This window comes from Lissotriton vulgaris, chromosome 7, assembly GCF_964263255.1.
Source record: "Lissotriton vulgaris chromosome 7, aLisVul1.2, whole genome shotgun sequence".
Taxonomy (NCBI): Eukaryota; Metazoa; Chordata; class Amphibia; order Caudata; family Salamandridae; genus Lissotriton; species Lissotriton vulgaris.
This window is the reverse complement of record NC_141695.1, coordinates 1664746505-1664818593: the sequence shown is the minus strand read 5'-3', so window position 1 is coordinate 1664818593 and position 72089 is coordinate 1664746505.

Below are 72089 nucleotides of genomic sequence, written 5' to 3'. Positions count from 1 at the left end.
TTAAAGAACGAGACCTACCACCTTCCAGCAATTTAATGACCTCCTTCAACTCCTCATCCTTGCCCAGCTCTTCTCTCCAATCAACTTCTTTCACCGCCCCCAAGGTAATGTCACACACCTTTAAATCACCCTCAAAATCGTCAGCCAAGGCTTCCTCACCATTCCCTACCACATCCACCAACCTTGACAGACAATCTGCCGAGACATTAGTTTTACCTGGTATGTACTCAAACTTGAGCACAAACTCCTGCAACGAAATTACCCATCGCCTAATTCTTGCCGAGATGAAGTCTAGCCCCTTTTTTTCGAAGACCTCCTTTAGTGGTTTGTGATCAGACCTGACGGTGAAGGAGGAACCCCACACAAACTTCCTGAATTTATTCACAGCCCAATATATACCTAGTGCCTCTTTCTCTATGACAGAGTAATTCAACTCCGCCCCCTTCAAACACCTCGAAGCACAAGCTATCAGGACCTCCTTGTCCTTCCTCACCTGTAACAACAAAGCACCCAGACCCTTGCTGCTAGCATCCGTTACAATAAACGTCGGATCCCCAGGAACAAACGCCTGCAAATTTGGTGCATTCCTCAGATCCATCTTCACCTGATCAAACTCCCTGCAACACTCTTCAGTCCAATTAACCCCTTCGAGGCTAATGACGAGCTGGGCTCGTCATGGCGCTTACCTGCCGTGCGCTGATGACAAGGCCAGCTCGTCATAAAACAATGAAAAAGAATAAAACTCAGCGCAGGACGGGAAAACGCCTAGCAGCCATGGGGTTAAACACAGCATTCTTGCACATGATTTTCCTCAGATTAACAGTCTTATCTGCAAAATTTCTGACAAACTTATTGTAAAATTCCGCCATGCCCAAAAACGGTGAAACCTCTTCTTTTGAGCACGGTTCCTTCAACTTCTCAATTGTTTCTACAAGATCCTTTTTTGGAGAAATGCTCTTCCTTGAGATGTGGTGGCCCAAATAATCTAGCTCATTGACACCAAACTTGCACTTGCTTTGACGCAGAGTTAAACCAACTTCCAACATTTTCTTCAACACAAGGCAAACCCTCTCATCATGTTCCTGCTCGTTCTTACCAGAAATGAGAACATCATCCTGATAACACCTTACCCCCGGTATTCCTTTGAACAGATCTTCCATAATTCTCTGGAATACCGAGGCTGCTGAAACCAGCCCAAAAGGCATTCTTAAGAACTTGAATGCACCCATTGGTGTAATGAACAGCCCAAAAGGCATTCTTAAGAACTTGAATGCACCCATTGGTGTAATGAAACTAGTAAGCTCTTGACACTCTTCTTTCAGCGGAACTTGGTGATAGGCTGAAGCCATATCTAAGGTGGTAAAATAGCATACCCCATCTAATGTAGAAACCAACTCCTCTATGTTTGGTAAAGGGTACTTGTCAACTATTACCTCTTTATTTAAGGCCCGAAGATCAACACACACCGAATCTCATTATTGGGCTTCCTCGCGACCACAATTGGTGCGAGCCACTCAGTTGCTTCCACTGGTTGTATAACCCCAGTCGACAATAACTTCTCAATCTCTTTACCCACAGCATCTTTTACACAAATTGGAATGCGCCTTACTTTAGCAGCAACAGGTACTGCACCCAACTTCAGCTTTATGTTGTGGTTGTACCCCTTTATGCATCCTAGTTTTTCACTGAACAACTCCTTAAAGTTCTTTATAAACTCGTTCTCCACATTGTCTACAGCCTGTACTTGAATAACTGGATGAGCATTTGGATTGAGACTCACGCCCAACCTTGCTTGATGGGACCAACTCAACAAGTTGTCTCCCCTGTTTACCACTTACACTTTTGCTTCTGTATACCTTCCCTAATATTCAATGCAGTCAAAAAAGTAACCCATTATTTTTATGGGATGTTCTTGATAACCTGTTGGTCTTATATCCGGTTTACACAAAGACTTATTCTTTCCGAACGTATTCTCAAACACTTCGTTTGAAATAAAGGTGACATGTGAGCAAGAATCAAATTTCATCAACACACGTGCTTCTCCTATCAACACATAATCAGAAGGATGTTCAACCACATCATCATTAATCTGAAAGCTAACTAACTTGGTCTCAGTCTTCGTTTCTCTCCCTACTCTTGTTCTGTAATTTCTACCAATGTGTCCCTTTCTTCCACACACATTGCAATTGAATTTAAGGGCAGGACACTCTCTCGCATTTGCCATATGCCCATACCTTCCACATCTGTAACAAGTACCTTGAAAAGGAGTTGTGAATTTCATACTTGTCTGTGTTTCAGAAATACCACCATCAACCTCCCCTTTCAATTTTTCCTCTTCACACACTTCTTTTTAGGTCTCGCCTGTCGATGCGCATGCGCATCGAGCAAGCGAGACTATGGTGGCTTATCCACTCTTTATCCAACTTGCAAGGAATCGTGGCGATTCCTTGCAGTGCACGAGAAATTTAAGCTCAATGCGCATGCGCATTGAGCTTAAAAGCGCGTGCACATGCCCCCAGCCGCCTGCCTTGCCTACTCTCCCAGCTGGTGCCGCTCCACCCCCTGCGGCATCAAAGGCTTTCACGGCCGGCCGGCCATGCTTTCAGTTTCACGGCCGACCGGGTGTGTAAAGTACATTTCAAAGCCCGCTCTCCCTGCTCCGCCCCCTGCTCCGGCCGAGACGCATTTCTCCTCCCTCCTCCCCCCTCCTGGGTCAGGTTACCCTGCTTTCTCTTTCGCTTTTTTTTCACCCGGTGACATTGTTGCCTTTAGCCCTTCCCTCACCTCCTCAAGCCGTTACTCGTTGCCTCTTACTCTCTGTATTTTGTTACAATATTCATTTATTCTTCATTCAGGTTTCCGCAATACGGACAATACTTGTTTTGTTTTTGGGAACCCGGTAGAAAACGGTGAAACATTTTGGATGTAAGTTTCCTTCATTTTTTTTACTCCTTCAAGTGGCGCCATCACTAAAGAAAATCAACAAACATTGTATTTATCAGTATTGTTTTTATTGTGACTTCAGAAAAATAATGAATGGCTCAGTTTAGATTCCATATTCGAAGTATACTGCAGACGTGAAAAGTGCAGTATTTCTACTCGTATAATAAAATATGTATATTTTTCCTTAAAATAATATTACTTTAACTCAATTTTCATTTGAAGTTATGTCTGTATCAAAATATAACCACTTCAATATGGTCGTTCCGCTAATAGTATACCCCACAGTCTTTTGTTAAGTCTATTGGCGAGTTGCCTACGTCACACCTGCCGCTTCGTCCAGCCCTTACACGCATCCGCATGTCTCTATGGCGTGCTGTGGTAAGGCCATATTGGCCGGTACGGCGCGAGTAAGGCTGTAAAAACAGTTTGGATTTTTACCACTTGTTGGAAAACATCTGGCTTCGTGAGCCCCAAGCAGACGGGAGGCCGCCCACACCCAGGTAAGTGCAAGTTAAAAGACGGACAGTACCTATATGCAGGATATTGGCGGAAGCGAGTGTTAGTAGTGTTTAATGAGCGCAGTTATCCTCATCTTCCTCCGCATGTAGTAAGGCGCCCATGAAATAGAAAACGGGACCTATACCCAAGTCTGTAGTTCATTCGGACCTCTTCTTTTCAACCTCTTCCTGCACCTCAGTGATGTCAGCAGCTTGGAGTTCCCACCCGTCACTTTCGGAGTTTGCGTTCTTATCCTGTTGTGACTTCAAAGAATCTGCTGCAGACCATTCAACAACAAGTTTAATTTAGACTTGAGCGTCGCTGCCCTAGTATCCTCGCTGCTTATGACTTATCACCCTCACTCACCCTCAACCCCTCACTCACTCACCCTCAACCCCTCACCCTCACTCACTCACCCTCAACCCCTCACCCTCAACCCCTCACCCTCACCCTCACTCACCCTCAACCCCTCACCCACCCTCACTCTCTCATCCTCACTCACCCTCAACCCCTCACCCTCACTCACCCTCACTCACCCTCAACCCCTCACCCTCACTCACTCACCCTCAACCCCTCACCCTCAACCCCTCACTCACCCTCACTCTCACTCATCCTCACTCAACCACCCTCAACCTCACTCACCCTCAACCCCTCACCCTCACTCACTCACCCTCAACCCCTCACCCTCACTCACTCACCCTCAACCCCTCCCCCTCGACCCCTCCCCCTCGACCCCTCCCCCTCAACCCCTCCCCCTCAACCCCTCCCCCTCACCCTCACTCACCCCCAACCCCTCACCCTCAAACCCTCACCTCACCCTCACCCCCCTCACCCTCAACCCCTCACACCCTCCCTCTCACCCTCACTCACCATCATCACCACCCTCAACACCCACACCCTCCCCCTCCTCCCTCAATCCCTCACTCACCTCACACCCACCATCACACCCCCCCACCCACCTCACCCTCACTCACACCCCTCACCCCTCACCTCACTCCCACCCTCAACCCCTCACCCTCACCCACCTCACCCCCCCCTCACCCTCACCCCACCCCTCACTCTCTCATCCTCACTCACCCAACCCCTCACCCCACCCACCCCCCCCTCACCCCCTCACCCTCCCTCAACCCTCACCCTCACTCACCCTCAACCCCTCACCCTCAACCCTCACCCTCAACCCTCACTCACCCTCACTCTCACTCATCCTCACTCCAACCACCCTCAACCTCACTCACCCTCAACCCCTCACCCTCAACCCCTCACTCACCCTCACTCCACTCTCATCCTCCCTCAACACCCTCACCCTCACTCACCCTCAACCCCTCACCCTCAACTCACTCACCCTCACTCACCCTCAACCCTCCCCCCTCGACCCCTCCCCTCAACCCCTCACTCACCCTCACTCTCACTCATCCTCACTCACCCTCAACCCCTCACCCTCACTCACCCTCAACCCCTCACCCTCACTCACTCACCCTCAACCCCTCACCCTCAACCCCTCACTCACCCTCACTCTCACTCACCCTCACTCAGCCTCAACTACTCCCCCTCACCCTCACTCACCCAAAACCCCTCACCTTCACTCACCCTCACCCTCACTCACCCTCAACACCTCACTCACCCTCACTCACCCTCAACACCTCACCCTCAACCTCAACCCCTCATCCTCACTCACCCTCACTCACCCTCACTCACCCTCACTCACCCTCACTCTCACTCACCCTCAACCCCTCACCCTCCCTCACTCACCCTCACCCTCACTCACCCTCACCCTCACACAGTGCAATAGTTCTCAGACCATTTCAGTTAGAGCTTTTAGAAATGTTTATGGCTTTTTTTATTTGTAATACTTTAGCATTGGCTACAGGAAACAAAAATGCTAAACATTTACAAAAAAAACCCATAAACAATTCTAAAAGCACTAACTCTAATGGTGCGAGACCTATTGCATTTCCAATGCTTGTTTTCTCTTCTCATCCACTCTCTTTACAGCTTGACACACCACTTCTTGTGTTGAAGAACTACCGGGCTTTTCATCCTTTTTCTCCTTGCTAAGTTCACCCACACATTTTAACATGTGTTCAACCCTTTTTGCAATACCAACCACTTCCTCTAGTGCAGGTTCATCCTTTAACCACAACTCTTCCCTTATTTTATCACTCGCGCACCTCAAGACAAACTGATCCCTAATTCGTTCCTCCACCAAAACCCCAAACTTGCAACTTGATGCCAACTTTCTTAGCGCAGTAATGTAGTCCTCAACACTCTTTTCCTTGCCTTGTTCACGTAACCCGAAATAGTACCTCTCCATGATGGTACTCACTTTGGGAAGATAGTGTAAGTCTAACTGCCTAGCACATATCTCATACTCATTCAATCCTCTTTGATCTGCCTGTGAAAGAACTGGAAGTGTCTCCAGAATCTCCTGACCTTCTCCTCCCAAACAATGCATTAATAAAGCATGCTTCCTTTCGCCACTCAAGTTCGCACCACTCACTCTCGCATAGTTTTCAAATATCTTCTTCCATTTTTTCCACCTAATCAGTGGTTCCCCAGGTTCCATCAGAAAGAAAGGAGGGGCAGTTACATTCTGCATCTTGCTACAACCTTAATATACCTTGACTTTTCCTACTTTTATAATTCACCATTAAAGTACCGCCACCCTTCCCAGATATGGTGTGCCTATCACCGTTGATAGGCTTCCAGTCACACACTCGGTTGCAATTGCTTAGTCTCACCAACACCTCTAGTCGCTTTTCCAGCTTATGCCCCTTAGTCAGTCCAAAAGAGCTCCTTTGACTTCACTCCTTCTTCCTTTCCACTTTTCTCTTTTTATCAACAGGTCTGTTTTTCACATATAGACTTCCATGATGTTATCTCCCAAAATACCGATTTTCCTGTCAAAACGCCGAATTTCCTGCCTTCCTCGTTGTCTTCTTCTTTTTAAATTCGAAAAACGACAACAAAAAAATTCTAAATGGCCGCCACCAACTCCAGATCTGCATTCGGTCTTTTTTCATAAGACGATTGGGCTTGTTTTTTTTTTTTAGACCAACCCAAAATGGCCGCCACACAACGATCAGACTTCTTTCTTCGGCTGATCAGGCTTGTTTCTTTTTCTTATTAAAACGCTCCCATTCAAAGATGTCTGCCACTTTCCTACAACAAACAGTCTTTTTTCTATGGGAATTTACCCACAAAAATCGACGTCACTCTCAGACTCCGTTTTTTCTCCTTTTCCTTATTAAATCAAAGAAAAGAGTCTACCTTTGCCGATTTTCGCAGCGTTTTCGTCTCTCTTCCACATTTACAGCGCAATCTTCGTTTTGCTGTAATCTTCCTCTGAGGATGCCACACCTGTTACACCTGTTGTTGAGGCTGACTTGCACACGTAGGCCTTTCCTCAAACGTCGCCAGTGTAATAAAGTTGAGAGAGTCCAAGTAGTTTAGATAAGCAAGTATAGTTTATTCAGCCCCAGCCAACAGTCAGCTAACAACTGACAAACCTGGAATTACCAGTCATGGGAACCTTGGTGACATATGGTTCTAAACACTAGGTTCCAACATGGAACCAGAATATCTAGAAAGGCAAGTCATCACAATATCTATCCGGATTCTCAATGTAAATGTAAACGTTAACAAAAAAAAATATGACCTCAATGTTAACAGATATCAGATAGAAAAGCTAAACCAAGAAACGTGACAACCGTAAACGTTTTGTGAGACTTTGCAGATGGGAACCACACCCCATTCAACCTATTACGAAATAGTAATCTTCATTACTCTTAGTGCCAATATCGGCACATTCCCCAGCCCTACCACAGCAATAACTGTAATAACAGACACAACACAATTTTGGTGGAGAAATTTGCTGCAGGTTTAAAAGCACAACAATATGCCAATATGGTGGGTTAACTTACGGGTGATCCTTGGGCATGCAGCCCCTCGCCGCCTGCCCACTCGAGGAGCCATAAAACCCCAGTGGTATTAATCAAGGGGTGTTGTCATTTTGGGGGAGGGGATACCCTCCCTCCGGCGGACCGACAGTCCACCTCTTACGCCCCTCCCCACTACAGGGGGCGGAGAGTTGTAGGCAACCCCTGGTTGCTCAGGTCCACAACTGCCCGTAGGACTAACTGGGTGCAGTCGCTCCTCCAGGATTTCCCTGGGGATAATTGGCTTTAGCACTCTTACTGTGCTCTTGTAGAGGGTACCCTTCTGTTCCTTACAGCCTTTGGATCGCCCTGTAACACCGCCTGTAACACAAAGTAAAATTGATTAGTTGAAGCACCCCCTCCCCCTGCAAGTGAGCCGTGTTTGCAGTAGGGAGGGAAAAACAGCGTCAGGGCAGCCATGCAGGAGGAGCACAGTCTATCAGGAACAGGAAAAGAGGGCGCTCAGAGGGTGGAGGAGGTCTAAATACCGTTCCCCCACACCCCTCCCCTCCCCCCTGGAAGTGACGTCCCATGGGGACCCGCTTGGGTCCCAAAACACTAAACTGCTGGTGACTATGCCATCGTGTGGCACTAAGGGTGGCTGCTCTCTTAGGAGGGTCCCCTTCGGGGGCCTGGGGCAGCCTGGCATTGTCCAACTCATCCTCATCCTTTTTTCGGTCGAGCCTGGGCAGCTCATGCGCTGCTGTGCGAGGCATGCAGTTTTGAGGTATGGCATAGAAGCCTCGCCCATTTCCTGCCCATCTTTTCAATTGGCACCTGTTACTGTCCTTGCAAAATCGTTGCTTTTCATTTGTGAATAGGCTTAGTAGTCCCTCCTTGGTACTACCTTGTCTGCATTTGTAACCCCCCATAACAACTGGACTTTTTACTTGTGTTGGTACGCTTTCTGCGTTATGTAGTCGATGAGCACTATTTTCTTTAATGATCTAACCCCTATTCCAGGATGCCTCCGGGTAGCAGTGCGCTTTACAAGACACACACATTCCACCCACGACATCGCAGCATCACCATGAAGCCCACGGGCGTACGAGCGCTTTACAAATTGATTGTAACATAATATAATATAACATCACGCATGCTTTTATATTATTAGTAAAGTATATTTTTTTATAGCACAGCACGCCACGGTGGCGGCCGTGCCTTTGGTTTATTTGCAGTCACTGAATTCGGGTCATGTGTTTTTTTTTTTTTTTACTATTATTTCACTTTTTGCTTGTTTTCTAGCGCCCCGTGCTGCACTTTCACATTTATTAGAGGCCACAGCCCTTTCTTTAGACGAGCATGTCTAAAGAGAGATCCGAACCTGCTATTAAAGTAAAATAGCCTCATGGGGCGCTTTTACCAAATAAAGCATTTGTTTGTCAACTTGGCAAACAAATCCTTTAGTTGGTAAAAGCGCCCCATGCTGTGCTTTTATTTTAATAGTGGCCACAGACCTTTCTTTAGTAACGGCTCGTCTAAAATGGGCGTGGCCTCTACTAATGTGAAAGCGCGGCATGGGGTGCTTGTAAACAACAAGCATTTGCAATGTAATGGGTCTTGCATTTTCGAAACTTTAAACTATTGGTATTGTAAATGGCAATGCCTTTTATTATTGCAGGTTTTTAAATCACATAAATAAACAGCATTATTATTTACAATGCCAATAGCTCAAAATCTTGTAATTGCGAGACCTGTTGCATTGCAAATGCTTGTTTAGAACTGGAAGCAAAACAGAAAATACTAATCTTAATTCCACTCACCCTCAGCTGGGTGCTTTCAGTGGATTAGCCTCACAAAACACTTCCTGTAATCTAAAGCTCTGTCAAAGGCCTAGCCAGGGAAGGTGGTCTGTTTGTAATGACCCAAACGAGGACAAGTTGGACTCAAAGTAATGAAGATAACCAGAAAGTAATTGGGCCACTACCTTTACGCCCCTCATCCTAGTCATTACTTAGTGAGGTATACCAAAGCCATAAGGTATAGCCCTTTAGCATAAAAACCAAAGAACACAAAATAAACAAATATGCAACATCCCGTGTATTTAATTGCTACTTAATAACATTGCATTGATTATATCCTAATCGACTGTAAGACCTCTACAACAAATTCTTCTGTACGTATTCAGGAATTCTATATTGTGTAATAAATGTATTGTCTAAGTCCCATGTTCTGGCCTGATATATATCTTCCACTGAAACTCCCTGAACCTCTGGTCAGGGTGCTGCCACAGAACAGGTGGAATTACTTTGGAGAGTCACAGGTATGATTTGTATAAGCAAATTGTATTGTCTCTTTAATCCATTTGCCTACTGTTCCTGTTTCTGGTCTTTTTGCCCTCTCCAGAAGGGCCAAAAGTAACAAAAAGAGAGCCTGTCTTCCTGAAGGTACTGTATCTCTTAATATATTGAGTACGGCCTGGTAGCATTCCAGGGAAGTTAGGATTGTGTCTTGACAGAACCCAATTTAATTAGGCATATTTACCACTTTCCTCTTTCTGTAAGCAAATCACGCATTAGACTTTAATTTAACATCCAGTAGCCGTCACTAAAGTTGATGCTTCAATTTTTAGTTAATTGCCACAGGCTGACGAATGCCAGGGCATGCCTCTTAAGGCCACTATCTGGTCTGCTTTATCAACAACTCCAGCAAACTGCGTCCAGGTCATGGTATTTTAACATAGCAAAGGACCCACTGCAACTTGAATTCCTGTGGCACTTAAAGCCTTCTACAGAGTGCTGTAACGAGTGCCCTAAAGGCAACTAAAAATGATATATTTTATAACGGATTAGGAAACTTTTAACCTAAAAAAACATTTAGCTAATAAATCAAACACTTTTTTAGAAAATACTCCCCAAGCTACCTCATAGTCCCAATGTCTAAGCCTGTTACAGCACTTTCTTCACCGTCCCACTTTTGGAATTTTGATACACCTGGCAAGCATATAAACATCAAACAACAAGTTGTTGCCTAGAAGTTCAAATCACTAACTCACGTTGTATGTTAATTCCCCAACATATTAACGTAAAGAAGAAAATGGTTAAGACCATATTTTCTTGAAAGAGGCTATTGTGAAGGGAAAGAGACCTTGGGCTATGTACTAAGTGGCGAAAACACGCAAATGTCACACAACTTGGTTAAGTACAAGCTTGAAACTATTCATATTTTGGGAACTAAGGATGAGGGGCTCATCAAGATAGGTTATCAGAGTGAATTGCTGTTTTGTATATAAAGAAAGTTTCTAATGATATATTTGCATTTCTCATAATTTTTTATCCCATAATCAATAGAGTTTACAATATAAATTGTATGATTTTAATTAATTGACAATAAAAAATATTTGATTATGTCGAGATAAACTTATGTAGCTCTTTTGACATACATAAACTCAACAGTTTTTATTCTTCAGAATTGGAGAAAATTAGAGTAATCTCTTGAGAAGAATAGAATTTAGACATTTTAGAACGAAAAGAAGAATCAAGCCTCAGAATGACCGCATCACCCAGAAAGCTAAGGGTCCGATTCACAGAACTAACTTAAGACAAAATCCTAAATCCTAAACTTTTGGTATTCACAGAAGGCACTTACTCATCTTGGTATTCATTGATGAGTAAGTGCCTTCTGTGAATACCAAAATGAGTAAGTGCACGTACTCATTTTGGTATTCACTGAAGGCACTTACTCATCAATGAGCATGTGCCTTCTGTGAATACCAAAATAGTGCCTTCTGTGAATACCAAAATGAGTAAATGGTAGTAAGTTTAGGATTTTGTCTTAAGTTAGTTCTGTGAATCGGGCCCTAAGAAAAGGATGATGACATAGCAAACCACAAAGTCACCCAATTTGTGTGTTGAAGTGATTGCTACAAATAAGCAGACTTTATAAGAAACAAAGTTCAGATCAGAAGTTTCCAGTGGTTCGAAAGTAAAGAATTGCAAAGACCTTAATACCAATGGAATATTCAAAGGAGGGGCAGAAGAACAACACAGCGGATGTGGGAAGCAAAACTCTTAAACATCCTTGATAACAAAGCCACATACTCAAGAATAAAAGCATTGTCTTCATGAAAAGCCGTAATCGTAAACTATTATAACTTCAAAGTGTAAAGGCCACATTTTTGTTAAACTAATTTAATAAGAATTGCAGACTAGCAGATACAGGACAATAAGTAGAGGATACATTACGTGAATACAGAGTCAAAAAGATGCCAGTGTCTTGAATAAGACTTCAAAGCTGATGGCTTCCTTGAAGATTGAATCACACAAAATGAGGGGATACATCTTGGGTTGGAGATAACTTCTCAACTTCCAAACTGGAGGGGGGATACTTGAAGGAAGTAGGGGGCTGTAGGTTTTCAGTCCAGTCAGGAAGCAAGGAAGGATCCAAGGAAGAAGTACTCCCATTTCCTTTAACCATGTTGTCCTTGGCCAGTATGGTGCCACGAACACCACTTGAGCCTTTTGTTGTTTGATCATCAACAGCAACCTCTGAATCACTGAAAGCAGTGGGAAGGCATACAGTAAATCCTTTTGGCTTAGTTTGCGCTATACAAATTGCTCATTCATTCATTCTGTATCAATGGAACTATGTTTTGTAAGGTTTCCATTTTGAATTAATCTTTCACATCTACATGTTCAGATCTTTCAAATCTATCACCATTCAACACCTCCATAGACGTTCACACCAAAAAGACTATTGAATGCATTTCTTTACCCTTCTCCGGGGCTGGTATGATGGCTTTCGTCAACCGCAACACTTGAATCGCTTCTTCCAAGGCTAGCTGAATCACTTTTGAGCTTGGGCAGGAGTAGGTATGATCCCTGAGTCTTATAGTGGTGAGATGAATTATGTACAATATTCTCTCCTGATTAAATTCAGAAACCACTTGTCAGAGGTAGACCTTAGCCTAATGTCCAGTAAGTGATGGATCCTGACCTCTTAACTCCTGGTTACCCACTTCCTGCCACCTGACATCATCAGGAATGTTGGTCTTTATTCAGAGGGTCTTGTCTTTGATTCTTCAGGAACTTGTTTGCTGGTATTTGAAAGCATTCCATTGTCTACCTATTGCCGCTCCACTCTGTCCTGCTTTTTGAAAAGCAGGACAGAGAATAGGTGGAAAGGCTGCATGGTAGCTTTGTAGTGAGTGTACCTACAGTGGCGTGCCCTCTAGCCTGTCCTTATGAAAGGGGGTAGTACTGATTACTCCTTGGGGCATTATATTCTCAGGTGACAGGCAAGTGTGCCTTCAATTTTACTTTTTATGTATTGTATGTCTAGTCGTGTCAATGGAAAAACCCTGACTTGTAGGACATAGGGAAACAGGCACAGACAGGTATGACTGAGGGGTAATATAAATTAGGTCTTGACGAAAGCCCAAGACACCTAGCGGCCATTGGACACTGGGCTGAAACATATGGCAAAAAATAGGGTGTGAGGACATTGTAGCCTCTAAGAAAATTAATATCCATTGTGCCACAATAATATTATGCAAAAAGAGCAATTGATGTACAGGATGAGGAGCACAGTCAAGACTGATTTGCATATGGCTGGATCTAAACTGAGGTGGCATGGTGAGCAAAAGACCAATGGATTTAACCCAGATCTCTTGACTGGGGGTGAACGTTTCCATAATTTGTGTGTCTATTGCTTTCTCACTCTTTAAGTGCACAGAGTATGCCCAGACGTGGGCCCCAGGCTCACTGTGCCACCGGATTCAAGCTAGCCTGGCTGATGAGGAGGTAAAACCTCAAAACTGGTCTCAGGATGCTTGTTTCTGGTCCAGGGAGGACCTGGCTTGGTAGTTTGGGCTGGAGTGTACCCATGAGGAGCAGAGTCAAGACTGTTATGCCTATGACTGGGTCTAAACTGAGATGGCATGGTGAGCAAAAGGACTATAGATTTAACCCAGGTCTCTTGACTGGAGGTGAATGTTTTGATTTGTTCTGCATCCGATCCATCACTTGTGTGTCTATAACAATAATATGGGCAAATTATCCAGGACTAAAATATCAAGATGTTAAGTGTATATAAGTAAGTATGGATTTACCATTCTTAACTCCACAACTACTTATATAATTAAGGTACATAGATTATTTTGGTCTTCAATATTATTCCTACCAATTACAGTAGCCCAATATTTTTTAAGCAATCTTTAGGTAGAATACCAAGCAGGGAGCCCAGACCTGCAATTATCTTCTTACTGCGTTCTAATTAGAGTTTTAACCCGTCCAGGTTATAACGTAGGGGATTCACTACCAAAATTGTATCCAGAACAATTGAAGCTCTAGAAACTGAATAAATCCTTCCGTGGTGTACACCGCAAAATGTGGGAAGGAAGAAATTCCTTTTTGTTTATTTAACCATCACACATCCTATTGGTGTCATCCTTCATCATCGGGTTCACCCTGACTCCTAAAGGTCAGGGTAGGCTCAACCATATTTCAGGGAGCTCTTAGGAGATGTAGGCCAGGGAGACTTAAAGAGGAAAATCCTACTACATTCCCCAGGTATCCCTTTTATTCACGGGGATGCAACGGATAGTAAAAAAATATAAAAACTGGTCTTTTTAGAGGTTATGGTCCTATGAACCTAATAATCAGCCAACATGTTTCAGCCCGTAAAAAAATGGCCAGATTGGTCCCGGACACTCTTGTGTCTGTGCGCGTTAGAAATCAAAATAACATATCATAACACATTGAGATAAGTATTGGTGAGAAATAGGGTAGTGTATTGGAAAGAGTAGTAGATTGAGGTTTGGGATGAGTCAGAGAGTTGAGGTAGAGGATATATTGAAAGAGGTATGAGTGAGATATAGGGTAGTGCATTGCAGATGCTGAATTAGGAGAAAAGTAATACATATAAAGATACATCAGTACATGGAAGGTATGTATTGTATAAGTAAGGTAATATATCTATTTAAGTTGTATTAAATAAACTCAGACATTCAACTGTTGCTGCACTTTAAGTAACTGTATTTGTGTTTTTGTGTATATATATATATATATATATATATATATATATATATATCCATCGATGCAGGAACCCAATTTGAAGGAGGTCTCAGGACACAAATATAAGCCGTATTGCAAGTTTTATTCACAGCAGGCACGTAGGGAACTTCTCAGTATCCCACATCATAAAAATGTTCAGCCAAACGCGTTTCAGGACTCTTGCTGTCCCTTCTTCAGTGGCTTGCAGTTCAAGGAAAATGAAAGTGTGTTGCTTCGCGCACTTAAATAATATTCACGGCATCTGCCTGGTTGGGCGTGGCCAACTGCATGGCCTTCTGGATGCTGTAGTGCGCCGCGTTTTCCCCATTGGGTACGCTCCATCCCCACATATGCAAACAAAGTCTCTCCCAAGTGGGTAGAAGTGGTTTACTGTTGTCACCTACTCCGCTTTGTTGCTGTAAATTCGGCAAGGCAGGCACCACCCTGCAGAAGCGCCAACCTTTCTGTCCTTCCCACTGATTCAAGCACCAGCCAGGCGCTTGGTAGGACCCGCTCTGTAGTGGACCTCTCCTCACGACCGGAGACAGCCGTTACACATCCATCGATGCAGGAACCCAATTTGAAGGAGGTCTCAGGACACAAATTTAAGCCGTATTGCAAGTTTTATTCACAGCAGGCACGTAGGGAACTTCTCAGTATCCCACATCATAAAAATGTTCAGCCAACCGCGTTTCAGGACTCTTGCTGTCCCTTCTTCAGTGGCTTGCAGTTCAAGGAAAATGAAAGCGTGTTGCTTCGCGCACTTAAATAATATTCACGGCATCTGCCTGGTTGGGCGTGGCCAACTGCATGGCCTTCTGGATGCTGTAGTGCGCCGCGTTTTCCCCATTGGGTACGCTCCATCCCCACATATGCAAACAAAGTCTCTCCCAAGTGGGTAGAAGTGGTTTACTGTTGTACCCGTGAATATTATTTAAGAAGTTCCCTACGTGCCTGCTGTGAATAAAACTTGCAATAGGGCTTAAATTTGTGTCCTGAGACCTCCTTCAAATTGGGTTCCTGCATCGATGGATGTGTAACGGCTGTCTCCGGTCGTGAGGAGAGGTCCACTACAGAGCGGGTCCTACCAAGCGCCTGGCTGGTGCTTGAATCAGTGGGAAGGACAGAAAGGTTGGCGCTTCTGCAGGGTGGTGCCTGCCTTGCCGAATTTACAGCAACAAAGCGGAGTAGGTGACAACAGTAAACCACTTCTACCCACTTGGGAGAGACTTTGTTTGCATATGTGGGGATGGAGCGTACCCAATGGGGAAAACGCGGCGCACTACAGCATCCAGAAGGCCATGCAGTTGGCCACGCCCAACAAGGCAGATGCCGTGAATATTATTTAAGTGCGCGAAGCAACACGCTTTCATTTTCCTTGAACTGCAAGCCACTGAAGAAGGGACGCAAGAGTCCTGAAACGCGTTTGGCTGAACATTTTTATGATGTGGGATACTGAGAAGTTCCCTACGTGCCTGCTGTGAATAAAACTTGCAATACGGCTTAAATTTGTGTCCTGAGACCTCCTTCAAATTAGGTTCCTACATCGATGGATGTGTAACGGCTGTCTCCGGTCGTGAGGAGAGGTCCACTACATAGAGGGTCCTACCAAGCGCCTGGCTGGTGCTTGAATCAGTGGGAAGGACAGAAAGGTTGGCGCTTCTGCAGGGTGGTGCCTGCCTTGCCGAATTTACAGCAACAAAGCGGAGTAGGTGACAACAGTAAACCACTTCTACCCACTTGGGAGAGACTTTGTTTGCATATGTGGGGATGGAGCGTACCCAATGGGGAAAACGCGGCGCACTACAGCATCCAGAAGGCCATGCAGTTGGCCACGCCCAACCAGGCAGATGCCGTGAATATTATTTAAGTGCGCGAAGCAACACGCTTTCATTTTCCTTGAACTGCAAGCCACTGAAGAAGGGACAGCAAGAGTCCTGAAACGCGTTTGGCTGAACATTTTTATGATGTGGGATACTGAGAAGTTCCCTACGTGCCTGCTGTGAATAAAACTTGCAATACGGCTTAAATTTGTGTCCTGAGACCTCCTTCAAATTGGGTTCCTGCATCGATGGATGTGTAACGGCTGTCTCCGGTCGTGAGGAGAGGTCCACTACAGAGCGGGTCCTACCAAGCGCCTGGCTGGTGCTTGAATCAGTGGGAAGGACAGAAAGGTTGGCGCTTCTGCAGGGTGGTGCCTGCCTTGCCGAATTTACAGCAACAAAGCGGAGTAGGTGACAACAGTAAACCACTTCTACCCACTTGGGAGAGACTTTGTTTGCATATGTGGGGATGGAGCGTACCCAATGGGGAAAACGCGGCGCACTACAGCATCCAGAAGGCCATGCAGTTGGCCACGCCCAACCAGGCAGATGCCGTGAATATTATTTAAGTGCGCGAAGCAACACGCTTTCATTTTCCTTGAACTGCAAGCCACTGAAGAAGGGACAGCAAGAGTCCTGAAACGCGTTTGGCTGAACATTTTTATGATGTGGGATACTGAGAAGTTCCCTACGTGCCTGCTGTGAATAAAACTTGCAACACGGCTTAAATTTGTGTCCTGAGACCTCCTTCAAATTGGGTTCCAGCATCGATGGATGTGTAACGGCTGTCTCCGGTCGTGAGGAGAGGTCCACTACAGAGCGGGTCCTACCAAGCGCCTGGCTGGTGCTTGAATCAGTGGGAAGGACAGAAAGGTTGGCGCTTCTGCAGGGTGGTGCCTGCCTTGCAGAATTTACAGCAACAAAGCGGAGTAGGTGACAACAGTAAACCACTTCTACCCACTTGGGAGAGACTTTGTTTGCATATGTGGGGATGGAGCGTACCCAATGGGGAAAACGCGGCGCACTACAGCATCCAGAAGGCCATGCAGTTGGCCACGCCCAACCAGGCAGATGCCGTGAATATTATTTAAGTGCGCGAAGCAACACGCTTTCATTTTCCTTGAACTGCAAGCCACTGAAGAAGAGACAGCAAGAGTCCTGAAACGCGTTTGGCTGAACATTTTTATGATGTGGGATACTGAGAAGTTCCCTACGTGCCTGCTGTGAATAAAACTTGCAATACGGCTTAAATTTGTGTCCTGAGACCTCCTTCAAATTGGGTTCCTGCATCGATGGATGTGTAACTGCTGTCTCCGGTCGTGAGGAGAGGTCCACTACAGAGCGGGTCCTACCAAGCGCCTGGCTGGTGCTTGAATCAGTGGGAAGGACAGAAAGGTTGGCGCTTCTGCAGGGTGGTGCCTGCCTTGCCGAATTTACAGCAACAAAGCGGAGTAGGTGACAACAGTAAACCACTTCTACCCACTTAGGAGAGACTTTGTTTGCATATGTGGGGATGGAGCGTACCCAATGGGGAAAACGCGGCGCACTACAGCATCCAGAAGGCCATGCAGTTGGCCACGCCCAACCAGGCAGATGCCGTGAATATTATTTAAGTGCGCGAAGCAACACGCTTTCATTTTCCTTGAACTGCAAGCCACTGAAGAAGGGACAGCAAGAGTCCTGAAACGCGTTTGGCTGAACATTTTTATGATGTGGGATACTGAGAAGTTCCCTACGTGCCTGCTGTGAATAAAACTTGCAATACGGCTTAAATTTGTGTCCTGAGACCTCCTTCAAATTGGGTTCCTGCATCGATGGATGTGTAACGGCTGTCTCCGGTCGTGAGGAGAGGTCCACTACAGAGCGGGTCCTACCAAGCGCCTGGCTGGTGCTTGAATCAGTGGGAAGGACAGAAAGGTTGGCGCTTCTGCAGGGTGGTGCCTGCCTTGCCGAATTTACAGCAACAAAGCGGAGTAGGTGACAACAGTAAACCACTTCTACCCACTTGGGAGAGACTTTGTTTGCATATGTGGGGATGGAGCGTACCCAATGGGGAAAACGCGGCGCACTACAGCATCCAGAAGGCCATGCAGTTGGCCACGCCCAACCAGGCAGATGCCGTGAATATTATTTAAGTGCGCGAAGCAACACGCTTTCATTTTCCTTGAACTGCAAGCCACTGAAGAAGAGACAGCAAGAGTCCTGAAACGCGTTTGGCTGAACATTTTTATGATGTGGGATACTGAGAAGTTCCCTACGTGCCTGCTGTGAATAAAACTTGCAATAGGGCTTAAATTTGTGTCCTGAGACCTCCTTCAAATTGGGTTCCTGCATCGATGGATGTGTAACGGCTGTCTCCGGTCGTGAGGAGAGGTCCACTACAGAGCGGGTCCTACCAAGCGCCTGGCTGGTGCTTGAATCAGTGGGAAGGACAGAAAGGTTGGCGCTTCTGCAGGGTGGTGCCTGCCTTGCCGAATTTACAGCAACAAAGCGGAGTAGGTGACAACAGTAAACCACTTCTACCCACTTGGGAGAGACTTTGTTTGCATATGTGGGGATGGAGCGTACCCAATGGGGAAAACGCGGCGCACTACAGCATCCAGAAGGCCATGCAGTTGGCCACGCCCAACCAGGCAGATGCCGTGAATATTATTTAAGTGCGCGAAGCAACACGCTTTCATTTTCCTTGAACTGCAAGCCACTGAAGAAGGGACAGCAAGAGTCCTGAAACGCGTTTGGCTGAACATTTTTATGATGTGGGATACTGAGAAGTTCCCTACGTGCCTGCTGTGAATAAAACTTGCAATACGGCTTAAATTTGTGTCCTGAGACTTCCTTCAAATTGGGTTCCTGCATCGATGGATATATATATATATATATATATATATATATATATATATATATATATATATATATATATATATATATATATATATATATTCCGCTTCAATTGCGCTGAGTTTCGCAAGCAAACAGACGGATACGGACCACAGTTTGGTGCTTGATTTTATTTCGTGCAAGAGGTCGCAATGACGCGTTTCAGCCCTTCCCACAGGCCTTGATCACATGACACAGTGTAATCCTATACATTGGTTTAAATAGCATAAACATGCGGACGTGGTCATTGGACACAGAGGCATGCAAATTCAATAGGCATAGAAAAAGGTGCTCATTCGAACTAAGAGTCTGATTTTCCATTTTCTTTTCTTTACATTAGCCCCTTCCATGCTCATGACGAGCTGAGCTCGTCATGAGGCACAGTTGAGCTGTGCTGATGACGAGCTGAGCTCGTCATGAATATAGGAGAATTCCAATTTCCAGCACAGGCGAAAAATAACCACAGCAGCGATGTGGTTAGAAGAACGAATGTGCAAAATATAGCAATAAAGCCTCTGTGTGAAACCAACTTTGTGTACAAATTGATAAATAAATAACAATCAATATTTTGGTTCAATATAAAACCATAAATAATGTTTTTTCAAGGAACTTCACCACAATTAAACCAATGTAAAAACGAGTAGTTAAAATTGTGCAAAATAGAATTTAAAATATATTCAGAGAATATCTTTAGGCAGCAGATACACCAATGAGAACATTCATTTGGGTCAGATTTGCCCAAATATACCTGTATGAATAAATCGGATCATTTCTAGCCAAAAAAGCGTGAGTAAGATTAAAGGTTGAATCAAACACTGGAGCCCCTGTGATATATGCTCAATGATCTTGTTAACTCACGAACTATATTAAAGTGCAAGTGCAGCCAATATATGACAACTTAGCAAATGGTGGTTGTCTATCACAAATAAAAATGGAACTTCGAAAGATACCAGTATGAATACCAGGGAGCTAAATATGAGACCCATGGTGTAATATAAATATTGATCATCACATATCAGGCTGGGGATAAAATATCCCTCCATCGGCCATGAGTAGACAGAGAAACCTACACATATATACAGCTAGATAAATACACAATAAATATTAAATAAGCCAACATACTACAATCTATAATAGATGAGATAAGCTTAAATATTCACATGTGTAAAAATTGTGTATAAAATGGGTTAAAAGGTTACTAAAACACTCATAAATAATGAATAAATATGTCAGTAAAATCCACAGATTTGTGGATAACCTATAAATAACTCTCTAGGAGATGTAAAACAATCCTGATTAAAATCCTACAATAAAATCTGTCAACAATTTGGAAAGTACTCTTATAGGCATGTAAAAAGATCCTTGGTAACATTGAGACCAGAGGGTTGTTTTGTATTCAATTCTAGAATATATCTGGTCTCCAATTGACGCAATTTTTCTTCTCTGTTACCACCTCTTCTACTAGCAGGAATAGAATCGATAAGAAAATAACTCAAGTCTCTGCTTTTGGAATCATGCTTAGACTTAAAATGCCTTGCCACTGGGTAAGTATTGTCTTGGTTACATATTGCCCTAAGATGTTGCAATATTCTTTTGTGTACTTGGAGCTTTGTGCTCCTTACATAAAGTAGATTGCATGGGCAAGACAGTACGTAAACAGCATACTCTGTTTTGCATGTGAGTAATCTGCTGATCTTATGTTCTTTTTGGTCAAACTGGGTGAAGAATGTCGTTTTGTTCTCACCCTGCTGACATGCTTTGCATGATTTGCAATTGAAAAAGCCAGTGTGGGTTTGTAACCAATTTACAGATTCAATGACTTCAGGACTAGTTCTAACGAGTTCATCTCGCATGGGTTTTAGAGGGCCTTTTTGGTAGTCTGGGGCCAATTATAGGATCACTCAAGATCAAAGGCTAATTCCCCATTATAATGGATTCGACCTTCTTACGTTGATGACTATTCTGGACAATAATTCTGAATTCCTTTTTGGTTTCCTCCCTGTTAGCCTCAGTTTCAGTTATATCAGTGTCAGTCATGTTACCTGCTTCACCCAGTAGCTCCAACCTGTTCCTACGCATGGATTTTTCAATGGCATTATCAATGATGTTGTCAGAGTATCCCCTTTCCTTAAATCTCTGTTTACTTTCTTGTTGGGCTGTTAGTAGATCACACTCTTTACGGTGGATCCGTCTGAGCCTCAACATCTCACCATAGGGGATACTATTCACCAGGTGTTTTATGTGGGAACTACTAGCGTGGAGTGTAGAATTGCCAGCAGTTAATTTGCGATGGAGTTTGGTTTCTAGTCAAATACTTTCAACATAGACCTCCGTGTCCAAGAAGCTCACTGAAGTAGCACTAATATTGGCAGGGAAGTGCAGGTTTAAGGTATTTACATTGATTGCCTGCACAAATTCCTGAGCTGTATCCAAACTACCATCCCAAACAATAAACAGGTCGTCGATGAAGCGCAACCATGACTTAATATTGGTAGTCCAAACTTTCTTGTGTTCAGTCATGAGGACCAGCTCCTCCCAGTAGCTTATGTGTAAACATGCATAGCTTGGGGAGAAGCTGTCCCCCATTGCAACACCTCTTAACTGCCTGTAAAGAAAGTTATTGGACATAAATATGTTATTTAAACAGAAATTGACCATTTCAAGTAACATCTTTTTGTGGTTCACCATACTGCCCATAGATTTTTTCAGAAAGAAATCAAGTGCCCTCAACCCATCTGCATGTTGAATACTCGTATAAAGTGAGCTGACATCAAGGGCAATTAATAAAAAGCTTGGTTCCCATACAGGATTCTTAATTTTACGTAAAAAGTCACGTGTGTCACTCACATATGATGGAAGGGCTTTCACCAGACTCTGAAGGAAAAAGTCCACATATTGCGATGTGTGTTCAAGACACTCATTCCTCGCCGAGATAATGGGTCTCCCTGGTGGATTTTCCGGGGCTTTGTGTATCTTGGGCAAGAAATAAATGGTTGGTACCACAGGGAAATTGTTCTTTACAAATTTGAATTCCTGTCCAGTAATCAAATTGTCCGATTTCCAAGTTGACAGTTTCTTATGAAAGATTGTATTCATAGCTTTCAAATCAGTTCCATTGCATCTAGTGTAGCACGCTCTGTCATTTAGTTGGTTGTAGGCTTCTTTACTGTACTTGTCTATAGTCATTAATACAATGTTCCCACCCTTGTCAGAGGCTTGGATTATAATTTTGTTGTTTTTCTTCAATTTAGACATTAAAGCAATATAATCCGCTTTTTCTTAATTGTATTTGGGTTTCCCTCTGTGTGTCTTTATGTTAAGCTCCTTCAATTGCGCTGTTACCTGGTCATTGAACAAATCAATCGAGTCCTTTAACATGATCGGATTGAAGGTCGACTTGGGTTTAAAGTGGGTCAAAGGATATCCAGTTGGTATTGGCGTGGCATTAGATTCAGTAGTGGATTCATTTAGTTGTTCATGCGGCAGGACAGATTTATCTTTGACTTGTTGTGGGTCCTATAATTCCTGCATTTTGTTCAGGAAAGATTTCTCGGTTTGTGAAATTTCCGTAGTGTTAGTACCTTCCGAATTTGCTGTTGAGACCGGGTCACTCTTGCCAGTATTACGGTTGAGTAGATGGTATTTTTGTAAGTTTAATTTTCGAGTACTTTTAAATACATCCAATCATGTTCTTACATGGTTGAAGTTATTGGCAGGACAGTAGGTTAGGCCCAGATTCAATATTCTGCTTTCATTATCGCTTAGTGCCATATCAGATAGGTTTACAATTGTTATATTAGTCGCTGGTGGTGTCTCTACTTCCCTTTCCTCCACCCTCCTCTTTTCTCGCGATTTGTTTCTGTTACGGTTTGCCTTCCACCGTTGTCCTCGCTTCCAGTTCTTATTTGGCCAGAATTTGGTTTCTGCATGCGAGGACTGAGAGTTTGGCATCTGTCCTCTCATAAAAAAGATAACTACTCATCTAGTGTGCGCTTTGGCATGCCTTGCAAGGACGCCGCTTCCCTATCCGAGTCACTATCTGGGGCCGAGCTCAAATCAGATTGCGATGTACCTAAGGAAATTCCATCTGTCCTGCCTGCTTTAGCCTTTATAAAACCTGTTTTTCCATTGTCTTTATTGGATCTACACGCTTCATATTTTTTTGAGAAGGTAAAGATATATATATATATATATGGATAACAGAACTGTAACAACATGGATAAGGACGAAATAGACAAGCAGCGGGAGGAAGCCGCATTGTCACTCTTTGGTGGTTCTGTTTTAAATCTTGAAATAAAATACCATCTTGCTGAATTGGCTGGTCCGGTCCTCTTCCTTGTTGGCGTGGAGGCGGTGTCTGCGAACGCAGAGCAGGCTGGGGAGGAACCTTTTTGTTCATGTAATAACGGAGGTTGATTTGCCTCCGTAACGGACCCCTTCGTCTACTGTCGGCAGCTGCTTCAAATCACTTTTGTTCGGATCTCGCTTGGGAATCTCTGCAGCTGACCCCCGGATGTACTGAAACCCTGCCGTTTAGGTTGGGCGGTGTGAGCAGCCCCGAGGATTCGCGTCGGAGGACGTGGGACGCGGAGCAGTTCCCGCCATTGACCTACGGTGAGTGTGTTTTCAAAGCAATGTCGTCCGGTGACAAAGTTATTGAGCAGCAGTAAAGAACGAGTCGGAATTGTGCTCGTTGTGTTTAAATATAAGATAACAGAACTGTAACAACATGGATAAGGACGAAATAGACAAGCAGCGGGAGGAAGCCGCATTGTCACTCTTTGGTGGTTCTGTTTTAAATCTTGAAATAAAATACCATCTTGCTGAATTGGCTGGTCCGGTCCTCTTCCTTGTTGGCGTGGAGGCGGTGTCTGCGAACGCAGAGCAGGCTGGGGAGGAACCTTTTTTATTCATGTAATAACGGAGGTTGATTTGCCTCCGTAACGGACCCCTTCGTCTACTGTCGGCAGCTGCTTCAAATCACTTTTGTTCGGATCTCGCTTGGGAATCTCTGCAGCTGACCCCCGGATGTACTGAAACCCTGCCGTTTAGGTTGGGCGGTGTGAGCAGCCCCGAGGATTCGCGTCGGAGGACGTGGGACGCGGAGCAGTTCCCGCCATTGACCTACGGTGAGTGTGTTTTCAAAGCAATGTCGTCCGGTGACGAAGTTATTGAGCAGCAGTAAAGAACGAGTCGGAATTGTGCTCGTTGTGTTTAAATATAAGATCCTACAAACAACAACAAACTTAGGGGTCTAAATTGAGGATTCAACCGTAGTCCTCTACTCTTCAAAACCTTGTCAGTAGTACAGAGGTATGAGTGCAATATGCTAACAAACCAGATCACCAGATGTGAAGAACCAGTAACGTGAGTCCCCCCTGGTGTAGGATTCCCATCAACATTCTTGTAATGATCAATATTATCATTTGGTAGTCCTAATCGGGTATTGTGTCTCTAGATCATTGAGACCGGCATACCCCGATAACCAGATAAGGGATCTAGAGACACAATACCCGATTAGGACTACCAAATGATAATATTGATCATTACAAGAATGTTGATGGGAATCCTACACCAGGGGGGACTCACGTTACTGGTTCTTCACATCTGGTGATCTGGTTTGTTAGCATATTGCACTCATACCTCTGTACTACTGACAAGGTTTTGAAGAGTAGAGGACTACGGTTGAATCCTCAATTTAGACCCCTAAGTTTGTTGTTTGTAGGATTCCTTTTTGGGGGATAATACTTAGGCTTGGTCGATAAATATCCCTCTAGCCCTATATTAACTCGTATTTTTTCATGTTTAAATATAAGATAACAGAACTGTAACAACATGGATAAGGACGAAATAGACAAGCAGCGGGAGGAAGCCGCATTGTCACTCTTTGCTGGTTCTGTTTTAAATCTTGAAATAAAATACCATCTTGCTGAATTGGCTGGTCCGGTCCTCTTCCTTGTTGGCGTGGAGGCGGTGTCTGCGAACGCAGAGCAGGCTGGGGAGGAACCTTTTTGTTCATATATATATATATATATTCCTCTCCTTCCTGCTTCTCCAGGCACGGCACGCAGGACACAAAGACCACCACACAGTTCATCCAGTACCACAGGTCAGTTTATTATCACCCTGGTTCTCCGTCTGGCATGACGCGTTTCGGGTATGGACTACCCTTGATCACATAACGCAACACTGATACAAGAGACCTTTAAATACTCATTTTTTTCTCTCTTTGCTGAGCGCACCACGTGATTTATAAAAAGTGAAGATGTACTTAAAGTGTAAGGCGAGTGGCTTTCCCATTTTTGTAGATACAGCACATATGGATGATTAGATATTCTGATCAAATATATAGCTACTGTTTGCATATAATTATAACTGCATTAATGCATATGCGGCATAACAAGGACTGGAAATGTGCAAGTTTACAAATACAAATTACTGCGGCATAAGTTTTACCAATCTGTACACTTGGAATAATTAAATAGTTTTAATAAATTATACATTTATCCATATTAACACATACCCTCATTGTACAAAAATATATCTATGTACATATATTTATGTATATTTAACTCCATTTCCTATATTTTGTAATACATATATTTACATATAATACAAATAAGAATGACAAACATGTTCTTGCAGCTTGAATGCTGTCATTATGTGCAAAATTATGCCATTATGTAAACCATGAATATTATCACTATACCAGCTCCTATGTTACCAAGTATATAAATAAAGCCATTGTGCAAATTATCTGCCTGAATGCAGACGCATATGTGCAACTACGCTTACTGTGCGGAATTGATCTTATCTTGTAAGTCCAAGTGCTGTAAACATTACTGAATTAAATTCATATTGTAACTATGACAACTGAGCCCAGTTGTCAGGAGGAGTTCACTCAAGATATTATATATAAAAAAACAAAGTGCTAAGTGTTTAGTGAATAAAAAATGAGGAAATGCAAAAAAAAGGGATTTTTTTGCATTCAATAATGTGATTATATTTACAGTGAAGCTCTGTGCAGGGTTAGTAATCTCATTGTGATAATAGTTCTTTCTCAATAAAAAACGGTATAAGACAATGTCATATGTAAATTATTCACACTAGTCATAGAGAGTATATATTTCTTCTGTTCAATTTACTTTTATATGGACGGTGTCATCATTCTATTCAAGTCCATCAAGTACACCACATTTAACAGGTATATCCATTCAGTTGCAGGGCATTGTATACATCTTTTTCTTTTTATTCAGATCCTATTTCCTATCTTGTTCAGTTCTTCAGAAGTTTCTAAAGAAAAAGGGAAACAGAAATGAATAGGTTGATCTAAAGAAATGTATGTAAGTCCTCTGTATTGTTCAGACCATGGGGAAACTTGCAGTTGAGATTTAAGATGTATTTGGTCTCTAACTGTCTCAAAAGGGTTTCCCTGTTGCCTCCCTTTTTAGGCATCGGAACATGATCAATCACGAAATACTTTAAACAGTTGATGTCCTTGTTATGCACAGACTTGAAATGTCGTGCCACCGGGTAATTTGGGTCACAGTTAATGATAGCTCTTATATGCTGCAATATTCTCACGTGTACCTGTTTCTTAGTGCTGCCCACATATCTGAGCCCACAAGTACACGTGAGAACATATACAGCATACTCCGTGCGACAATCAAAATTGCCCCTGATGGTTAATTCATTTTCCCTGAACGGGGTACTGTATTTCGAGGTGTTAATTCCAAAGTTGCACGCCCGGCAGGTTGCACATTTAAAAAACCCTTGTTTCGCCGGTAACCATGTTTTAAGTGAGGTCCCTTCCATCATAGATTTTGATAAAAGACCTTCCATGGTTTTGCTCTTTCGAAATGTCAGTGTTGGTCTTTCGGGTAATCTGTATTTAAGGACACCATCTGTTAGTAATATGGGCCAATTTTTGGTTAAAATGGCCTTGATTTTACGTTCCTGCATACTGTAAGTGGTTATAAGTCTGGGTGCATCAATGTCATTATCATCCTCGATTGTGACTGGCAGATCAGTGGGGAGTAAGGATTCTCTAGATCTCTCATTCGCTTTCTGTACTGCTTTGTTCAGTATATTTTCAGTGTAGCCCCTTCTTCTGAAACGATCTAATGTTTCATCTTTGTTTTTATTGTATTCTTCCTGCGTGCTACATATGCGTTTTAACCGCAGCAATTCCCCAAAGGGAATGCTAGCGATCAGATGTTTTGGGTGGGAACTGGTAGCATGCAATAATGCATTCCCTGCAGTTGGCTTTCTAAATGCACTAGTTACCAGTTTGCCATCAGTTATCTGTATCCGCACATCCAGGAAGTCTATGGTGGTCTGGCTGCAATGTGATGTGAAATGTAAATTACATTCGTTAACATTGATTTGGTCAATGAAATTAAGGGCACTAATGCTGTCTCCTTTCCAAATCATAAAAACATCATCAATAAAACGTAACCAAACAATAACATTGTGCTCAAAAATCTCCCTGTATTTGTCCATGAGGACCTGCTTTTCCCAGAGCCCCACGTGCAAGCACGCGTAGCTCGGGGAAAAGCAAGCCCCCATAGCAACACCCTGTTTCTGTCTATATACATCTTTGTCATAGGAGAAAAAATTGTTATCCAAGCACCATGCAGTGAGTGACATTAACATTCTATTATGCATTAAATAGTCTGCAGACCTAGTGTTCAGAAAATGTGCCACCCCTTGTAGGCCGCAGTTATGCTCAATGCTAGTGTATAGCGACTCGATATCCAGAGTCACTAATGTTAAGCCATCACACCATGTAAAGTCATTTATGCGCCTGAGAAAGTCCCCAGTGTCTTTTATGTATGATGGCAGGGTTCTTACCAGATCTTGGAGGTAGAAGTCAATGTATCGGCCCACTCGTTCTGTCATACTGTTGATGGCCGATATGATGGGACGCCCTGGGATGGGCATCACCCCCTTATGTATTTTTGGTAACAAGTATATAAAGGGCATCTCAGGGTTTGCATTGTGCATGAAAGTATATTCCTCTGTCGTAAGTAAACCATCATTTTTCCACTTAAGGAGTTCTTTCTTCAGATTTTCTTTTGATTTATTATAGACCTTCATGGTAGTCTTTTCATAGCAATCTGCATTGGTTAACTGGCGTAGTACTTCCTTGTCATAGTCTTTTTTGGGCCAGAGGACGATGTTCCCGCCTTTATCCGATTTTTTCACTATGACCCCTGGATTTTTTCTGATCTTGTCCATGAGTTGGTTGAACTCTCTCTGTTTTTGATCCATATGCCGTTTTTTGAAATTCACTTGAATGTTAAGTTGTTTAATGTCCTCAATTACTCGATCATGAAATACATCAATCGCATCTTTTTGCATTAGAGGCATGAAAGTTGATTTGGGCCTGAATGGGCTTTCGCCTGCTCCCTTTTGCAACAGATCCAGTTCTTTTATTTTCTGTTGAGTGGAGATTTGGGATGTATTGGGCTCTTCATTAATGAGCTCATGTATGGCCCATAAAGCCGGAATTTCTGCAACAGTCAATGTTTTTCCTGCTTCACTCAGTTCTTTGTTATTTTTATTTTTATCTTCCCATCCACTTTTTAGTGCGAAGAATTTTTTTAATTTTAGTTTTCTGATGTAGCAGAACAGGTCTATGCGGGTTGAAGCATAATTGAAATTAGTATTGGGGCAATAGTTAAGTCCTAAAGCTAGAAGCTGTTCCTCTGCTTTGGTAAGTGTTAGAGTTGTGAGATTTATGATTGTTTTTTCATCCCCCATTACTTCTTGCGCCAATAGTTTCGCTTCTTTTTTTGCTTCCCGCTTGCATTTCCTGCGCCTTGTTCGCCTGATGGTGTCCCGTTTTTTCCGGCCTGATTTCCTTTGATCCGCGGCCTTAATGTTTTCATCCGCTCCTCCACTAAAAAATCAACTTCCTCTTCCAGGCTCATGATCATTGTGTTATTTGCACTGGTGTTACTGTCTCTGCTTGAACCACTTGTGAGGGACTCAGTATCAGTTCCATCAATTGTTTCATTTACTGGATTCACCTGCAAGATGTTTGGTTTGTTTAAATTATCACTCTTTTGTTTACGTATATTATCATATTTTTTTGAAAATGTATATATGTGTCCCAAGCGATAATCCTCAAGATCACGAGCAAACTTTTGCACTTTTCTTATTTGGATTTTCTCCTCATGTTTTTTGAGGCGCTCTTTAATTTCCTCCTTCTTTGTTGTGATCCAGTCCTTTTTGTCAGATTTGCTGAGTTCTTCCTCTATCGCTTCTATTTCTAAAACCAATGCTAGTCGGTCTATGTCTGCATACTTCACAAGAATCTTGACAAGGTTCATAGAGGCATGGAGGTTGCTTTCGCCCCACTCGCGCAGCATCGCCGGATTTGGTTTTTCAAAACTAGGAGCTAATAATATTCGTAGCCCACGTGGAACACGATTAGCTTCTATGTATTTGCTAAGTGATTTGTATTCCCACCATTTGGTGGTTTCCGATTTCATCTTTTTCTCCAGGTTTTTTAATAGCAGGTTGACATCTTTATTGACGTCCTCATTTGTTGTGCTAACACTGGCATTAACAGTTTCTTTTACTTTCGTTAAGTTGTTATATAACGCCTCTGCATTCGCTTCCCGGTCTCGTGCAGCGTCCGTTAACATTGTTGCCATCTTTAATGGGAGACAGTTGTTATATTCTTCACGGCACCGTGGTGCTCGTTTTAGCAAGGGGAAACTGCCCGTGTATGTGAACTGTGATTAGCCCCGTCGCCAGTAGGTATATATAGTTAGAATTTTCAGAAATCCCATAGGGAAAAAATCCTATGTCTAATAACTTTGGCGTTTGTGGACGGAATTGGCTGAAAGTTTCAGGAAAATGGCACATTTTGTTTCTGAGCAGCCCCTGAAAATTTGGGGGGTGTTCGGCAAGGGGGGGCCGAGAAAAAAGGGGGGTCCCAAAACGCGTTTTTCCCATGTTAATTTCCATAGGGCGGTTGGCCTCACTTTTAGCCCGAACGGCTGAATGGATTTGCACGAAACTTGGCAAAATTGTAGGGACTGTTAGCCCGATGTGCCTTTGCTAGGTCTCAATATATGTGCTCCAGTGGATCTTGAGAAATTAACGTTCAAAATAAGATATATATCTGTAACAGCGCTCCGGGTAGCGCTCCGGTTCGCGTACTTTTCGCGTAACGGAACTTTGCGATGCGAAGCTGATTGGCTCTTCGGTGTCTGTCAACATTCTAAACAGTCCGGAGCGGCCGCCATCTTGTCTCTCGGTAGGATCGAGAGACAAGAGGAGGCCAAAACAAAGGGGGAAATTACCATAAGGGGGCATAGTAGATCCTCGTTGACCCCCTAGGTTTTATGTGGAGGTTTTAAAAGGGCCCAGCAGGGCAAAAAAAAAAAAATTTTTTTTTTTGCGTGGTGAGCGCCTAGTACGCGAACCGGAAAGCGTTCTGGGCAGCGTACTATAAGGATAAAAGAATGATAGACTTTTCTAATACTGTATGTTAATTGTTTGTTGTTTTTGTTGATTTTTTTTTGTTTTCTTTATTTTTAAAGTATTTTTTTTATTTTGATTGTGTTTCATAATTCATTAAACTTTCTAACATTTCATTGTCAGAAATTTCAAACTTGTCATTGAATATATTTTGTATTCTATGAGGGTGTAACATGTCCTCATTTTTAAGCAGGTTATCCACTGCTTCAACACATTGTAGTAGTTCCTGGTCTCTACTTTGATCCATAAATTCATTTTGATTTTCATCAATGTTTCCTTGGCTGCTCTCTTGCAGTACAATTTTAAATTGAACTTGCTGCTCGCCTTCCATTTTGCCTGAAATTTGGATTAAAAAAATATATATTAGTAGAGATAGGGCACTGTTGGGATTAATTTTAGATAGGCAGTTTTTATCAGTGAATTTATCTTTTGGCAGTGTATAGTATCAGAGTGGAAATAGGACTATAAAAAAGTGTATGTGATTTAACCAAGACAAGCCTAACTCCATTCATAACTATAACAGAGAAGTCTATCTAAATCCATAACTACTACAGAGGGATAGTATATATCTATCAGAAAAAGTCTACCATATTAAGTTATAGTGCACAATATACTTCAGTTTTAAAAATAACAACTTACCTTCACAAACAAGTTAAAGTGTTTAGTAGCTATTCAAATGTAAAGTACAACAAGAAGTAGCAGTCAAAATGGCTGTGTTTTCTTCTCTTCCTTTATATATATTCAGGTATATAACCAATCAAATGTCAGGTAATAAAAGTAGAAAATGAAAGTAACATTTTCATCGGTTGTCAATTCCAACACTTCAGATGTGTTTTGTGAAGTAATTTACCTCACGGTATTTAGAGAGGTCTACAGGCTTAATGGCTAAATGGAATTTCAATCAAATTTGTGAAAATGAAAGGGATTGTTATGTAGTATGAGCTAATCTATATTTGGTGAGAGTGTCTCCAGTCGTTTTTCTGTGAATTACTTTCCCACCTTTTTTTTGGACCGCTTCTAAGGAAGCGGTCCGGTCCGCGAACCAGGAGCGTAACTGGAGTCCACCATTTTGTGTTTCGGTCGAATTAAGATACAAGATGGAGGGCAAATAATGTTCAGAATGGGTAGAAGGGGGCACGGTACAAGTATCTTGACCCCCTAGGTTTTCTGAGGGTGGCTGAGGAGGACCATATGTGCGGGGAAAAAACATTTTTTTAAGAAATTTTGCGCGGTTAGCTTCCAGTTCGCGTACCGGGTAGCTCTCTTTGAGCGTAGTTTGTTGAAAATTACAGAAAAAAGTTAGAGAAAAATAATAATTGTGAGTGATCAGATGTAGGGTAGCTCTGAGAAGAGCTTTTGGGTTTATGGTACATTTTGGTACTTATAAGTAGGTACCAATGCACAGTTTTAAATTCAAAATGAAAATTCTGTTGCCCTCATCTGAGAAGTGAACTCCATCTCCTCTGTAGATATCTTGCATGTAGTAACGCAAGTTATTGTTGTACAAGGAGCCCATTCCATGGTCTCTCATGTAAGCTGAAACAGATTTGTTTACATGCTTCCTCGCTTTCTCAATTTGTGGACAAAATTGGTTGGACCACCTCCATTTCTGTCTTTGGCATATATAGGAATATACCAAGGCAGTTTGAGGAAAAAGTGCCATTAATTGCTCAAAGGTGTCCTTTAAAAGCATTTCCAGACCATTACCTCCACAGTGCACTATTAACAGGTCAGGTTTTGGCAAATGCATAAAGGTTTTCACCAATGGTATCAATTGGTGACATTTTAATCCTCTTTGGCCCAACCACTTAATTTCCACATCTTGTAAATTGAGGTTAGGTAAATTTCTGTTCTTAGCATACCTTTGAGCCCAGTAGATGTAACTATGTCCAACAATCCAGACATTAAACATGGTGAGAGAAGGTTGGGCTGCAGTCAGATGAAGTGTGGTAATGAAAGGGCAGTTGAAAAAAAACTGTGGATTTCCAGTCCTAATGATTCATTAGCAGTGATTGGTGTATTTCCATTTCTGAAAACAGAAAGTTAGGGTGCATGGATGTGTTCTTTGAAAGATGTAATTTGAATGGTCAAGGAAGAAACATTTAATGAAAGATTGCACTGGATACGCAGGTGCACTGAGAGTTCAGAGTTCAATTGAAACATTGTTGTGTGAACTTGCAAACATGAGAGGTCTTTCAGGAGGTGGTTGCTAAGCAAAAAAGGCAGAGAGGGCAGAGGGGGGAAGGGTTTTGATTTGAAAAAAGTGAGGGAAGAGTTATGATTGGCTAATATGAGAGATATGTGTAATGAATATCAGCATTTCTGTGCTTTCTATAGCTGCAGCCTCTGGAGTGCATCCTCTTTGTTCTGCTGAAGACAATTTGGAGTATTTCTGAGACTGTTTTGAAACTCAAAAAGTATTTGCTAAGGTGAGAAAAGATTTATTTAATTTAGATAGAGAATAGTATGATTTAAGGAGAAAATGATGAAGAAAGCTGTGTTTTTAAAATGTGGCTTTGTCTCAAGTGATATACAAATAGATTTTGTTTTTTTGAGAAATTGTAATTGCCTATTCGGTGTAGCATTCTGGCATGCAGTAACACAAGTTATTGTTGTACATGGAGCCCATTCCATGGTCTCTCATGTAAGCTGAAACAGATATGTTGTGTTTAAAAACGATTTTTGAAAACAATTACATTTCTGGATATGTACTGCTAGAGCTTCATAGGTTGTTTGGGTCATATTGATAAGGCATTTGAGTGTCTATGATGTTATTTTTCCCTTTTTAAATGGAAAGCATTCTTCATGGGGCAAGTTTCTTGTAAATACGCTCCCACCTGTGCTTGGCAAATTTAGATTTTGATTATGGGAGTTACATAGCCATGTTAATAATGTCCCAAAAATGGTGCAAGGGCATTCAAAAAAACGCTTTCATGTGTCTCAAGGACATTTTCAGTCATTTCCTCTTGAATGTAGGTATACAATTGATTTATATGCTGTGTTTAAAAACGATTTTTTGAAATCAATTACATTTCTGGATATGTACTGCTAGAGCTTCATAGGTTGTTTTGGGTCATATTTATAAGGCATTTGAGTGTCTATGATGTTATTTTTCCCTTTTTAAATGGAAAGCGCTCTTCATGGGGCAAGTTTCTTGTAAATACGCTCCCACCTGTGCTTGGCAAATTTAGATTTTGATTATGGGAGTTACATAGTCATGTTAAAAATGTCCCAAAAATGGTGCAAGGGCATTCAAAAAAACGCTTTCATGTGTTTCAAGGACATTTTCAGTCATTTCCTCTTGAATGTAGGTATACAATTGATTTATATGCTGTGTTTAAAAACGAATTTTTTAAATCAATTACATTTCTGGATATGTACTGCTAGAGCTTCATAGGTTGTTTGGGTCATATTTATAAAGCATTTGAGTGTCTATGATGTTATTTTTCCCTTTTTAACCCCTTCACTGCTGGCCCGTTTCCGCCCCTGTGCTGTAAACAAATGAACAGGGGCGGGCCATGACGAACCCCAGCCGTCATCAGCACACGAGCACCGTAGTGCATGACGGCTGGGGTTCGTCATCAGCATGCAAGGGGTTAAATGGAAAGCGTTCTTCATGGGGCAAGTTTCTTGTAAATACGCTCCCACCTGTGCTTGTCAAATTTAGATTTTGATTATGGGAGTTACATAGTCATGTTAAAAATGTCCCAAAAATGGTGCAAGGGCATTCAAAAAAACGCTTTCATGTGTCTCAAGGACATTTACAGTCATTTCCAACTGAATGTAGGTATACAATTGATTTATATGTTGTGTTTAAAAACGATTTTTGAAATCAATTACATTTCTGGATATGTACTGCTAGAGCTTCATAGGTTGTTTGGGCCATATTTATAAGGCATTTGAGTGTCTATGATGTTATTTTTCCCTTTTTAAATGGAAAGCGTTCCTCATGGGGCAAGTTTTTTGTAAATACGCTCCCACCTGTGCTTGGCAAATTTAGATTTTGATTATGGGAGTAACATAGCCATGTTCAAAATGACCCAAAAATGGTGCAAGGGCAATCTAAAAAACGCTTTCATGTGCATTAAGGACATTTTAAGTCAATGAGGAAACACAGGTGATGTAATTCTGAAATGAGGAAAAGAAACTTCACATTTTTCAATTACATCACTAGTGTTTCCTAAGTTTATGAATGACATTGTGCAGATGAAGTTTAGGTGTGACCACAGATTCAAAAGAGGTCTGCCCTTTGTTCAAGAGTGAAGTGGACATGACTTACTTCATTGGTAGGCCTTCACATGTATTATCTCCTTTGTTTTCTTCAACAAGTGAAAATCTCATCTGCAACCATGTGTTGGCCTCACCTCAAACAAACAAAACAGGTGATGGACCGAATGTGGATCAATGACACACATTCACCCCAGTCCAAAGATCTGGGCCCAAACAAACCTCTAGATAGGCCACACCTTATCGTCAACCTGAATCAATCATTTAAAATGTTAGGGAGAGATTTATGATAGGTGTATGCCTGTTTTGTACCACTGTGTGTCATTTTTGTGACGCAGTGGTGGTGCAAAAGATTTGCTATGTTAAATAATAAGTAGGGTGTTAAGTTTTTGATGACTGTTATTCATTTACTGTTTGGTAATAGTGGTTAATAACATTTTTTATTATATTTTTCCACAGATTCAACTGCAGATCATTACAAAATTTGAAAAATGCCAACTAAGAATCGAATTAGAAAGGCTAGAAAACGTCAAAGACAGCAAGATCATCTATTATTGCAGCAGTCCTCTCCCCAAAATACTTGTGAAATCACCAAGAAAGCTCCGGGTAAGAGCACGAAATCATTCTTAAGAAATATTTGTAGTAAAAAAAGTATTTCTCCAAAAAATGTTTCAGTCCAGAAAAAGAAAAGCAATTTAAATGGAAAGGAAAGACCAATCAAAAATGTTACTGGTAGAGCAAGAGATAACTCTGTGCATGATAGTAGAAGGAAACAACAGTTTAGGGACATTCGAAAACGAATGTTCCGCAACAGGATAATAGTTAATTTATTAAAAAATATTAAGAAAGGCCAACAGAAAGTGGCATTTTATAAGAAGAAGAAAAATGTAGAGAAAATTATTGATCATGCTTTTGAAATTAAGCGAAAGTTGTTTATTTTGGTAATCAATAGAATCGAAATTTGCCTAGCTTACGTAACGGTAAGTTTCAATTCTATTAAGGACACGGAGGCGAGGATTATGCTATATCTTCCTTCGCTTTATTAACATAAAGACCCCACAGCAGCATAGGAAAAGATATAATAAGAACAAAAAATGCTTTAAACATAAAGCATTGACGTAATGTTCAAAAATCAAACAACAACTCCCAAGAGTCTCTTTGCATAACAATAGTCCATAGTCCTTCCACACTGTCCATCATCACTATATAACCGGACTTCTCCTCATCTTCCTCCTCTTTCTTCGCGCAGATCACGCTTGAGCCTCATTGGTCCTGTTTAGCACCGTCGTTGCCTGTCGAAAAAGGAACAGCATCAGCGAGGTGGTCCAGCAATGCGACAACAAGGCGAGGAGCATTCAGTGATAAATACAGTACTGACAACGTAAAGGAAAACGCTTTACTTACTGCCATACGGGTGGGAAGAGACACCACTGTGGCCCGGGCGGGATAATCCTCGCCTCCGTGTCCTTAATAGAATTGAAACTTACCGTTACGTAAGCTAGGCAAATTTCGATTCTATGTCAGGACCGGAGGCTTCAGATTATGCTAGTTTAAAGCTTACTTACCACCAACTGAGCCAAATCCACCACCAGCTTAAAATAAAACCTCTTGAAGGTGGAATCCGAGGACCAATCCGCTGCTCGCATTAGGTCCTCCAGACGAGCACCCACCGAGAATGCCTTAGAGGCCATGGCCCCCCTGGCGGAGTGTGCTCCAAAGAGAGAAGTATTGATGCCCGCTTCTTGCATGACCCACCGCACCCACCGAGCGATAGTGGGGGAGGAGACAGCTTTGTGTGGCTTCCGCAGGGCAATCAACAGCTGACGCTCGCCCGGAGGGCGCAGATCCAAGGTCAGGTCCTCATATGCTTTGAGGCATTGCACGACACACAACTTAGGAGTGTCAAGAAAGGCTGGATAAGAAATGGAACGCGACGACGTCTTAGTGCGTCGGCCCACGGTAAAAGTAACCCCATCCGGGGAAAAAATGCGTGCAGAGACATCCAGCGCGCGCACGTCAGAGACGCGTCTACAAGAAACCAAACATAACAACATGGCTAACTTCGCCGACAGCTCTTTAAGAGACAGATAGGAATTGGCCGGCCACGACAGGAACAAATTCAGAACCAAATTGACGTCCCAAAGGACGGAGTACCTGGGTTCCGGCGGCAGCGCGAGGCGGATAGCTCGCAGAAGCCGGCACACAAAAGGATGTTCCCCCACCGGATGGCCATCGATGTTATCATGGCCAGCAGAAATCGCCGATCTAATAGCATTGATCGTCCTATACGCTAGACCCTTGTCGGCCAAATGCGCCAGGAAATTCAGCACGGGAACAAGGCCTGCGACCATGGGATCCAGATCCCTTCGTAAACACCAACGCATCCACTTAAGCCAAGCGGATCTGTAACGCTTCGTCGTACTATCGGCCCATGCTTTGGAGAGCAAGTGCTCAGCCGACCCCGAAAGGACCGGGAGCGACCAGCGTCTCCTGAGAGCCTCCACGCCACGAGGCGGAGAGAGTTCTGCATGACGAGAGGGTGAGGTTCCCGATCCGGGTTCGTCAGGAGCAGAGGAAACAGGGGGAGTAGGATTGGAAAATCCCAAGAAAGTTCCAGAAGAACCGGAAACCATACTTGAGACCTCCAGAGCGGCGTAACCAACACCAGCTCCGCACCCTGGCGGCGTATTTGAGCCGCTGTTCGCATGATCATGGAGAACGGGGGAAACGCAAACGGCTGTTCCCGACTCCAATCCTGTAAGAACGCGTCCGTGGCCTCCGCTAGAGGGTCCGGCCTCCAGCTGTAAAACCGCGGCAGCTGGTGGTCGAGACGGGACGCAAAGAGGTCCACCGAGAAGGGACCCCAGAGGGAGTGTAGTCACCGGAAGACTTCCGGATCCAGTTTCCACTGGCTGGCGTCCCTGAGATGCCGAGAGTGCCAATCCGCTACCTGATTGCACTGACCTGGCAGATACTCCGCCGTCACCGCGATGTGACGAGACAGGCAATAATCCCAGAAGTCCTTCGCCAAGGCGCGGGAACGAGGACCTCCTAGATGGTTCACATACCGAACCGCCGAAATATTGTCCATCCGCAACAGGACACAAGCCTTGACCGAATCTTTGGTCCAACAGCGAACTGCGAAGGAGCCCGCAAGGAGCTCCAAACAATTGATATGCAATTGTTGTTCTTCTGACGACCAGGCGCCGCCGGTGGAAAAATCCCCGCACCGGGCGCCCCAGCCCGACCTGCTGGCGTCAGACTCTATGATCAGGTCCGGAGCCGAACCGAAGATCGTCCGACCATTCCATGCCTCCATGTGAGACAGCCACCATGTCATCTCCTCCTTCACTATTGACTTCTGAGAAACTCCACTACCGGGTGGAGGACCTTCGTGAAGCACCACGGGGCCGAGGAAAGACCGAACGGCAGGGCGGTGAATTCGAACACCCTGTCGTCCCACAGGAATTGTAGGAAACGACGATGAGGGGGGTGGATGGGGACGACCAAGTAGGCGTCCTTGAGATCCAGTCTCACCATCCAATCCCGAGGGAGGAGCACGTCTCGAAGGAGGTGGATACCCTCCATCTTGAAGTGACGGTAGACCAACCACCCGTTGAACTCCTTGAGATTTATCACAGGTCTCTTGCCCCCATCCGTCTTGTCTACTAAGAAGACGTTGCTGAGGAACCCATGTGGGTGGCGCGTTGATAGACGGATGGCTCCCTTGCGCAGCAAGTCCGAGATCTCTCCGTCTATCAATCGCGCGTCTGATTCTGAAAAAAATATTGGGCGCGGGGGCCTCGCCTGAGTGGGCTGGTCGTAGAACTCGATATGGAAACCTCGTACAGTTTGCAAAACCCAAGCGTCGGCAGTGAGCAATTCCCACTCCCCGTAAAAGCTTGCCAGCCGCCCCCCAATCGGAACTTGATCCAAGCAAAGTACACTTACCGGGGGCATTTCCTTGACCGGAGTTCTTCTTGAACCCTCTGCCACCGAAGCGCTGTCCCCTGGTGGGGTAGAAGTTGGTGTAGTTAGCCGAGGTCTGGTATTGACCTCTTCCGGAGCCTTGTCCTTTGTAGTTGGTCCGCTGACCACGGCCGATCGCGCGGCCCCTACCGCGACCGGCCCCTCCAGAGAAACGCTGGTGGAACACCCTCTTGATGCTAGACTGGGCCTTGTCCAGCGACGTGAACGTATTCACAAACTTGCCCAACTCCCTGATGAAGGGCTCGCTGAAGAGGCCACCCTGGGCCACAGCACCCGCCTCCGACGAGGCCAGGTCCCCCAACTTCGGATCCAGCTTGATCAGGAGCGAACGCCTCCTCTCAGTGGACAGGGCACAGTTGGCGTTGCCCAAGAACACAATCAACCTCTGGGCCCAATTCGAGAGCACCTCCGGTGAAATGGCGGTGCCATTCGCTCGAGCCTCCTCCGCCATGTCGAGGATCTTCGTGGCGGGCCCGACCGCATCCAACAATTTGTCCTGGCAGGCCCGCCAGGACCGGTCAATCCCTTTCCTGGGGTCCTTCATAAACTTCGCCAGGAAGGTGGCCATCTTGGGGTCCAATTCCGGAGTCATGGCCACTTTCCCTTCCAAAGTAGGCCGAGGGCACTCCCCGCGTAGGCAACCCCTCGCCTCCTTTTCCAGGGGCTTGCGCAGCCTGCCCGCGACAAACTTCGCCACCGTCTCCCCCGGTGTCCAGGCCGCGGATCGGGGGTGGACAATCTCGTCCGGGTCCAGCATGCCCGACTCATCCCGGGGCATCTCCTTAGCCGAAGGCGCCGGAAGCCAAGAGCGGGACGATTCCCCGTCGTCATCCGTGTCCGGAGAGTCGTAGATCGGGGAGGCGGGCGCCGTAGCCACGTCGCCCGAAGCACTAGGATCCACCAAGGGTGCAGGGGGCACCGCCGTCGCTTTAGCCAGGAAGGCGTCACGAAGACGCTCGAAAGCGCCCCTGTCCACACCTTGGGCCTCCGATGACGGCCCCTCCTTACAAGGCCTCTTCGGGGCGGGTGGCAACCCGCCGGACGTCCCCGGGAGCTCGGGGGACGGAGGCACATGCGCCGCTGCCAGCTTCGCGCACTCTTCTACGATGCGGGCGGAAAGGCGGTCTTCCATGGGGCCTACCACCTCCGTCACGCAGCGGTATATGGAATTGTCCACCGCCTGATAAAACTCGTCATCCTGCAGATCGGGCAGGGTTCCTCCTCGTATTCCCCTTCCATCTCGGAACCAAGGGCAAATGCGGGGCACCCAAGAGGGCGGCAACCGAGAAAGTTCTCGAATGTGGGCAGGCCAAGCGGCTGCGATCACGTTTTGGGCCAACTGACGTGGCAGGTGGGCTGCACCAACCCCCAAGCGTGCAGACCCTCCTCGCCGGGACCGGGTCTACGTACCCCTCAAGCGCGCTAGGCCACACTTGGGTAAAGAGGTGCACAAAGGCCACCCGAAGGTGATTCACGCGGTCAGAGCCGCTATACAGACCCCAGCGGGCGTCAAAAGTGGATAAATTACAGACCCGGGTCACCAGGTGTCAGAGGGGTACGCGAGGGCTGGCTCCTGCGCAAGCAGACCCCACGGCGCGGCTCCTGGCACTGCGGAGGCGCGCCGAAGGGTCGGCGAGACGACAGGCCGCCCCCTGGCGGTCTATGTACACACCGCACACAAGTGGGAATAAAGTCGCGTAGGAACGAAGAACGTTCCCGCAACCGGGGACTCTGTAAGGGAATAAACCATGCAATGAGTCCCCCTAACGATCGTACACAAGACAATCAATCACAATGAAAAAGGAAAAAATATAGGAAAGCACTTATCTGGCTGCGGGAGCAGCGAAGAAAGAGGAGGAAGATGAGGAGAAGTCCGGTTATATAGTGATGATGGACAGTGTGAAAGGACTATGGACTATTGTTATGCAAAGAGACTCTTGGGAGTTGTTGTTTCATTTTTGAACATTACGTCAATGCTTTATGTTTAAAGCATTTTTTGTTCTTATTATATCTTTTCCTAAGCTGCTGTGGAGTCTTTATGTTAATAAAGCGAAGGAAGATATAGCATAATCTGAAGCCTCCGGTCCTGACATAGAATTAGGAAACTAAACAAGGTAATTTCTGATTTCAAATCAAATAGTAGATGGAAGAGAGTAGTAAATCGTAGTAACTTTTGTGAAGTTTTTTCCGGAGAATGGATGCATAGTTCAAGTTGTGAGGCATTTTTTAATGAGGAGAGTTATTTTCAGGATAATGATTTGGTGTTTGCAGTTGACACCAGTGGTCGAGCTTATGAAGTGAAGGATGGTTGTCCAGTTGAAAAAGAAAAACTTGTGACAACAGAGACAGACGAGGTGTTAGGTAATGAGGTTTTAGGAAGACGTCCTAAGGGTCCTGTGTACATTTGGAAGTGTAGTTCTATTTGCAGTGTGCGACAGGATTCCATCAATTTGCTTTGTGATTTTATACGGACATTTAATAAGAAAAGTTTGAAGCAGAAAATGAAGTTGTTGCAAGAATTAGATCTTTGCAGAGTGAGACAAATGACAGGTTTGCGTGGTCATTCACTGGCTTGTCTTTCCAGGAGAGTATGCCAGAGTGTTTTTCATCATTTCAGGATGCTAGCAGTGCATCATAATAAAGTGAGAAAATTAGTGAGAATGTTGTATCATGCTAAGAGTCCAGCAATTATGCTTAAACAATTATGTGCTGCTCTTTTGCATGGTTCTGAAATAGATGTCAAGAATATTTGTGAAGAAATTGAGTTTTGTTACTTTGGAAGTAAAGATGAGAATGTTCAAATTGACCCAGAAGTAGAGGGTAATGTTGAAGATAATGTACAGGTTTCTAGTACAGATAAATTTCAGAAGGAAATTGCCACGTTTCAGATGAAATCAAGTGAGAGGCCTAATTTCACTTGTGTGTGTTGTCGACGCACTTATTATAAGAATTAGACTAAGTTAGTGGATTTATATGCAAAAAGTGAAAGGGAAAATAATAGTGAATGGAAGGATTTTGCCACATACTTGATGGTAGAAAATTATTTTGATTTGGGATCGGATCAACGTGTATGTACTTATTGTTGTAACAAATTAAACCAAAACCAGATGCCTGCTAGGGCGGTTCATAATAATCTGGAATTGGTTGAGGTTCCTTCTGAATTGAAGGATTTAAATACTTATGAATCTATTTTGATTCAAAGTATCCATCCCTTTCAGGCTATTGTAAGAATGGAGCCAAAGACAGGGAAGTTGCCTCCATCAGATTTACAGAGAGGATTAAAGGGAAGAGTTGTTTATTTGCCTCTAGATTTGAACAAAAACATTAACACAATTGGAGTAGAAAAAGTGGAAGAGGAACCTCTGGTTATCTTGGTTAATGGGGTTCCGACAAAGAATAAGAAAATATGGCAAGATTTAGTGGATGTTAGGAAAGTCAAAAAGGCAACATTGTATTTGAAGAAAAATAATAAGTACTATATGAATGTATATGTTGCAGAAGAGGAAGTAAGTGATGAAGAGGATAGCGATTTGTGTGCTGGCCAAATTGAGAAAGTAGAGGTTTCTAAAAGTGAAGAAATATATGAACATTATAGTGTTCATCCTTTGCATTCCAAGGAAGTCATGGGGAATGCAATTGAGTTGTTTCAAATGAAACAAGCCAAAGGGAGTCCCATTAGTGTTTGGGAGGAAAGTTTGGAAGCTCGGTGTTTCCCACAGCTATTTCCAACAGGTCAAGGAGGAAGATATGATGAGCGACCTCATCAAATTCCTGCGTCTGAATACCGGACTTTACGATTGTATGCAGAAGATCCTAGGTTTCGTCAATGCATTCCCTATTTGTTTCATCTCCTGTTTGAAAGCGATCTGTCTGGACTGTCATATGCAGTGAACCACATCTTAAAAAGTGGTATACAGATGCGAAACATCTCGGCAAGTGACTTTATGCATAAAGTCAATGTCCAAGACAGTATTTTGGATTCTCACCTAATTAATCTCATGGCGTGTCAGCGTGGTACTAATGAGTACTGGTACCGTCGTCATGGTGGTTTAAAATGTATGCTGAGGAACTTAGGAACTCCAACATGGTTCCTTACTCTGAGCTGTGCCGAGTATGGCTGGGAAGACTTACTTGAATTTCTACGAGAGGCAAATGGAAATATTGAAAACATTGAATTCAAGACACCTGGAGAACTGTGTTCTTTGGATCCAGTGAATGTATGCAGGTACTTCAATCATAGATTTGAAGCTATGATGTCTTTCATCACAAATAAGAAGAATCCACCTCTTGGAGAGGTGTTGGATTTCTTCTGGAGAAAGGAGTACCAAGCAAGAGGTGCTCCTCATATACATATGTTGTTGTGGATCAAGGATGCACCTAAATTTGGAACAGATCCGGATGACTTAGTGATGAATTTCATAGAACAGTATTCTACGTGTGCTGTTCCAAACGCAACGGAGAAGAAAAGCCTAAGAGAACAAGTTCTACGTTTCCAAAGCCATCGTTGTGGAAAGTACTGTCGTCGTAAATTCAGAAACAAGGACAAGTTCTACACCAAATGTCGTTTCAACTTTCCACGACCGGTGATTTCTAAAGGAAGAGTGAACAGTTTGATGTCTTCGCTGCGACATAATGTGACGAGGAAATCACCCAAAAATACATACAATTTGAAAAGGAACGAAGAGTCCAAGTACATCAGCGACTACAACCCAGTGATTTTGTCCATGTGGAATGCTAACATGGATATACAGTTTGTGGCTGACAACTGTATGGCTGTGGCTCGGTATGTGACATCTTACATCACCAAAAAAGAAAAGACAGAATTGAAGGATATGTGGGAGGACATTTCCCATGAAAAGAGCCTCAGCAAGAAGTTGTACAGTTTCAGTCTGAAGATGTTGTCGCATCGAGAAATCGGAGCTTACGAATGTTCTGACCGGTTGTCTTCAGCAAGTCTCTATGCCAAATCCAGGAGTATCGTTTGGGCGAGTCTTGGTCTTGCTGCAACGCGAAATCGAGTTCTAAAACCTGTCCGGGAAATTGAGTATTTGGCAGAAAAGGAACCAAACAGTACCGACATTTTGAAGACCAACATGTTGGATACATATTATCCAAATCGAAGCAGTCACCTTGAGAATGTTTGTCTATATGAGGTTCTACAAAATTATATATTCAAGAGGAATATCAAAGAAGATATTGAGAAAGGAGTGTATGCTGTAATTGGAAGTGAGGGATGTCTGGTCAAGCAAAGAAAATGCCAATTAGTAAACCATCGAAAATTGAGTGGCAAATCTCCTGAAAAAAAGGAGTTTTTCTATTTAGCACTTTTGCAACTTTTCAAGCCTTGGCGTGCAGAAGAGGAACTGCTTGGAGATTTCCTCTGTTACGAAGACTCTTTCACTGCTGCTAAGGAGACCATAGAATGTCCTGCTTTTCCCAAATATCAAGAAATGTTGACTTAGGAAATTGAGCAGGAAGCAACGATTGCAGCCGAGATTGCCAGAGACAGTTCTCAGGACAGTCAGAGTTCTGTTTCATTGAGTCAGGATCCACTAAAAGGACCTATTATCGAAAATGAAGCTGCCACTGCTATGAATGAAGTGGAAAGAGCCATGGCACATGCTCAGGAGGATGCAGTTAACTTAGAAGACTTGGAAAAACAACTCAACGTTGAGCAGAGGAAAATATATGATGAAGTTACCAAGCAAATTGAGCATGGATTAAGTCATGAGAAGAAAGAGTGCTCATGTACATCGTTGAAGCCTGTCCGACTGTACGTGAGTGGAGAAGCGGGAACTGGAAAAAGTTTCCTTATTTAAAGCAATTTCTTGTTATTTGCAGGAAAGGACTGAGACATCGTTGTCTTGTGTTGTTACCGCTCCTACTGGACAGGCAGCACATAACATTAAAGGTATTACTTTGCATCGTCTACTGATGCTGCCAGTGGAGCATGACAACAAATTACAATACCACAAGTTATCTGGGGATGCTTGTTGTGAAGTTTCAAGAGTCTTGAGGAAAATGAAACTTCTTATCATTGACGAAGTAAGCATGGTTTCCAATGTCATGCTTGCCTTTGTGCATTTGAGAATGCAAGAAGTTCTTAAAACTGAGTATGATGTGTTATTTGGTGGCAAACACATCATTGTTTTCGGAGATCTTCTGCAGCTGACACCAGTAAAAGGACAACCTGTGTTCAAAATACTCACGCATGAAGATACCAGGAAGTGCCTAGGGAGCATTGGCAACATCAATATATGGTTAAATTTCAATTATGCTGAACTGCATGAAAATATGCGTCAGGCGAAGGATGAAGATTACAAGAATATTCTACAAGATATTAGAATTGGAAAAGTGACCGAGCATGGGAAAGAAGCTTTAAATGCACGATTACTGTCAAATTTATATCCCGAACAAGACATTGTGCCTGAGAATATTTTTCAGAAAATTACTGAGAAGAAATCCGGAATATGTTTGATGCCAACTCTTGCAGAATGTGCCATCTTCAACAACAAAATGTTGAATTTAGAAAAGCAAGAGATTGTGAAACTTGAAGCTATTGACAGAATAGAGCATATGGGATCAACAATTATTTTGTCTGAGAATTTGAAATCAAAATTGCATTCATTAGAGAAGACTATATCTAAAACAGCGGGTTTTGAAAAGACTTTGAATGTGTGTTTAAATTGCCGAATCATTTTGAGAAGGAATTTACATGTTGAAAGAGGTCTGGTAAATGGATCAATGGGTAATGTTGTTGATTTTGAGAAATACAGAAATAGAGATGGAATTGAATTTTTAAAAATTAAATTTGATGGCATTGAGGAAGTACAGCTAATTGGTCGTTGTTCTGCTAGGTTTTTGCTTGTTAAAGACTTATATGTTCGCCGTAAACAGTTTCCTGTTTGCTTGGCATATGCGGTGACAATCCATAAATTGCAAGGTTTAAGTGTAGATAGTGCATTGGTGAATATTGGCAGTTCTGTGTTCAAGGAGGGTATGGCATATGTGGCATTGTCACGAGTTAGAACTTTATCGGGATTGTACTTGATTGACTGTGATGTCACAAACATTTGTGCGGATCTAGATTGTGTTAAGGAATACAATAGGTTAAGAAGAGAGTATGCGCCACATTTGCCTCAATATCCTTTGTTTGAGAAACGTGTGGTAGGCCGGAAACGAAGAAATATCAGTAATAGTAGGGAGGTTGTAGCAAAAAGCCCAAAAGTCGATGAACCGAAAATTGTAAGCAGAAAGAAAGTGGATTCTGTTGAAGATGTTGTCGGTTTTCAATTTGAAAACAGTTCTGGTGTCAACTGCTATGCAAATGTAGTGGTTAATGTTCTCTTTTCACTAGAGACTTTAAAAGAACAGATTGTGTTCAATTCGGAACAAAGTTTATGCTGTTTGTTGAATTCTGTGTTAGAGAAATGTAGCACTGATCGAACAAAAGTAGAAAGTGTGTCTGAAGTTCGTTATCTGTTAGATGAATGTTCAGGTCAAACAGACTTCTCTGAAAATAATCAGCAGGATTGTCAGGAGTTTTTAATGTATATGCTTGATGTATTGCAAGATGAGGGTGTAGATGTAGATCACCTGTTTGGGCTTTCTTATCAATGGCAGCATGACTGCGAGAACTGTATGGTATCAAGTACTACTAGTGTAGACTCAGAAAGATTTATATATTTAACTTTGCCAGACAGTAAATCAGTCTCCTTTAATAAGCTAGTAAATGTAGCTGATCACAACACGGAGTGTAGCCAATGTAAATCTGAAACGATGTCAACATTATTTATACGAAGATATGGCCAGTATGTCATTTTAATGATCCAACGATGTAGGCCTGATGGATCAAAATTGTCAACTTTAATAAAAAAATGTGTTGCTTCTCAGCTGTCAATATCAGGAAGGACTTTTGTAACTGTAGCAATTATCTATCACGATGGTCCTTCAACAACATCAGGACATTACACAGCTTATTTAAAGTCTAGAAACGGCTGGTCATTCTGCAACAATTCTGTTGTAACTTTCAAAAAAAAATTGCCGTTTGACCTTAAAAATTCTTACCTGGTGTTTTTAAAACCAAAATTTTAAGGAAAGAATCTCGGGATTTCCTCTGAGGAATTGCAAAAGGTTCATGAAGTAGAGGGAATGTAAGTCTGCAATGCTGTCTAGATTATTGGTCCAAAACTTTTAATTATAATGTCAATTTAAAAATCCAACTATATAAACCTGATGCAAGTAAGTCTGCTTCATAGTAAGCAGTATCACTGTCATAGGAAAAGTAGAACATGAGTGAGAAAGAAGGGTAAGATATTAGTAGTCCAGGATTGTGAAAGTAATCTTAAATGTTTTCTTTTTGAAAGTTGCGAAAATAGAAAATGACGGGATTTCATTATAAGAATTACAAGAGTTGAAAAACGCTGCAACATGATTTGGCCAAGTGGAAACATGTGGTAGAATGTGAAAAGTCTTTTATTGTATGTAACATATTTTTCAAAACGATGGAGGTTTTCTTTCAGAAAGTGGCGGGTTGAAAATATTTATAGCACAACAGAGTGTACGCTGTTCATAGGACATCCTTCGACGTTATGGAAAGTAAGTTAATTTTAAGGAGTTTTGAATTCAGATTTCTTAGGTTGTATGGGTTTTTTAAACACAATCATTTTGATTGTGTTTTTTTTCCCCTCTGTTACATGATGAATACCTTCAAGTCACTGATTTAAGTGAAATTTGATACATTCTGAGAACAGCAAAAATAAACCATTTAACATGTATAATTAATGTTCTACTTTTTGTACTTATGATATACATTTAGAAATGTGAGGTAGATATGGAGAAACTGAGGCTTCTGTAAGTGTCAAAGTTAATGCTTACAGTGCTGCACTTCTGGGTACTGTTTTTTTTTAAAACTGAATAGGCCTCACCTTAAAGAAACCTCTTGAAAGGACACATCTTATTTGCATCCTGAAACAATCATTTAAAATGTTAGACACAATTTTATGATGGCTTTACATCTTTTTTGCGCGGCTATTGCATCACTATTGTGAGACATCAGCAGTGCAAAAGATGCACCATGTTCCAAAATAGGCCTCAGTTTTTCAGCATCAAGATACTGTTTGTTTAAAATATATATCTTTAGGATTGTGTAGGGGACGTAGAGCAGCAGAGGCTTCTGTAAATGTCAAAGTTGTTGAAAAACTGTTTGTTCTTGAACCTTTTCCCTTGTCTTTTCTAATTTTTAAATACATGTTTTAATATTTTTGAAATGTTTGTTCTCTCTTTTACAGATTGAAAGTATGAAAAAATATTTGAAAAAGTTAACAAGAATTATAAGGTAAATGTTTTCTACTCTTTTTACCCGCAATCCACTGCTGATGATGTCACTGACCATGTCATGAATGATGTAATAAGTGGACATGACTTACTTCATTGGTAGGCCTTCACATGTATTAATGCATACACTGCTGCACTTCTGCGTACTGTTTCATATGCTGGACTACATCTGCACTATGAGATACCTAAGCAAAGGCAACACAGGTGATGTGATTGTGAAATGAGCAAAAGAAACTCCACATTTTTCAATTACATTACTTGTGTTTTCTAAGTTTACGAATGACATTGTGCAGATGAAGTTTAGGTCTGTCTATGGACACAGAAGAGGTCTGGCCGTTGTTCAAGAGTGAAGTGGACATGTTTTACTTCAATGGTAGGCCTTCACATGTATTATCTCCTCTGTATTCTTCAACAAGCATAAATTTGATATGCAACCCTGAGTAGGCCTCACCTTAAACAAACTTTTGGAGAGGCCACACCTTATCGTCATCCTGAATCAATCATTTAATCTATCACATTTAACATCTATTAGTTCTACTGCTTCATTTCTTTAATCCTTATTTTCCTGCGTTTGCTACTTCCCTCATTCCTTTCTCTATTACTTAATTATTCTACTCCTTCCAGTATTTTTCTCAGTCCCTCTCTTCTCATACTTCTTCATTCTTATTTACTCATTCTGTCTCTATTAATGTTACTGTTTCTGAATGATCTCAAAACATTTTTTAAAACAAGTACAGTAAGTATAAGGGTAGGAAACAGACAGTTATGTTACAAGAAAGACAGCCATAGTAAGTAAACAAAAGATACTGTTACTCGCAATCCACTGCTGATGATGTCACTGACCATGTCAAGAATGATGTAATATGTGACATGATCAGCTGTGGATTGCGGGTAACAGTATCTTTTGTTTACTCCCTATAGCTGTCTTTCTTGTAACATAACTGTCTGTTTCCTTCCCTTATACTTACTGTTCTTTTTTTAAAAAATTTTTTTTGGTTCGCTCCCGGTTCGCGTACCGGAGTGCGAACCAGGAGCGAACTAAAAAAAATAGAGGTTGGCAGAGTTTCAAAAATTCTACCAATTTTTTTTATAATGGGGAGGTAGTTCTGAAAAGAACTTTTTTTTGTTTTTGTTGTTTTAAATTTTTTTAATTATTTTTCAGAAGATTTTTTTATTTTTTTTGTATTTTCTGAACATTTTGATATTTTTTTGTTTTTTGGGGGGGAGGGGGGAAACAAAAATGATTAATTGAAAAGGGCTCAACAGGAGCAACGAAAAAAAGAAGAATTTATTTTTTGGGGCGTTTCGGGCAAACATGATTATTGATAACTTTCACTATTAGAGTAATGCTACTTTCTCTGTAGCAAATTATTTGGTTACACCGCGCGCACACTTGCTTTACTTCCCCAAAGTTCATTTGAATGTTCGGGACCACCTCCCTCGCCTCTGGTCCCGACACTTCTTGGACAACAGATCTTCTTGCCATCGCAGGGGGATTTTGCTGTTCATCACGAAGCTGGGCAGCACTATAATTGTTTGGGTGCCACCTACTCATATGCCTGTGCATCGTGTAATTTCCGAAGCTGTATTTCTTGTCAGTCCCCCTTGACAGTCTATCGTCGCAAATACGGCAAAACACATATCTTGCATTCACTTTTTTTTGCCCTTCAGGAAATTAAAAAAATTGCCAGATGTAGTTTTCTTTTCTATTGTACATCCTGGGCTCCTCTGGCAAAAACTCAGGCTCTCCCTGCTCTTCCTCCTCTTCTTGATCTTCCTCTTCTTCTATGATTACTTGAGCAGGTGGTCCTCTCTTCCCATGAGGAGGTGGAGGTGGTGGTGGGGGTACACTAGCTGAAGCAACTACTGAAGCCATTGCTCAACAATGAAAAAGGGTCTTTCTCTCACCAAGATGAAAGTCAGAGTGAGGAAAGAAGGAGGGGTTTTCATCATTTGGGAAAAGCAAAAGTTCTAAACCAATGAAAAGTGTTAATTTTAGATCACATGACCTAGTATTACATCATTAGGAAACCAAAAGTGAAATGAACCAATGAAAAGTGTTATTACCGAGTCACATGACCTGCTGTGTTTACGTTTCACGCTTTGCTCCGCTTTCCGGTCCGCTTCCGGGTCCGCTAACTTGGCGCGTCCAATGACGTATTACGCGACAACGCTAAACGTCATGCTAACGTAACAGTTACGCTAAAGGAACGTTTACCGGTTCGCGGACCGAGCCGCGGCTTTAAATTGAGCTAACGGGAAGCTGACCGGTTCGCGGACTGGGAGCGAAACATTAAAAAATTTAAAAAAAAATTGTATAAAAAACATGTAAAATATATTTTAAGATTTAAAGAAGAATACATTTTACAGCTACAGATATTAGCTTTTAAAAAACCATTGAAATTCACTGAAAAAACCATAGGTTATAGACCATATATAGTTAGGAATTTGCATTTACAAAACCTTGAAAATTCACTGAAAAAACCATAGGTTATAGACCATATATAGTTAGGAATTCGCATTTACAAAACCTTATTTTACTCACACAAAACCATTGAAATTCCATATATAGTTAGTTGCACTAACTATATATCGCGCACCCGCAATCCACTGCTGATGATGTCACATATTACATCATTCATGACATGGTCAGTGACATCACTGATGACATCACTGATGACATCTCAAATGACATCACTGATGACAACATCCAGTGACTGTATGTTTCTGTAAAGTTAAAATATGTCTTACATATTGAAGAATGAGTGGATGTATAAGTGTCTGGATGAAGGATTTAGTAGGTGCATGACTGACTGTATGAGTGAGTGATTAAATGTGTCTCACTGAGTGCATGGGTTAGTGACTAAACTGTCTTAATTTGTGCATCATTATGTCTGTTGTTCTGTAAACTGTTGCATGTGTTGATAAGTAGCTATATGAGTAACTATATGGGTTATTGATTGGTTGCCCAAGTATTTGTATGGGAGACTGAGTGTGTGTGTGGGTGGCTGGGAGGTGTATGACTCTGTGCATAGATGTGTGAGCAGTTGATTCACTAGATGTATGGTTTCAAATGTGCATGTGGAAACAGCTGTATGGGCGGTTGACTGTGTGCATGAGTGTATTGGTGAGTCAATGGATATCTCAGTGCTACATGTCAAAGTAAGTACATATGTAAAACACAGTACATGTGAGAGTTGACATATATAAATAACTGTGCATAAGAGCCAGTGAATGTGTGAGTGGCTGTATGGATCATTGTGAACTTGTATCAGGGATTGTATAAGAGAGTAAATATGTGTTATTAGAACATTGGAATGTTGGGAGCTCCATTGAAAACAATGGAGTGCTCCGGGCTTATAATGGCTGGTATAAGCCTGGAGCTCCAACATTCCAATGTTTCTTTGTTCACAGCTCTGGCTGTGAACAAATGCTTCAGGGAGCCTGAGGGGATTCCAATCTCCTCACGCTTCCAAAAGGCTTTGTTTTTTTGTTAGAACATTCTGTCCTCTAGTGACGGAATGTTCTAATAGCCTTATAGCCCTTCGTAGATGGGCTATACCGCTATTAAAGTCCCTCTCCCTTGTTAAAGGCCCTCGCCTTCGGCTCGGGGCCTTTAACGCTGGAGAGGGCCTTTAATAGCCGGTATAGCCCTCTACGGCGGGCTATAAGGCTATAGTATATGTTTGAATAAGTAAAGTTTGTATAACTGTATAGTTGAGGAAATGGAGGTGTGATTGATTATTTGCATGACTGACTAGGTGTGTGAGTAACTCCATGGATGAGTGACAGTCTGTGAGTGTCTGTTTACACTGATTGTATCTAAGGTTATATTAGAGTCTGAAGAGGTTCATCGTATTATCACATGAATGATATCATCAGTGATGTGATCAGTAATGTCAAATGAGATGTCATCAGTGATGTCATCAGTGATGTCATTTGAGATGTCATCAGTGATGTCATTTGAGATGTCATCAGTGATGTCACTGACCATGTCATGAATGATGTAATATGTGACATCATCAGCAGTGGATTGCGGGTGCGCGATATATAGTTAGTGCAACTAACTATATATGGAATTTCAATGGTTTTGTGTGAGTAAAATAAGGTTTTGTAAATGCGAATTCCTAACTATATATGGTCTATAACCTATGGTTTTTTCAGTGAATATGTATATATATATATCCCCCATAGTGAAGCAATTGCAGATGAATAGTTCTTATAAAAATGTACTAATTTATGCAGTGACCTATACACATGTTTAACATAGAAAAATATAACCATAAGTAATATGTAGATTTGTTCAGCAGAACTAATGAACATTTTTATATTTATAAACAAGATTATTAGAACACATTTATACAAAGGAGTATACATATCTAGGTACACTTCTATAATCCAAAAAACTGCTTATATACACAGGGATATGCTGTATATTTATGTTTAGCATGGTGATTATGTGTGGGAAGAGCCAACTCTTGAGTAGTCTTCTGAAGATAAAGTAGTTATCTGTTGATCTTATGTTTGGGGTAAAGAGTTCCGAAGTTTGACTGCTTGAACAGAGAAGGATGTGTCGCTTGTCCTTGTATAGTGGGATTTGGAGGTGAGGTGCCAATTTAGGGTGGAGGTATCTTTGTTGAATGTATTTGGTGATTTTATTCCTGATGATAAGTGGCTGTTTTACATGTATCGCTTTGTGGGTGATGCAAAGCTGCTTGAATGTGGATCTTCTGCCAACTAGTAACCAATGTAGGGCCTTCAAAGCAGGGGACATGTGGGCTTGTGGCTTTATATGTAAGAGTAATCTGGCAGCAGAGTTCTGAATCGGCTGTAGTCTTTTCATAGTTACAGATGATCCATGGTAGAGGCTATTGGCGTAATGAAGTTTTGACCGAACAAGAGAGATAGTTGCCTGGTCCTTGTGTGGAAATCCCAGGTGGGGGAAAAGGCGTTGCAGAGTGTTTATAGTAATGAAGCTGAATCTTGCTAGTTTGTCCACTTGGGCATCCATTGATAGCTTGGAGTCCAAGGTAAATCTGAGGTTTCTTACTTCCTTAGATACTTTAGGCGGTGTTCCCAGATCGTCAGGTTAGGCGACGAGTGGGTCATAATTTTTCCAATCGCCATATTTCCGTTTTGGAAGCATTCAATTTGAGTTGGCTTCATGTCATCCACTGATCATTAGTCTGAGGCAACTGAAACTTTGTGATTTTCCAATGTCTTTGGTGCTTTCCAGTTTAAGGAGTATTTGTGTGTCATCTACATAGATCGAGCAGGTAAGATGAAATTGATTGATCAGTGCTGGTAATGACACTATGCAGATGTTGAAAAACATGGGTGTGATGAAAGATTTGAAGGATCTCTGCTTTTATGAAGTACAGTTTGGATGAGAAAGCGGAGTATGAATGACGTTAGCTCTACAATGAAGCGGTCCCCTCTATTCCAGCTTCGTAGAGTCTTTGGATTAGAGTGTCATGGTCAACCGTGTCAAAGGTGGCTGAGAGGTCCAAGAGAAGTAGTGCAGCAACCCCGTTCTGGTCTACTGTGTACTTAAGGTTTTCCCAGATGGCAGTGAGGGTAGCTTTAGTGCCTCTTACTGGACAGAATCATGTTTGGAAGTCTGAAAGTATGGAATTATATTCAATGAAATGTGACATCTGGGCGAATACTGCTCTTTCTGTCAGCCCAGGAAAGGTCCATTGTAATTGGTCTGCAGTTGTCGGGCTTAAGTGAGTCTAATTTTGTTTTCTTTTGTAATGTGCGTATGTAAGACTTTTTAGGTCTTCTGGAAATGTTCTTGTAGTTATGAAATTGTTGTTGGTTCATCTTACTGGTGTGGCAACAGAGGTAGTTAGAAGCATTTTCTTGAAGGTTTGTGGTGGACATGGGTCAAAAGGACTGCCAATGGGCCTGCTTACTTTGACCAGGTCCAAAAATTCATGGTGTGATATTTGTTGTAAGGAATGCAGAGGTTGGGTTAGTCTACTCTAGGAGGGTTGTTTTGGAAAAAAGTAGGGCTGTTGTTTTTTCTTTGTTTTAAATAGGAGTCCAACATGTCTTCTTTGGTTGTGTAATAATTTGCCATTTAGAGCAAGGAATTGAACTCCTTCTAGGCAATTTGGTTTACGAAATACTGTGAGAATTTTATAGAATTCTTTACTAGCATATTTAGCATTTTTAAAGCTGTGTGAATAGTATCTTTGTGTTTGAATCTTTTTATTGGCATTTATATTTACACCATACACTACATCACAACGATCAAAAGATCAGTACAAGGGACTGGTTGATATGTATTAGTCTAACAAAAGCATCATCAATAACCATTATGACGAAAGCAGAATGAGGCTAATATGACATTGCATGGATAAAACCAGGTAAGATCACAAAGGTAAACGAGTAGATGGTAGTGATACTGATGTGTTGTGGATGTGGCTGTTAATATGTGCTCTATGAAGTAACAATGAACAGTGGGAGGAGGGTACAACAAAATATGGACAAAATAACTTGAATGAAGGATAGGGAGATTGCCCATGACCTAAGGCCCAGAAATGTGACTACAGATAAGTACCTGCTAGTGACGCGGGATAGGTTACTATGAACTGCCAGAACGGATGGGGTTTCTATTTGCTATCTCGCTTGTAGCGATCCATTAGTTGTAATGTATTGTCAATTTGGAGATACTGAGATCATTGCTCCTTCCTGGGTGTCTTCGGTGTGCACAGCCAGTTCTTATAATTCTTCCACAAAAGCCCCCTAATCGCTTGCTAGGAGGAATTTACGAAGCCCCAGCAGATCCTCCCTCTGCAAGGCCATGCCCTCTGCCCTGGCCCAGTTGAGCGGCGCCAGGCTATTATGTGAGGTGCCGTGGGGATCTTCCACCTTTTAGTAATCAGGCGTTCCGCCGTGATTAGGCCTAGGTTTAAAAATCGTGTGGCAGCCCTGCGTTTCCTGCTCCCCGTGAAGAGATGCAAGATGTACACCACCAATTGAAAGAGGAATTCATGTTTAGTGCAGCAGGACAGAGTGGCTGCTACGCCCATCCAGTACTCCCCCAGGACAGTGCAATGCCATAACATATGTAGGAGTTCCGCATTGGGCGAGTGGTATCTGGTGCATTCAGAATCATTTCGGTGGAAAAACGTATTTGTCAGTGCAGGAGAGAGATAAACGCAGTGGAAAATAAAATATTGTATCCGTCTGAAGCGCCGATTGCGAGGGATATGTGTCTGGCTTTCTAGTATGGTCACCCATTCCTTCTCTGACAGAGCCCGTCCTATGTCCTCTTCCCAGTGATGTCTCAGGAAAGTCAGTGGACTCGCTGTGCTCTGACGAAAGGAGGGGGCGAACCAGCGTATCAAGTGCTCTCCTGTGCCCATTATGTGAAGATATTGCAACAGGTGATGTGTCCGAGCCTCCTCTGTTAGATTACCCCACTTCGATGAAAGCGAGGCTATGAGTGCACAGTGTATTAGGAAGTGTCCTGGGGGTAGGCCATCTTTTGAGATTAAATCTGTATAGGAGATCAGTGCTCCGTCTCTGAATAGGTCGCCTTTGTCATGAATGTCTGCCGCTTCCGAACCCCACAACTCTTCTGCTGTGATGGATGAACCACCTTTTGGTGACCCTAGCAGTGGAATTGCAGGGGCATATCGTGTGATAGTGCGAGTGATCTACATAGTTCTACGGTACCACTTATATGCAATGGAGAGCAGCTAGGAATCTACTCTACTGGGCTTAAAACGGGTGGAACATACGAAGCAAAGCATGAAGTGTCAGGGGAGGTGTCTGGTAAGTGCCGCGAAGCAAACCATCTGGCAACCCATTGTAATTGGGCCGCTAAGTAGTAATGTTCAAGATTAGGCACTGCTAATCCGCCCTGCCCCGCTGGCAGATACAGCTTCCTGATGGATACCCTGTGTCTAGACGTGCCCAGATGACATCCCTATCCTTAATTTCTAGTTTGCTGAAATAGGAGGGGGGAACGTAAATTGGCAGGGTGGTGAAATAGTAAAGCAGGCGTGGAAGAACCACCATCTTCACCAGAGCCACTCTGCCGGAGATAGAAAGAGGGCGAGATCTCCAGAACGTCATCTGCGAGTAGATCGAGGAGGTGGTTCTAGTAACGAAAGGTACCTTTGCATATAGACCTTGTGTGAATAGTACCTTTTCTTAGCTATTTATATTACTGACTTGTATAATCTGTGAAATTTCTGTAGATTAAGTTTATCTTGATTGGTGTTTGTTTTGAGCCAGGTGCGTTGCAGCTTTCCTTTTTGCTGTTCAATCTCTTTTAGCTCTGTATTTCTCCAAGGCGCTTGTTTTCTTTTGTTCTTTTGTGTTGTTCTGGGTGTATTAAGATATCAAAAGCTTCCTGTAGCCACATATACAGCTCTTGAACGGAATTTATTGTACCTAGATCTGTATTAAAACATTTTTTTTAATTTCTTTATTGATTTTCAAAATAATACAGTTACAGATCTAGAAAAAAACAACCAAATAAAAAGAAAGCAGTGAATTTTTCATATCGACAATATAACAGGAGATGATGCAATAGCAGGAACCAACAACATCCCCAAACAAGCATTTGCAATGCATAGGTCTCGCATTAATTAAGTTTGAGTTATTGGCATTGCTAAATATTGCAACACCAGTTGCAACAAAAGTCTATAAATTGTAGGCCAAAAAAATGTGAATTTATTTTTGTAGCAATGGTGGCATGCTGCGCTTTAGATGAATATGTTGAAATGTAAAGTGCGCCATACTGCGATTGCTACAATAGTTTATTTTTTATTTATTTTTATTTGTTTATTTATATCCATTTATCTCAAGATACATACAGGGTATGCAGGATCACAGCTTATATGCAGTACATTAACAATACCTACAACCAACAAACTTTCCCTCTGGCAATGTCTCTCCCTTCCCTCCTTTACCCCAAGTCCCCCCAACATTTCGGCAGTGCATGGTGTCTTCGTGAGTTGAGTATAGTTCAAGGGTATACGCAGTTAATAATCCGGCATAAACAGTCTATCATGTTGCAGTCTGTGGGGCGCAAGTCCCATAGTATGGACAGACCTGAGGGTAACAAACATTAATTAGGGGTTTATAGCGTTTGCTGCCACTCGGCTTCCAAGTCATTTCCCCCTCCCCACTATCCCTCCCCCCGCACCCCCTCAGTTCTCATGCCGTCGCATTCCTATCCCCCATCTCCATATGGCCTATTTCTCCCTCATCTTGATTCTCTCTAAGGTAAGTCAGCAGCGGGCCCCAGATGTCTTTTGGCTTAGATTTCATTGGCAGTTGTTCCGCATTAGTGTGCAGGTGTTCCTGCCATGTAGTCATGTCGTGCATCCATCCCTTGAATTTAGGCGCTCTCCCTCTGCCCCATCAGCACGCTACCTGGCCTCGTGCCAGCAGTATGCCCATAAGAAGAAACTTTCCATGTGGGATATTAATATCTGCGACTAGACCCAGTAGCGCCGTTGTGGGACGTGGCTCAATAGTGATTCCTAACATATCGGTGAGCCCCGTGAAGACCTCCACTCAGTATTCAGCCACCGTAGGACAGCTCCAAGCCAAGTGTATAAAGTCAGCAGGGCCCTGCCTGCATCTAAGGCATCTGTCATCTTCCCGCAAACCTATCCTGAGCAAGCAGGCGGGTGTGTGGTACAGCCTGTGCAAGAATTTGAAGTGGAGCATGCGGAGCCTGCTACTTCCTGAGACCAATTCCGTCTGTTTACATGCTAGTTCCCACTGATCATCTGTGAGTGGCTCAGTGAAGTCCTTGTCCCAATCCGCTCTGGCCCTGGCCTGCGATGGGGTATGCGCAGAACTGACTCTTGCATATAATACCGACGTGACGTGTCTCGGTGCGTCTTCCTGCAGCAATAGGTGAAGGGAAGTGAACACCTCCGGTTCCGCTGGGAAGTCAGGACATTTGGCCCGTATGCTCTGTCGGAGCATAGTATAAAGAAACAAATCCATGAACGTATAATGATTGTCTCCTAAAAACTGTTCCTTCGACCGGAATGTCCCTTCGAGGAAGAGATTCCCCCCCATTTTTTTTATTTTTTTATTTTTTAACATCATTTTTATTGCATCACCAATATAATTGTACAGACAGAATAATCAGTAATATACATACACCATGTACAAGATTAGTATGATCTAGTTCGTTCGTCTCTGGTAGGTTCACCCTCCTTCCGGCGTGGGTGGCCGTGTCCAAGAATGCTTCCTGTATCATCTCACAGTGTCTGACAGTATCAGTCGGCAAATATTGCTGGGTTGCTTTTGTGGTTTTCACCCCTCCCCCTCCCCCAATTTTGGTTCCCCAACAGCCCGCCAATTCCAGCTTCCTACCCTCCCCCCCCCCGTGGTCGGTCTGTGTTGAACATCAGTTTAAAAGTGTCTGGTGTGTGTTGTAGGAGGAATCGACTTTCGCTAAGGTGTGTTCTCCTGCCTAGTGACAGGGCCTGCTCCATCCAACTCACTCCCGCCCTCCAGCTCCTCAGCGTCCATATCCCGGAGTGCCTGCACCATCACTTCCCATGCAGTAGCCCTCTCCAGAGCCTTCTCATCGTTCATCCTCCAGGCCATCTGGTACCTCAGGGTACTTTCACATGCAGCCCACCTCAGGCATTCCCCATACCATCTTTTATATGTGGGCCCCACTCTCGACTTCCAGTTCCTCGTAATCTCTCGCTTGGCCAGAATAAGTCCCAAGTCTATAAATTTGCTAGTGTTCTTATTCCTAGGCGTGTGTGGGAACCAATGGAGGATACTGACCGCCTTAGTGTACTGGACATCCCTGTCTGTCGCGCCGTTAAGGGCTCGCCCAACTTCCTGCCAGTAATCTCCTAGTGAAGGACAGTCCCACAGCATGTGACCCAGGTCAGCCCCTACAGTATTACATCTGGGGCAAGCAGCGTTGTCTACCCCAAAATACTGTTGTATCTTCCCAGGTGTAAGGTATGCCCTGTGAATCACGTAAAAGTGGATTAATTGAAACCTGGCGTTTCTCGAGCTCTTCCGTGCTCGCCTTAGTAACTGGCCCCAGGTCGTGTCAGGTATCTCCACTTGAAGGTCCAGCTCCCACTTGGTCTTCAGGGTCGTCAATGGCTGCAAGGCCTCCCGCTGCATTCTAGAGTACAAGCAAGTGACCGCCTTAAAGGTCCCCGCTGCCATCATCGCGTATTGACAGGCCATAGAGGTGCCCGGCTCCTGCAACCCTTCCCCCCAATGGGCCTGCATAGCACCTGTGACCGCTGCATGTAACAAATAGTCGCCCCTCGGCAAGTCGAAACGCTCCTGCAAAGCCTGGAACGGCAGCAACACCCCATCCTCATAAAGATCACCCAACATTTGTATCCCCGCCTCCTCCCAGCCTAGCAAGCGAGACCAGTCCCCTCCATGCGGGAGGGCCGTGACCATCCCTAACGGGATTTCAGGGGCATACATAAGGCGAACTCCCGCCCGCTTACGGGCCCGGTCCCAGCAAAGCCGGAACGTCTGCTCCTCGACCGTCAGGTCACCCACCCGGAGCTTCTGGTGTAGCGCGATGTATGCCAGAACATGCCGCGGGGTGCCTTCTCCTCTGGCGTCCTCAGGGCCTCTATACACTCCCGCCACCTCCTGGGTAAAAATCTGCAACTGCGCAGCCAGGTAGTACCCTTCAAAATCCGACACCGCCATTCCTCCTTCGTCCTTGGGGCGCAGCAGGGTGTCGAGCGCTATGCGCCTCCTTCCCGTGCCCCATAAGAACGCTATGATCAAGGACCTCAGGCGTTTAAAGATAGAGCTCGGGATCCACACCGGGAGTGTCCTAAAATAATACAAAAGCCTGGGTAGGGCCACCATTTTGAGCAGGGAAATCCTACCAGCCAGGGATAACGGCAGAGTCGACCAAAAGTCCATGGACCCCCGTAGGGCGTTAATACAACGGGTGATGTTACCTTCCAACAAATCAGCTGGGGTATGATAAACATAGACCCCCAGATAATGCAGACATCGCGGCTCCCATCTAAGTTCTTGCGCGGTGAGCGGGCACGGTTCTCCTGATCTCAGGGGGAACAGGCAGGATTTAGGCCAGTTAACCCTCAGGCCCGACAACCGGCCGAACCGCCCTAGCAGCCGCCGCGCTCCTTCGAGCTCAGGGCCCGCATTGGCCAGAAACATCAGCAGGTCATCTGCGTACAAAGAAATAAAATGCGGCCTGCCCCTAAATGATAATCCAGCATAGTGACGGCCTAGCCTGGCCTCCGCAGCGAAGGGTTCCATCGCCAGGGCGAACAAGAGTGGAGATAGGGAACATCCCTGCCTGGTGCCACGCCTGACCGGGTATTGCTTCGAGATCAGAGTGCCCACTCGAACTCTTGCTACCGCGTCAGTGTACAGGACCTTGGTCCAGTTTATGTATCCGTCCCCCAGTCCGAAGCGTCGCATCACCTCGTATAGGTATCCCCACTCGAGGCTGTCAAAGGCCTTCTCGATGTCTATGGAAAGGACAAATGGGGAATCGGCAATCGGCCAGTCCGCACCCATCAGTCTCGTAAGCCTACGGATATTATGGGTAGTGTTGCGTGTCGGAATAAAACCGCACTGGTCCTTGTGAACAAGGCCCGTCATGTGCACCAGCAGTCTGTTAGCAAGGATTTTACTAAGGATCTTGTAGTCCGTCGTCAACATGGACAACGGGCGGTACGAGGACAAAGCCGCACCCTCTCTGCCCGGTTTTAAGAGCGGGATCATGAGGGCCTCACTCATAGAGCTCGGGAGCCGGCCCTTCGTTTGCGCCTCATTATACACCTCGCGCAGCCTAGGGGCAAGGCGCTCTATATATTTGCTGTAGAATTCGATCGGGAGCCCGTCAAGACCCGGGGTCTTGTTTCTGGCCATTTGCTTTACTGCACACCCTATCTCTCCGAGTGTGATGGGCCGACCCAACTCCTCTGCCTCCGAGTCCTCCACCTTTGGCAGTTGCAAGCCGTCTAAGAACTCTCCTAGCTCATCAGCCCCTCCCGTTGCACCACTCTCATAGAGCCCCTCGTAATAAGTACGAAACTTTTTCAGGATCCCGGGTTGAGTATGGCAGGGCTCCTCCCCTATTTCCTGAATCAGCATAATCGGCATGCCCCTCCTGACTGGGTTAGCGAGCCATGCCAGCATAGACCCCGCCTTGTCGCCCTCCGCATGCGCCCTTGTCAACTATGCCTTATGGTCGAAGCTGCGCAGCCGTTCCAACTCTACAGCCAGCCCCTCCCGCGCCCCACTAAGCCCCTCCTGCAATTCTGGGTGATTCGGGCGACTCTTCTCCAGTTCCCTCAGCCGTGTTTCAGCTTTATCCAAATCGTCTATCAAAGTCTTGCGAGCCCCAGCCGTGTGTCCAATACAATGCCCCCGCACCACCACCTTAAACGCATCCCATTCTACCGCCCTCGTGGAGGCCGAACCACTGTTCTCCTCAAAGTAACTCTCAATGCGGTCTCCCAGAGCCTCCCTGAACAACAGATCATCCAGGGTGTCAGGTTGCAGGCGCCATGTTGGCACGCAGTTAATCGCTACCATCCAGTTCAGAGAGATCAACAAGGGGTTGTGGTCCGATATCGTCCTGGCCAAGTATTCCGCCCCACCCACCGCAGGGAGCACGCATGACGAACAAAGAAACGCATCTAGCCTTACATGCAAATCATGCAGGTGTGAGTGAAAAGAGTAGTCCCTAGTAGTGGGGTGCAACGCCCTCCATGCATCTGTAAGAGCCCAGCTCTCCTGCCATTCCAACCTACGCTTGGCGACTCTATGCACTGGGGACGCGCGCAGTGGGGGATGGGATCTATCCAATAACACATCCGCGACCGAGTTGAAGTCTCCCCCCAAGAGAACAGGTCCTGCCAAATAACCCGCCAGTTTGCCCGAGATCGTAGACAAGAATGCGGGCAAATCTACATTAGGGGCGTACACATTGCAGAAAGATATCACCCTGCCTCTCAGCCTCCCTTCCACCACCACATACCTGCCTTCCGGGTCCACCAATGTTTTTGTCACCTGGAAGGGGACCCCCGCCCGTACCCAGATCAATGTCCCCCTTGCAAAGGCTGAGAATGTCGTGTAAAACAGCTGCCCCCTCCAGCGTCTCTGCAGAGCAGCCCCTTCCTGCTTATTGAGATGTGTCTCTTGTAGAAACGCTACATGAACCCCTCTACGCTTGAGGTACGCCTGAACTTTATGCCTTCGCGCCATGGATTGCATGCCCCTCACATTCCAGGACACACATTTCAATGCCCCATCACTAGCCATCCCCTCCCACACAACCGGACCATACAACAAAGAACAATGTCTTCACGTGTCCCGCGACCACGGGCCAACCCACCCACCCTCTCCAAACAGGAAGCCAAACCCCTCCACCAACAACTACCCCCCGAGCAACCCCAACCGCTCGCAACGCCCACCCCCCCAGGACAGGCCCCCCCGCAACTGGAAGTACCCCCATCCAAACCAACACTCCCAACCACCTCTCAAAGAAAGGCAGTAATGTCCGCAGTCTCCACTGCGGTGACCTTAGGGGTCAGTAAGGCGCGGCTCGGTGCGATAGATCCTCAAAGCAAATCAACCCCGCACACTCCACCCCACAATCCCCACATCAATACGCCCCAAAACCTCAAGTAATAGCATTCCACTGCCATGGGCCCAGTGCCCCGGTGTCCAACCAGCGAGTCCACGCCACTAGTTCAGTTCAGCACGCCTCAAGTATCTCTTCCGAAGTCTGTGGTGTCACAATAGGGCCCCGGGCTCCGCCAAATTCCGATTGTCCCGTCTCCGAGCCCGTGCCCGGGTCCTCTGTGTCCGTGCCTTTCCCGGATTGACTTCTGGTGGTCCTGGATAAGTCCACCACTGCCTGTAGGGCCGCCTGCCTCTCCGCCTCCGTCTGCGACACCGAAGGTCTGCCGGTCCTCCTGCGGTTCTTCCTGATCCGTTGGGATTTCCTGACCGGTTGGGCCACCCTAGCCTCCTCCTCCCTGGCCTTGGCACCGTCCGTTCCCGCTTTATATGTGTCCCACCAGGTCCAGGCGTCCGCAGAGGACGTGAAGAAGAGCGATTTTTCATCCACTACCACTCTTAGCTTGGCGGGGAACAACAGAGAGTATTTGATGCCTTCATCGCGGAGCTCCCGCTTAAGGGACAGAAAGTTCGCCCTAAGCCGCTGCGTCTCATACGTATAGTCCGGGAACATAGTGACCCTGCTGTTGTCCACTTGAAAGGGTCCCGTCTCTCTCGCCTTTTGCAAAAGCCAGTCTCTGTCTCGGTAATGGAGCAATTTGAACACCACTGGGCGAGGTGGGAGGCCCGAGGCCGGCGGGCGCGCCGGAACTCTATGCGCCCGTTCCAGGGAGAAGAAGGGGGACAGCCCCTCCGGTGCCACCTCCGTCCGCAACCAGTTATCAAGGTAGCCCACCATATCATCGCCTTCAATTTTTTCCGGCAGGCCCACAAGGCGTAGGTTGTTGCGCCTGTTCCGGTTTTCCGCATCTTCGGCCCTCCGTTCCAGCACTTTCAGGCGGTCCATCACCTCCGACATCTGCGCCTTCACCGCTGCGTGGCCCGGGGCTAAGTCCTTAACTGTGATCTCCACGGACTTCACTCTGTCCTTAAGTTTATCATGGTCGGCCTTGAGGAGGCCCAGGCCCGTTGCCACCTGAGCTATATCTTGGTGCAGGGCGTCCTTGGTGGTGGCGATGGCCTCCAGGATACGGTCCTGCATCCGCTGTAACGCCGACTGGTCTCGATCCGCTCCCTCCGCAGCCTCCGTATCAGTCGCACCATCTCCTTTCCCTTTCGTCTTCCCCATCTGTGCCGGCTCGGGTGGGTTCGTCCTCGCTCTGCCACCGTACTTCGCTGGGCTTCGCCCTCAAGGAGATTCCCCGCGGCCACAGCGGAGAAGCCTGCTCCTTACGTGCCCAGGGCGCCGCTCAGGTCCCCGGATCCAAAGGCTGTCTCTAGGGATCAGAGTCTGCAATAGGCCGTTAGCCCAGAAGGCGCCAGTTGTGTTCAGGGGCCTGGGGCTTTCGTCACTGGGTCACAGCCACGCTATCTTCTCCACCACCATGGGGCGGCACCCAACCATCGCCCGAGGTGCGCCCAGGGTCCACTCCAACATCCAGGGATGGGTGCTATGCAGCCACTAACACCTCCGCACTGTAGAGGTAGCAGCTCTTAGCGTGGCTCCGGGCCGGCGACTCCGTCGTCTCTGTGTCTCATGCCACCGCCGCCATTTTAGGTCGAAGATTTCGTGCCTGGGTCCGACCATCAAAGCCGAAGAACTGGCTTGGGGTGGCCCGGCGTCGTCCTCCGTGGGCACCGGACCCTCCGTGGTGCCTTCCCTTGTCGGATGATATTAATTTCGTCGAGGTCCGATCAGATTTTCAGGATATTTTCCGGGATCGGGCGCGGAGCTCCGAGCTCACGCTGCCTACCTCCTCGGCATCCAAGCCACGCCCCCAGAGATTCCCCCCCATGTGTAATAATTCAGTCTAGTTAATAAGTTTTGACAAATTTTCTCAGTCGTCACTTGTAGGGTCGGGCAATTACTTAAAGGTATTCTCTGGGAGTAGAGCTGTGCAGCACCTTCCGCCCTCGCCAGCCAGTGCAACACTTTAACAGTCCAGTCTACGGTAGTGGGGACTCTATCTCTCTCCTTATATGGGGCAAACACATACCCAGCCGGTTGGACCGGCCCCATGTGTCCATCCTCAACAGCAAGATGGGGCATGTAGGGAGGGGGATGGAACCAGTACACCGTAAAGTGTGCCTGTGCACTATAGTAGTATTGTTCAAAATGTGGTACATCAAAACCTCCGTAACGATATGGGAGCGTAAGGGTGTCTAATTTCAGCCGTGCTTGTCCCCCCCCCCCCCAGATCAATCGGATAATCTGCGTTTTTAGGGTGGCGAAAAAATGTGCTCCAGGGTGATAGGGATTGTTAATGAACAAGTATAAAAATTTGGGAACTATCACCATCTTAATTAATGATACTCGTCCGGCTATTGAAAGAGGGAGTTTGAGCCAGCTTGTGATTTTGTCAGCCACTTTAGTCATGGCCCGAACGTAATTTGTTCTCATTAATCTTTATCCCTGGAGACCTATATCCCCAAGTACTTAACATCCGACTCCTCCCATTGCAATGAGTAGTCCAGAGGGTGAGGGGGTGTGTGGTCGTCAACGAGAACACTGCCGGCTTTCACCAATTCATTTGCACTCCGGCAATCGCTCCGAATTTGGTAATTTCCCGCAATACTGGGTTTAATTTCTCGTGCGGGTTGCGAATGTACAGGTTAATATCGTCCGTATAAAGGGAGACTAGGACTTGTCTGGAGGGGTAGATTAGACCCCTATGATTATGGTGTTGGTGCAGTTTGGCCGCCAGAGGTTCGATAGCAATAGCTAACAGGACTGGAGACAGAGGGCAACCCTGCCTACTCCCTCTGGAGATATAGAAGGGATCTGAGCAAGATCCGTTAAGGAGAACCCTGGCAAGCGGCACATTGTAGAGGAGTTTGACCCACTATATGAACTGGTCCGGCAGCCCCATATATGCCAGTGTACCAACCAGGTAGTCCCATTCCACTGAGTCGAACGCTTTGGTGGCGTCTAAAAATACAGCCATCGCCGCACATTTGAGGTCTATGTTCTGAAGTATCGCCAGGAGAGTACGGAGGTTATGGGAGGTAGCCCGGTTAGGGACGAATCCCGCCTGGTCCGGCAGCACTATCTTTTCAAGGAGGAGGTTCAACCTAATGGCTAGTACTTTGGCTAGGATTTTGGTTTTGCTGTTTAGGAGAGACAGTGGACGATAGGAGTCGCACTGATCTGGAGATTTACCAGGTTTAAGCAAAGATAATATATGCACTTCTCTCATGGTGGCAGGGAGTACACCCTCTTCCAGCGATTCATAAAAGACTACCTTGAGAATGGGGGCCAGAATGTGGACATAAGCTTTAAAAAAAATATGGGGATCCCATCAGATCCGGGACAATTACCTAATTTCATGCTCATTATGGCCTCTTTAATTTCGTCTACTTCTAGTTCTGGTGCTAAAAATTTTTATTGCACGTTTCCCAGCCACACGAGGGCCACGTCCTCAAAATAGTCCCTCAGATTTAGTACAGATTGCCTCTGTGATGTGTATAATGTCTTATAATAATCGGTCAGGGTGGCCAGCTGGTCTGGTAGGGATCTGCATATCCTACCTTGCTCGTCCTGCAGCTCAGTGACATAATTTCGGAAGCGAGGAGGTCTTATAGCTCCCGCCAGGGATTTCCCTGGCCTGTCCCCCTCCCCATACTGTCTAGCAACCGCTTGCTTCCCCCGAAACCTACTCTCCTTTTCAGCTACATCAGTATATTCCGACATCTCCCGCATTTTTGCTTTCAGAGGTCCTCTTGGCCCAATGCTTCCCGCTCCAAAGCTTTAATCTCAGTCTCCAAGGTATTCAAGGCCCGTCTGAGGTCCCGCAAGATCTCTCCCCCCTTGGAAATGCACCACCCTCTTACAGTTACTTTAAAAGCTTCCCAAACTGTCGTGAGGCTTGCTACTGAGCCAGTGTTCCTATGGAAAAAATCCATAATCTCCTGTTCCAACTCTGCCTGGAAGACGGCATCCTGTAGATGCAAGGGGTTGAGCCTCCAGCTAAGAAAGGGTGTTAGGTCCACCAGGGGTTGTAAGGAGACTTTCACTGGGGAGTGGTCCGAAAATGATTTGGCCATGTGATGCACCCCTTCCACCCAATGAGTCATGCCCTTTGCGAGGAGCACATAATCCAACCTGGCCCAGGTGTTGTGCATGGATGAGTGGTATGTGCCTTCCCTCTTCGAGGGGTGTGAGAAGCGCCAAGCGTCAACTAAGCGTTCTGTAGCTACGATGTCCTGTAGGGTGCGTTGGGAGGTGGTGTGGTGCGCCGCTGCAGCATGTGATCTATCCAAGGTGGGGTTTACAACTGTATTGAAATCTCCCCCCCCCCATACAATGTATCTGCATCCTAACGTTCGTATTTTACCTCTGAGCAGTAGCATATAGTGAGGGTCATCAACATTTGGCCCATAATAATTTACCAATACAATGTCATGCGATTGGAGCGACCCCCACATCAGACAATACCTGCCCTCTGGGTCCACCTCCTGCACTCCCTCCACAAATCGAACCCCACGTTTAATTAGTATAGCCACCCCTCTGGCATACGATGAGTAAGTGGCAAAGCAGCCATGGGAAGCCCATCGGTTTGCGAATCTGGGAGTGCTGCCCTTCGCCAGATGCGTCTCCTGTAGGAGAGCTATGCTGACATGGTGCCTATCCAGGTAACCCAATATCTGCCGTCGTTTTCTAGGTTCATTAAGCCCTCGTACATTCCACGACATAATGTTAAGACTTTCGCTATCTCTACTCTTTTCACCCATAGCCATGGATATGATATTGACGCTCATGCCATCTTTTCCCTGTATACTTCATTAACTCACTACACATTACCATCTTGTTACTGTGTGTCCCGGCCCTCCCTCTTTCACCCACATTGGCTGCCCCAACTCGCCAGTTAAAAACACCCCCCCCCAAGAAACTCCCATGGGGCCTAGCGTTCGTATTCGTATATAACGAAACAGTGTTAAAAGAAACAAACTAGGGGGTAATGCCCTCGATAGGGGGCCGCTAGGGACTCCCGCCAGTACCACTCCACCACTCCTATTGCACCCATCCACAACCTCCTGGCCCTCAGGGGTCGATATGACGGGACGAGGGCGAGTGGCCGGGCGACAACATCTGCCATCAGTTCAGTAACAACAGTCATACATCATCAATCTGCAGATCGTCTCTTAGGTGTCTTTAGGCACTCTGGCGGGGTCCCGGCGCAGTAGACGGTCTGCTGTGTTCAGGAAGGGTCAGATAGCGGTGAGTGGGATCGCGATCTGTGTCTCACAGCCGCTTCTCAGCAAGCGGTACGTCGGACTCGCTTGAGAAAATCTTCTGCCTGTTGCGATGTGAGGCCTAGTGACTAAGGAGCGGTGTGCCCTCTCAATGACCCATTGCGCGGAGGAGTCCCTGCCAAACAGATCCGCCAGTAACCGCTCCATGAAGTCTTCCAGCCTTCCCGAATTGGTCGTTTCGGCCAGGCCTAGCATACGGACGTTATTCCACCTAGAGTGGGATTCCAATTCCTCATTTTTGTCTGAGATGACTTTCAGGAGCTTGTCCATTTGTGATAAGTGCTGCCTGCTAGTGCTCGCTCCATCCTCTAGGTCCGACACTCTCTGCTCAGCCTCATTCAGTCGTTCTTCGTGGCCATCAAGTTTCGCTACGACATTGTCCAGACGGAGGGTCATGGTGTCTATCTTCGAGTCAATAGAGGAGAGGCTTTGCTGCATGCTCACCAGCATATCTTTCCAGCCAGTCTCTCTTGTCTCTGGGAGATCTTCGTCGCCCTGGCCTCTGGTTGCGGAGCCAGGTGTGTTGCGGGTGTCGAACGGCAGTTTTGACTGCCTCGGCTCTGTCTCGCCCATGTCGGCGGTTTGTGCACAGCCTAAGCACCACCGCCCAAAGGGGGAGGAAGGGCAGTCTCAGTGTCACCAAATTGCACAATGCCAGATGATTAGGGCGCAACCAGGGCCGCGGTTATTCCCCGATGCCAATCAGCAGGTCGAATTGGATCTGATCAGATCCCCAAAAAGTCTTACTCCGGCCTGTTGCGTAGTGCCAGCAGCAGAGAGTCAGTATATGCTTGTTGCAGGGTTCCCCCGGCCCGCAACACTGCTTCCACGATTTTCTGTGGCAGGCCGCAATGCCACCCCCAAAATGGCTGGCGTGATCTTTCCGCCTGAGCCGGGACCTCGGCTTGGTGCTGCCCGTAGAGGGCGCGCCTGGAGCGAGGGAGTGCGTGGGTTAAGGGAGGTATAATACCCCCGGTATATTGTGACAGGTCAGCAACGCTATGCTCTCTCTCCCCCGCTGTGCCGATGCCTCTCGGGCTCACAGGGTCCCCGCGGGGCCACAGGTTTCCAAAATGGCGGACCGTATCTAACGTCCCCCGTCTAAACTCTGTGGGTGGAGGCCTCCTTCTACTGGTGCCTTCGTGCAGTGGTCTGTTCCTCGCCAGTGCTTTGCCCGCGTTTCCACCTCTGCCGCCGCCAGCCTGGATGCTCCTCCGTCTCCCCTCCTCAACTGTTGCAGTTAGTAATGGCAGCACTGGTCCACCACGCATCCTCCGACTCGCAGTCCAGCTGTCACGTTCTGAGGATGTGGGCAGGGGACACTCACTTCTGTGTCAGGCAGGCAGTATGGACGGGCACAGACACTCGGGGGGTGGGGAGGGTCCGACAGTGCTACCATCTCCCCGCCAGCCGTTTCCGCCACAGTGGATGCAGGCCTGTGATCCTCGGCCTCGCGTAGGTGCGGCGTCCGCTGCTGACCTCCGGTGGTATCTGCCCCTTCGCTCCCCCTCGCTCTTCCGAGCCGCTATCTGGCGCCACGGTCCATACAGCAGATCCAAATTTGCTCCGCAGCCGCCTTACACCTTCCCAAAGCTATCGGCGCTGGTGATGGCACCTTCTTGCTAGGCAGGATGGGGGTAATGTTTATTTGTTCACCCGACTCAGCGGGAGCTCTACGCCATGTCGGCCATCTCGGTCTGCCACCACCTAGCGCCCCGCGATTGCTACAATAGTTAATTGTGGATGCAGTTAACAATTGCTGTGTGCACTGATGGCTGGTGGTGTGTGTGCCTGTAGAATTTATTCACTGATGGGTGGTGGTGTGTGTGCGCCTGGTGGAAGTGTGCACTGCCGGCTGGTGGTGTGTGTGCCTGGCGGAAGCGTGCACTGCCGGCTGGTGGTGTGTGTGCCTGGCGGAATCGTGCACTGACGGCTGGTGGTGTGTGTGCCTGGTGAAAGCGTGCCCTGCCGGCTGGTGGTGTGTGTGTGCCTGGTGAAAGCGTGCATTGACGGCTGGTGGTGTGTGTGTGACTGGTGATAGTTTGCACTGACGGCTGGTGGTGTGTGTGTGCCTGGTGAAAGTGTGCACTGCCATCTGGTGGTGTGTGCCTGGTGAAAGCGTGCACTGACGGCTGGTGGTGTTTGTGCTCGGTGAAAGCGTACACTGACGGCTGATGGTGTCTGTGCCTGGTGAAAGTGTGCACTGATAATAATAATAATAATAATTATATAGCCATTTCTAGAGCGCCTGGTTACACTAAAACAGTGTGTCCCCGCGCTATAAATTGCTGTAAGACCCTAGAAGGCAGAAGACCGAAGGGGTGGGGGGGGGGGGGTGGGGGGGGGGGAATTAAGCTAGAAACACTAGTTGTAGTTGACAGGGAAAAGATGGGTTTTAAGTTTTGAACGGAATCTTGTTTCTCCATATGAAGATCAATGGGCAGTTCGTTCCAGTGTTTTCTTGCCAAAAACCTAAAGGAACGTCCTCCCATCCTGGCCTTGGGAATGCGAGGGAGTTTAAACAGCATTGCTCCGGCCGATCTCAGGTTCCGGACGGGGCGATGGACGGTAAGGAGCTTTTGCAGGTATCTTGGGCCCTTTCCTTGGGCGATGCGGTGGGCAAAGCAAAGCGCTTTGAACTTAATACGCTCCCTCATGGGGAGCCAGTGAAGTCTTGACAGAGCCAACTTCCCAGATGCTCTGCGGGGCAGATTGAGAACCAGGCGTGCAGCAGCGTTTTGTACACACTGCAGTTGGTGTAAGCCTTTCTTACTTAAACCTAAGAGCAGGGCATTACAGTAGTCAAGATGAGGTGTGACTAATGCGTGGATGAGGCTTCTCCTAGCGTTGATGGGAAGAAGGTTGAAGATTTTGCGAAGAGTTTTGAGTATGCTGTAGCATCTACCCGTGACTTTGCTGACCTGGTGTTTAAAAGAGAGATCAGCATCAAGCATAACTCCGAGGTTCCTGACTGATTCAGATGGAGAAGGAATTGCGCCCAGTTCAGTTGGCCACCACTCAGGTGACCAGTCACAAAAGGATTTACCGATGACTAAAAGCTCCGTCTTGTCGCCATGAAGGCGTAGGCAGTTGTTATTCATCCAACCTGCTACTGACAGAAGGCAGCTGGAGAAATTACAGCTGGATACAGTAGCGCCTTGGACACTGAAACCCCCCGTAAGAAATACTAAAACCGCTCCTTGGTTCTCCGATGAGCTCAAGGAGGTCAAAGCGAAATGTAAAAAGCTTGAACGCTCCTGGAGAAAAAACTATGATTCAGAAAGCAAGCTTAATTACAGAGCAGAACAAAAAAAATATCATAAACTCTTGAGAGCTAATAAAGGCAATTATCTCAGGGAAAGAATAGAACTGGCAGACAACCCCACCAAAGAACTCTTCTCGGTATATAAAGAACTTACGGTACTCACTAGACTAGAGGCCCAGGACATCTACTCCAGTGAGCTATGTGACTCTATTGCAGACTACTTTGTAAGCAAAGTTGAAAAAATACACACCACCTTTACGAGTGGCACTGATCCACCGTTTGATCACGGTGCAACAGTGGATATTTCAGACAATAAACCTTGCCTGTCGTTAAAGTCCCTGACAGACAAGACCTGCTTAGCATCGCTAATAGCATTCAGTCCGGCTCACCCATGGACGTCATCCTTCCGAAACGTTGTAAGGGAATTTTAGAAAGCACTATTGATCATATTGGTCATATGATAACTCTATCCTTCCAAGAGTGCCATGTGCTGGATGCATGGAAAATGGCCCAAGTCATGCCATTAAAAAAAAAGAAACCCAATGTGCAAATTTCCCAGTTTCAGAATCTCCTCCCTATCTCGCTCCTCCCCTTCTGTATGAAAGTGGTGGAGAAGATAGCCAACATTCAACTCATGAAACATCTTGAAGATGAGTCTCTCCTTCACTCCACACAGTCAGGGTTCAGAGCCTGTTACTCTACTGAGTCAGCCCTTCTCTTCTCTACAGAATGTCTGAGACAA